At 40.6% G+C, this 72089-nt stretch overlaps 1 protein-coding gene and 1 pseudogene across 2 annotated transcripts; one reads left to right on the top strand and one right to left on the bottom strand.

The window, feature by feature from the left end:
• The first annotated feature begins 27422 nt into the window (after positions 1-27422).
• LOC137269953 (alpha-(1,3)-fucosyltransferase C-like) lies at positions 27423-42653 on the top strand. 2 transcript variants are annotated; one of them, XM_067803791.1, is made up of 2 exons: positions 27423-27549; positions 41173-42653. In XM_067803791.1, the coding sequence occupies exon 2, from the start codon at positions 41173-41175 to the stop codon at positions 42418-42420; it is 1248 nt and encodes a 415-aa protein (XP_067659892.1). In that variant the 5' UTR covers positions 27423-27549; the 3' UTR covers positions 42421-42653. The 2 variants fall into 2 exon arrangements, with proteins under 2 accessions (XP_067659892.1, XP_067659891.1); XM_067803790.1 differs by lacking the exon at positions 27423-27549 and adding an exon at positions 39084-39157.
• Positions 42654-47061: 4408 nt separating this feature from the next.
• On the bottom strand, positions 47062-69077 carry LOC137269950 (transmembrane channel-like protein 3; annotated as a pseudogene).
• Positions 69078-72089: the final 3012 nt, after the last annotated feature.

Genomic DNA, 72089 nt, shown 5'->3' with positions numbered 1-72089 from the left:
TGCCAGCTGGTCGTGGGAAGTCCATTTGATGTCTTGATGTTTTTGCAGTAAATTTAGGTGTTGTTATTTCCTTAATAAATCATGTTTTAAACCTTTGGTTCTGTTGTTGTATTTTACTGAGTTCTGAGCGAGTTTAGTCAGGGCCAGCAGCTTCTTGGGTCTGTAAGTCCTTGTAGCTGCCGGTCAATGTTGGCCCAGCATCGGCAAAGAAACATATTGCCCAACGTTGGATCAACGTCAGCTTTATTCCTCAGTAATTTTCACCTATCCTGAAACGTTCGTACAAATGTAGCAATACATTCTTCAGACTGAATTCACTTTGGGATCTGTCCATGAAACACACATCTGCACAGCTTGGTGTAGGCTCAAGAATTCAAAGTGTTTCTTACACAGGCAGATAAAATAATATAAGCATGTTTCAAAGCACCTTTCAAGTCTATATAAATCACTAATGATTAAAAACATTATTTAAAAATAGGTTATTTTCAAATAAAAAAAAACACACCAGACAACAGTATGGTCTTAATTCCTTTTGGCGTATCTTTGGAAGCATTTGGCAGTATTCTTAGTAACTCCAGGACTACTTGCGACGTTTCAGAATGATCAGTAACAAAATAATCATAAAAAATATGAAAAAGTCAACAACAACAAATAATAATAACAAAATAATTAATGCCCTGTTATGTACACATTAAAAACATGCACAACTTTAATACCTTCAAAATTACTAAAATATGTGGCAAAACCAATTTCGAAGATGTGAAGATCGCTCAGATCGCGTTTGTTTCACAGTACCTGAACGTGCCAAGCACCACATATAGTCCTTTATTAGTCTCTTTTGATAGTGATTCATAAACACATGCTCTGACCTCGCATGGTGACAATCACTGTATTGTCTGGTCCAGACTCGATTCTTCACAGCCCATATCGTACAGCTAGCTGTAATACTGCGGGGAAACATATGCCTATAATAAAATCAAAACTGTACAGTCGACCCTGCTTGTAACATAGATTGCTAATGGATATTAAAAGTATGTGACGCTTCTATTATGATGTCATGCAACAAGGATGAAGGATGTTGATGAAGAACTAGACAGTCTACAGTCACAACAGGCATTGCTCGATGATTCCAACTTCAAAAAAAAAAGAAAAGAAAAACAAAAACAAAACAGAATCTGGCTCAGTTTTATACGTAAAATTATTCTCTGAAAAGTTTTATTTTTGAAAAATATCAAAACAAAGGCAAACAAACAAAATGTATACTGCTGGAGGTAGAAATCATGAAATGTTTATAGTGTCCTTTCTTTGAATGTCTCTCTTGTTGTCAATTGCCTTTGTTAAGGGTCGTACCAATGCAACAAGATGCAGGAAAGAATAATACTAGTATATTGGAACGATTAATACATAACTGGATAACCTTTCCCCCAACACACATTCTGCCCACAGAACCATGTGAAACAAAATAACTGTAACTGAAAGTAACTGTTTAGTTGATTTAAAAGATAATTTTTATTATTTATTTTTCTAATTTTGGAACTTTCTTTACACTAAACAGAATTTCTTTGGAATGAATTTACTTGTAGATGGTCGAACACTGGGAAGTCCGCGAAAAGTATCCAGTACGGGTAAAACAGTCACGTTACTTTAACACAGTTCAAAGTCAGAAACAATAAAAAGTACACTGAAACCAGTACAGAATAAAGGTTCTCTTTTGCAAAATGGAATTCATCGTGATCCCTGATTACATTGCATGGAAGAGAGCTGTGCGGCAAGATACTTATCTTCCTCGTCTTGGTTCCACTCGTGTAAGCGCTGTCACGTCATTAGATTTTATCGACTGGTATGAAAGTGTGCGGGGTAGCGATCATCACAAGGTCCATTTCAGTGCTAAACACCCAAGCGCGAGTCACCTTTGAACCAATCGATAAATGTGTTATACGTTTGGTTTATATTGCAGTCATGGTGATCAGAACACTTAATCTGTAGAACTCGTCCGTTTCAAGTAACTCGGACCCAACACCGGCGAGAACATAAGGCGGAAATGCAAAAAAATGCAGACTTCATCAACAGCTTTCCATCATTTCTCCACCCTGACAGAATCGTTATGCATGCTCTTTTGACCACCTCTCTCAGCTATAGCTCATTGAAACAAAAACAAAAATAATATATATTTACTAGTTTACAGTTATAGACCAGTGAAGGTCCGGGTTAGAATATTGATCTTGAGTAACCCCTGCTTGTCGTAATAGGCAATCAACGGGATCGGTTGGTACGATTCGCTGACTTTGTTGACACATGGCATGGTTTCACATACGCAGATCAAAGATCTTGCTGTTGAATTGTCTGGTCCACACTCAGTTAAGTATTTACAGTCAATTGCCATATCGCCGGAATATTGTTGAGTGTGGCACAAAGCTAAATTCACTCACTCACCAGTGTTAGAAATGTGAAATGAATTGTCACATTTGTTTTATAGATTTTTTAAATTGTTTTGCATACATTTTACACTCTTTTCAGAAAAAAATAACAAGTTGACATCTAGGCTAACATGCTATTCAGAAAGAAAGATAACAATTTGACATCCAGGTTAACAGACTATAGACCCAAGGAAATATTGGCAGTGACAATAAATAACATGAATATTCAAATTCACAAAAAGAAGTTGTGCACATCAAATAAACAGCCCGTGACATGACGACTACAGCTTATAGAAGGTGTTGATATTTCACCCCAATAGGGAAGAGCATTTAGTTAGCATGTAGTCGTTCCTTAGTTCATTCTGGAAAACTTGAAAATGTGGCACTTTCTCAAAAATGTTTTTGAAGATAATGATAATGTTTAGAGGATCATTATTTTTATCGGGAAAATCAAGAAGTACATGTCTTTTTGGTATTTAAATATTGATATGTGTTTTACATTTAAGCCAGATTTCAAGCTTTTGCCAGATATGTGTGATGTTGTTTCAAGACCAGAAAATGTGATCAGGTGACTCACTTTCGTGTTGACAAAAGCTGCATTTTTGATTGTCTACATATCCAAATTTCGAAAGCAGTGCATTTTTGGGCAAGATGTGATATATTATTCTATATTGGAACCACTGTAGTTTTGTGCCATTGTTACATCTGAAAGGAATCTTATTATAGTTTTTTCCAGTCATGGGATAGCCCTTCATTAGTTAAAATATTTTGCTCCCATTTTTGACAATGTACATTTTTGTAGTAGCGTATGTCAATAATATTTTGTAAAAGCGTTTTGTCCCCTTTATATCTTTAGGGGGTGTTTAATATTTGGTGGTAGAGTTGGATATGGTATCTTGGAAAGTTTTCAAAAGGTTTATTGGGTGATTTCAAATAGAGCTTTATTGATCTAATAAGACCAATATATGTAACAAAGTCAGTTTTCAGGTTAAAAAATCTTACAAAGTTTTCGAAAGGGTGTGTTTTGTTGCTAGAATCAAGTAGGTAGTTAATACATACCCCTTTGTCAAACCACTGTTTATAAAACTCTGGTTTACCTCCAACATAAATGTTTTTGTTGTACCATAGAATTTCTGAAAGTATATCATTTATGTCATGGTCAGAATGGTTTTGAGATATAAAATGCCACCATGTAGTTAAAACATCTCTATAATATCTACTGTGGATCAGTGGGAAGCAGCCCTCTTTCAAATATTGACAATTATAATGAAAAACATTGCCTGCATTGAGCTTTGGGAGATTTATACATGAAGAGATGACACCAATTTGACTCACGTCTGAGAAATCTTGTAACCATAGATCACTTTTGTGCTTGCATTAATGTTTTTATATTTGGCATATTAAAACCCCCATCTTGTTTTGTCACAGATTGCTTGGCGTCTCTTAATTTTGTCAGGTTTATTGTACCAGATAAATTTGTAGCATTTTGGCTGGAATTTCTTTAAAACATCCGATTCTGGGTCAGGAACTTGGGAATAATCAGTGATTTCAAAACGGTATTTCTTCCAAAGGGAGTAAGATTACGTGTGGGCCATATGGACATTAAAGTTTCACAACTTTTCTTTGTAATTTATTTCTACCATATCATCTAAATCTAGAGAAAAAGTAATTCCAAGAAGACTGATGCCCCCTTGGTCCCAGTTTAGGTTAAAGTGTCAACATAGATTCATTTTCGATCTCTTTTTTCACCCTATCCATATGAGACGTGTCTTGTTGTCACACTTGTTATCACCTGACTGTGGCCCCCTCACTGGTTCTCAAGTATGGCGCTGGTCACGTGACTTGGTAGATCGAACGTTCAGCGTTTTATAACTCTTTTTCAGTATCTCGCTCCTTTTAAAGATCACCCCGTGTCTACATTAATGCTCGAAAAAAAAGATGAAATATTATGGCAGTTGTTCGACTCCAAATTGTATAAGACACACTGGGTAGAAAACACCGTCTACAATTTACAAGTTTTCTGGCAAATGTCCTCTGAAATATGTGGTCACATCAAGTGACACTCTAACCGACCACCGCACCAAGGTCAGAGTTCAAGTACAAATATCATGACGTCAGCATTGCCTGTTCTGACGTCACGGGGTTCTGATCGACGGAGGGCTCAAACTGAGTGGTCTGGTGCAGTGATGAGGCCGTGCCTATGTCTAATATTGTAAGTTGGGTCTCTCGCAGCGTCCCAAATATCGCTATTTGTTATAAATTCAACATATTTATTTACAGTTAATCACTGTTTATATATATATATATATATATATATATATATATATATATACACACACACACACACACACACACACACACACACACACACACACACACACACACACACACACACACACACCATTAATCACTGTTTTAAACCTCAACAATTTCTAAAGTACTCCTCCCAATGAATTGGATAGAAATCCAATTTTCCAAATATTTTCGTAAGGTTGTAAAATAGTCTTTGTTAAATATTAAGGAAAAGGTTTTCGTTGAATTTCATATATTTCACAAACGTTCAAAATGTGATGAAAATGTTCATAAAACGTTCAAAAAATGTCAGTTGAGAACACATCTAATTAAATTTAGTCCTATTTGAAAATAACATTCCGGACACGTGCCATGTCATTTAAATATAGTGTTGATGTCTCACAACTTCTGAAAGTGTTGGAAATATTGTGGACCACTTTGCGTTTTTAATGTTTGGATTTTTAATGTCACTCTTGCATCAATAATTGCATGAGCAAAAACATTTCTTGAAAGAGTGAGCGGCTATTTTTCAATTATTTTAATCATTGGGAACAAATTTCTTAGCAAATAACGACAGTATTGTATGGAGGTCCGTGTAACTTAAAGGGGGGAAAAGAGGTTCATTTTTTTTATATTTCAGTGTAGTTTAATTGCATATTTTGTGGTAGGTGTCCCAGTATTCCTTACTGTATTATATAAAATCATCTGCCGCAGAGTCTATCAGTCAGTCGCCGGTTTTTCAACGCCTGTAGGGATATTGAAACAAGGGGACACCAGAGATGGTGATTCGAACGTGGGTTTTCGACGATGACGCTCGAATGTTTTAACCCCAAGGCTGTCGCACGGGCCACCCCGCAGTTGTTCAGACACAGTAAGACAATCTTGTATTCCTGATTGAAAGCATCACTCCTCAACCCTCACCAGCTTCCCTCAGTTTGCAACTAAGCAATAATCAGAAATACACAGAGACTAATAATGACGGCGAAGGACAAATGATTATGAAAATGACAATAATAATTGGCTCATGAGCAATACTGACGGTCTTCGACTTCCCGGACAGTCCTCGTGGCTGTCGTTTCTTATACTGTTAAGAAAAGACACCAACTGAAGCGTCCATTACAGTGTCTTTGTGATAGGATTACTTAGAAAGTCAACAAGTTTGTTACTGTGAAGCAACACATACTTGCCGTAAGAGGCGACTAACATGATCGGGTCAGGTTCGCTGACTTGGTTGAAACATGCCATCGGTTCCCAATTGCGCAGATCAATGCTCCTGCTGTAGATCACTGGATTGTCTGATCCAGACTTGGTTATTTACAGACCGCTCTCATATTACTGGAATATTGCTGAGTGCGGCGTGAAACTAAACTCACTGGTTACTGTGCAATGTTGTAGCCCTAATTTGGCGCTAGTGGGATACTCTTGAAATGTGTTGTAATTGTGAGGTAATTATTCATTTACAAATGTAAATAGTACGAAGCAAAACTGTTTCACATCCAATTGCCTACAGTTTGATACCTTGCAAAATGAAATCCATTACATTCTCGCAAAGATGCGACATTTTTATGAACCCTATGAAAATGTGACGCAGGGCAAGCTACAGTCGTTACAGTCCGTTCGAGTGAAAATCTCCCCAATGAATTGATCGCACTCAAATAATCGGAGAAACACCCTAACTCTGCAGAATACTGTCACATTGTTTTGGGGGGGTTTTTTGTCTACAAAATTAAAAAAAGTTCACCACTTCGGTGAAGACAAAATTGAGGTGGATCAAGGAATGCGATAGGCCTCACGATCAGTCAATCAGCACCATCGTCCTCGAAACCTACGCCTGCTCGAAGTTGAGAATTTGCATGAATTTCCACAGTTTCAGACAGGCGAGAAGGCCGTAACACAATGTAAACAAATCTGACAGCGATGTGATTTCGGTTAGGGACGACCAACATGGCAAAATGTGTTACATTAAAGAACAATGTGATGGATATAGTTGCTTTCGTTCTAACATATTCTTAAATTTGTGACACATTTTATGATGTTGTCAAGTTTCAAAAGTCCAATCTGAAGGGCTACTCTGCAGTACACTATCTGTTGATAGCTAAAAATATTTTAGGAGTAATATTTTTATTGAAAGGGACAGTGTAAGCAGATGCCTATCAGGTATTATTCAAATATGAAAAGCATTGAGTGTCTATAAAACCACGCCTGAAATATTTCGGAATTTCCATAAAGAGATGTGGATCTATACAAAAACCATGCGAGAAGAGTAGTGACTTTCTGGAAAAGTGGAGGAAATTGAATAAAATTGTATTTCTAAAATAAGAGAATATTTTTTGGTTTTAATATTTGGTACAACATAAATTTGTTCCTGCAGGAGAGGTACATTGGTATACTTTAGGAATATTACAGTCATAGCAAGATATCTTTTACGAATCTTGCATTCCTTAGTAAACATAGAAAGGTAATACAATTAATTATAATATAATCAATTATAAATAATTATACTTAACTGACTGACATATCAGATTCATGTGTTTGAAAGCAGAACCAGGCATACTTAGACAACACTACAGACATGTCATGGCAGAGCAATAACTTAGCTCCTTATTTAAGATGTTTTTTTTAAAAAAGTAACATTATGAGTAATAAGATCAGTCTGAAAGTAATTACTCGTGTTGTGTAACATATATAAAAGTTACTTCAACATCCAGAGAGTTTGAGAAAAGGACAACCACAAATTTTTACGTTTTGGCCACACCCTGGTCAGACATTATTCATACATTTAACCCAGATTTGATGTAATGCTTCTTAGAAATCACCCGCTTTTGGGGTTGCCAATGTTTTCTAACTGAGCCAAAGTGTTGTTTATTAAGATGGACAAATTGTTCAAGGTTTATTGATGCATGGTTATGTGGAAAATCAGCTTCATATTAAATTGCACACTGGTTTGCAGGGTGCGAATGCTTTATGACATTTTCCTAAAGTTTTGTTGTGACTTTCACCACATTTAGAAAGAACTTTAATATGTTTTTGCTGACATTACAAAGTATTCCAGGAGAGGAAATAGATCATATTTCGTGCTATGTCCTCTAGGGATATGGTCATAGATATAATAAAACAAATATTACTAGTATCAGTGTTGAAGAAGCAATGATGGCCATTTGTAATATTATTGAACTTTAGAGATATTCTTTGCACTTTATGTCCATTAGTAATTATCTCTGATGAAACCTAGTTCATTGTTTTGGTAACTGTGGGTCCTCTGTTCAGAGATTTATTGTTTCTGGAAGATGGGTCAGTGTACAGGTACAGAGTGTATCTTGGATCTTCTTTGTGTTATGGTGGGGTTGCATACCTGAAAGCAAACGCTGGCAGTTCATGAAGTCCAGTATTGTGGAAGTTTGTAAATTAGGATTCCACAAAAAAGTGCACACAAAAAAATACATTGAAGAGGGTGATTAAAAATATATATTTCCATATATTAAGTGTCATTTTAGGATGGTGTAGTAATTTGAAGAGTTTTACTGAGATTTGCTAAGATTAGCTGCTGAATACTTGCTTCTGGGTATGTCCAGATACATCTTTTTTTCCCCCACATAATACGATATACAAGTCTCAATGTTCACCACGTCCTATTTATATCTATAAATTATATCTGTTTATAGCGTTTCCCACTATTTATAGAAAATCGAATTGCTTGCATTTGTATTTGCATGGTGCTGTGGCATTTTCTCTTTTTTTAAATGGTAGTGACATGGACATTTATGTTTATGAACCAAAATCTTTTTAGACCTAGAACGGTAAGAAATGCAAACTTGAATCTCGACACTATTGGGCTGGAATAATGCCGATGTGATGTTTGCCGTGCTGTGTCTCTTCCCTCCCCCAACATTACAAGCAGTAACATCTATCACCGTGATTCATGAAAATGGTTCTATAATTTTTCAATAATTGTAATTTAAATATGGAACAGGAGAAACGCACTATTTGCTATATCTCTTGTCTGAATGCTGGAAATTATTTTGGCATGGATTATTTTATTTATTTATTTATTTTGGGGGTAGGTGGGTGTCACGAAATTAAATTTAGTAAGTAGTCACTGTCGTAATATGAATAAAGGAACTTTTTATCTATACTGGGAATGTTGTAAATACAATTCATTACTGTGTAATCTGGAAAACTGAAGATATCACCTCCTGTGAAGAAAAATCAAGATCACGAACTGTAGAGTTTAGACTGGCGCATGCGTGATTGCTCAATATCCTTATTACAGCATTGCCCAAACGGAACCTCCGGTGACGTGATCCAAAACATGAAATGCACGTGTATCCCGTTTCTCGCTCTGCGCATGCAGCACTTCCTGTGGGCAAAGACCTAATAAGCAAGTGGCGACGTTGGTGCAGTCTGCAAGTTTTGCAGCAGTTAAAATCAACTCTATGTTTCGTTTGCCTTCATCATTAAATTACAGTTAGTTTGTTTTATCAATGAACACTATCACAGCGGTATTGTATGTGTGGAAAGAAAATTTACAATGAAAAAAAACAAACCAAAGAAAGAGAAACGTTACATTTTTAAAGGTTCAAATCTGAACTTTATTTACCTTGAATTACGTATGCCTTGATGGCATATCAAGAGGCGATATATAGACTCCATAACACCACCATAATTCTGGAATTTCGATGGACATGGTGTTAAACAATAGAGTAGCGCAAAAAATATTGTGTATCAATAACATGTATGGTAAGGCACCAAGCCTAAACCTGGAAACACCATTCCTACAGCACATGTGCTAGGACTGTATGGTATTTTTGGAGCAATTTGCTTTCAAATCAATACACATTGCGCTATTTATGTCTGTGTTTGTTGCGTAAACAAATATAAAATCAGTGTTTTTCACTCAGTCGTTTAACTGTGTAACGCTAATGAGGACAGTGAGAAACAGTTTATATCTCTAAATAAATAAAAAAAAACCAAAAAAACAAAAACAAAAAATGTTTCGAGCGCACGCGTGCCTGCGTGTGTGCTTTACAGAGTAACTGCCGCTGCATAATCACGGGCGACGTTAGCGGCAGGAACCCCCTGTGGGTGAGTATTGACACCAAGGGAAACGTCCTTGAAGAATTTCTGTCAAATATTCATTTATTTCCATCCTGCCACTGGGGAACGAAGTCTGCTCTTGATGTTTCACTTATACATTCAAATATTTTAAATTAGTCTGAATGGTCGGTGACCTTTGTGGAAGTGAACACTTTCCAACAATTCTTACTCCTGTTTTCCCGCGTCATCAGACAACATATTTTCAAGTACTACGGATTGTTTGGTTTTGAATTTGGTGTAGATGACGTCTTATGTTTGTAAACAATAATGTGCTGAAAATATATGTTTTCAAGAAACTCATTTGTACTTGTACAATGTGTGTGAATGACGACTTGGCCGTGTTGTTATACTGCATGAATAATGCCGATGTACCGTAAAACTCAGCTCACTCTAACAAAATGTGTAATATAAAAGAGTTTAGTGCTATTAGAAACAATTGACATGAATACATTTTCTTGTCACTCTAAAGATAATACTGTATTTGTAAATAAATATTCACAAAAGATTAACCACACCATGTTTTTATTGTGAGACAGGACAGCATAATCAGCTTTGCAATTATTACCATTACAGACAATAAAAACAACCAATTTATTCATGATGTAGAAAGAGGATTTGCACGTGCATCGGTCTCTTCCATCGTCACACATATTAGTTACGCTCGCCTACGTGCTGCAATATCCACCCCTAGATGGATAAATATACAAGTCCATTATCAATAATGATGGTAGTGGTGTTATCGTATCCCAATAGCTGCTGATCACCGGATTGTCTGGTCCACTCTCATTTATGTACAGATCGCCGCCATATACATGGATTATAGCTGTGAGGGAGGGGAAGGGATCGACATACACATTTCACTCCATTAGTTGGATGAAGGGATATGGGTACCCTCGTCCCTTCTGTTTGAGGGAGGGACACAGTACACAGGCACATGTTAATCCAAACAGAAATCTTTCAAACATGATTTGAACAATTATTTTCACTTGAAAACATATATTCAAAATATCTGTTGCAATGTAATGGAGGGGCTTCAAAATTGTCTTAATGTATGTGGTATGTGAATTTTACTGTCCTGAATCAAAACAATTCTCTCCTAAGTCTTGATTACAATGTATACAGACTCAGTGTACATGTATAGAGATATTAGAAGTTTCTACAAGCGGTGGCAATGACACCATCTAATGCACAAACCCAGATACATGTGTGTGCACGAACGTAATTGACAGTAAACAGGGTGTATTTTAAGGGCGTACTGAAAGAAATTGTAGCTGTCATCCAGTCGGGTGAAAAAAAATGTGATATTTTGTCGATAAAATGTCAGTTGTGAACACTGCCAATCCGTAACACAAGAGTTCTGAACAGAGGTATACTGGCTCAAGGCGAGGTGTGGACTCTACGCAACACAGCGAGGGACAGTCACTGACAGAGTCTCTCGCGCTGACTGCCGCTGCACCGAATGACCCGTGGATCAGTTAATCGGTGCGGGGTGTCTTCTGTTCAGATGCCTAGGCTTGCTGACCAAATGCATCATACACAGAGACTGATAAGAAATGAAGGTGTGACACCATACTTGCCTTTACTTGAAAATTAAACCTGAAACCTATTTATTATAAGAAGTACATTACAGTTGACAAATAGGCAATATTTTCTGTTCCAAACGCTATGGGGGAGGTGTTTCCATAATGCGTGACTTTGTTCATTAAGATGGAAACAAGTTAACTACATTTATCAGTTCCCAACACTTTTGAACGTTGTAATTTTTGTCCAATATTTTAGGGTTGACTATGATTTTAGGCTGCATGTATCACGGCAATATTCCACATGGTACCCATGCAGGGATTCACACATGGATTTCCAACATGACGAGCGAGCGTTTTAACCATTAGGCTACCCCCACCACCCTCCATTGTTGTGGGTTTATCCAAGATACGGAGAGCTATCAAGCAAAGTTTAACGTCACTCGGCTGCCGTCTTTTGTCCAACTTCATCGCAATTCTCTTGTTTGGGTTTTTAGTTTTTCAATTTTTGGATATATATATATTTTTTTTCGGAAGTGTTGGGGGAAAAAATGAGTCCTTGCTGACATGAAAGAAAGAAAACTGTATAACCACTAAAAGCATGGTATAATACTTTACTGAGATGGTTTTAGTTCAGATTTTGAAATAGATATTTATTTTCCCTTGAAGACAGAATTGAGACAGCACATTCTGACAAGATGAAGTTAAATTTTAAGCAACATTCTCGGAGTAAGGCGTGTTCAGCGAGTGAGTCAGTGAGTGATTTTAGTTCTGCGCCGCAGTCAGCAGTATTCCAGCTATATTGCGGCTGTCTGTAAATAATATAGTCGGGACCAAACAATTCAGTGATCAACAGCATCAGCATCGATCTGCGCAATTGGGAACCAATGACGTGTCAACGAGCCTGACCACCCGTTCCCGTTTGTCGCCTCTTACGACAAGCAAATTCGCTTTTATGGCAAGCACGGTAGCAGATATTACCATAATTATAATTAGGGAAGCCAAGACAGTTCCAGACCGTTACCCTTTCATTTAAGTCCAATAAACAACCAACCTATTATAAACTTCACTAATTTTCAATGAAAGATTGATATTTAAGTCTTATTTTCCGTAGTAATCTGGCTTTAGGATACTACACTCTCATATTCTTCAGTCACTGTCAACAGTTAATCCAAGAATGCTTTTTTTCTTATAAAACATAAAGTTATTTTGTTGTCTCAAACTAGAGTAAGCAACATTCATTAATATTTTTATACTGATCACAAGTATCATTGTTCATAGTTTACAAGTGATTAAAAACTATTTCCCTAATTCTTGCAACTGGTTTATGTTTCGTGAGTTATTGTTTCAAAAAGTAGACTAATCATATAGGTTAACGGTCTGGACAGTCAGTAACGGTCTGGACAGTCAGTGACGGTCTGGACAGTCAGTGACGGTCTGGACAGTCAGTAACGGTCTGGACAGTCAGTAACGGTCTGGACAGTCAGTAACGGTCTGGTCTCAAACTTACTTCAATATTACCAATTGTTTGGTTTATTTTATGATTTAAATGAACACTCGTCATGATTTATGATTTGCTGAACTCTTGCAAACTGTTTTGAGGTAAATCATTTTAATATTTCTTGTATTACGGACCCGCTGACAGCCTTTTCTTAAAACTGAAAAACAAATTGACAATTGATGACATTTTTCCTCCGACTTCCCAGATTGAGGGTTGGTCATATAAAACAAAGTTATAAAAGTCATGACAATACTATTGAAATATACTTTTAATCCATCAGGAAAGGGCTTGTTTAGTTGAATGTATATTGAATGCTAAATGTCCTTCATTTGACCACTGCAAATGTCTCACTGCCTTTTTTGCAAGTTTTTTTTCCAGTGAACACATTTATCTAAAGCATAATTAACTGAAAATTCTTCCAAACCATTACCATTTAGTTTCTAGACCACTACCAAAAGGTTTTTATCTGTTTGTTTAAAGAAGAGCCAACCTTACAAAATATTATGGAAAATACTTCTAGTTTAATGTTAATTCAATAGATATAGTAATAACAGTTGTATCAGTGAACACATTTTTGTAAATCATAATTAAATGAAATCCTTCCAGACCGTTAGCACTTTATTTCCAGACCGCTACCAAAAAATTTTTTTTGCTGTTGGTTTAAAGTGAAGAGAATCAAACTTTTAAAAAAATATTCCACAAGACTTTCCTGATTTTCTAAAAAAGTCAATAGATATAGTGATTATACTTTTTTCAGTGAATACATTTATTTAACGCATAATTAACTGAAAACCCTTCCAGACCGTTACCAGTTGGTTTCTGGGCCATTACCTAAAACACTATTTTTGCTGTTAGATTAAAGATAAGAGAATCTAACTTAAAAACATTCCTGATTTCAAGCAAAATTCGATAGACTAAACGATAACATATTTTCAGTAACTACATTTCTTTAAAGCACATTTAACTGAAATTTCATCAACACCATTACCATTTTGTTTCTGGTCCATTACCCAAAATATCATTCTTATTATTTATGGGGGTGCAGTTTGTTTTCTTTGGGTAATTTTAAAATTATGCACAACATATAAATAGCTGAAATACAATGAAACCTTAAGGTGATTTTTATCAAGTACAACATCCATTATTGTTCATTAAATGTAGAAAAACTCCAAACCAATACTTTTCTTTCCTCACCGTTACCTTCGAATTCCTAACTGGTAATGGTCTGGAACTTTTCAGTTAATATAATGTTATTATTTCATGATGACTCCCTAAACTGACCAAAGCACATGGCTGTGAACAGAATGCACTTTACCTAATTGTTCATGAAAAAAAAAGTTTTGATTTTATTTTTAATTCAGATATGTTTAGTAATGGTTTGGAAGCATAATGTTACAGTTTAGAATCCATACTTATTTGGAATAATTTCAAAGAGTCAATTTCTCAGGGAGTTCAAAATGCCTCTGCCATTTTGAAAGACATGAAGTTGTTCTCCATAAAAATAGGAAGTAGAGTTACAAGAAGAAGTAGGGAGCAGTCATTGTAATGTTTTTCTGTGAATTCTGGACTGGAATGTGTTGGACACATGTTTCTTTAAAAATGTGTAGATACCAAATGAGTATTTTAATAAAACAAAGCATTGTTTCCAAATTGTTATGAAGTACTGAAGAATATACAATGCATTATTTCAAGTTGTAATTAGAAATTATGTGTACAATTTTCAAATTTGAATATGAAGGGTAGCACTAGGACAGCGCATTTTAGTCAAATTTGTCCAGTCAAATGCAATAAAGACATTAAAAAATTGGTACGGTTGTTTTATCACCAGTATCATGTAACCATGGTTTGTGTTAACATATGTATACCATTAATTATACATTGATAAGAAAAGTTGTCTTTATTGATGCTCCGAACAAGAATATTGTACTTCTTACCTGTTATTTTGTTACACACACTTAAAAATTCAGTTCTATCACTGCATGTTTATGAGATAAACCTGATCTACACTGCATCAGATGAAAAAGTGAAATCTGCTGGTACTTTTCAATGCTCTTGATATCCCCTCAACTCTCTGTCCTGAAAAACATAGCGCACTGAAGGCGATTTGAAGAGAATATTTTGATATTTCTGATTGATTTCTGACAATGTCTTACTCTTCAGATCATAAAACATTTACTTCCAAGTCCTGTTATATGAAACACATTATCGTTATGCCAAAGACACTCTATGTTATTGGAAAGAAAATATGTGAAACAAATTTGAAAAACTATTTAATTGTAAATTTTTTTTGGATCTATCTGTAATGAAAGAAAGAGTTCTTTGCGTGTTATCCTCAGAAGTATAGTAAAAAATACATGCTACGTCCATATCTCAAAAAAAGGTGACTAACAATGAAAAGGTTTGTTACAGAGAAGACAATTCAATTGTATATTTAGTTAGGATAAGAATACATCAGTGGCATTGGCTAGGCTCATATCAATCAGTTTCTAAAAGTATTGTTTTTACCATACTTGTAGACCAAAATATATAGTCTATATTTTAGAACTTTGCCTATTTGTTACCCTAAAGGCATTTCAGCATTACTGGAAAGACATTTCAGAACAAGTTCATGGAAGACAAAGAAAAATTTAAAAACTATAGACTTCGTGCTTTAAATAAACAACAATTAAAGTAGCAGTTACCATCTTGAAATTTGTTTCTTTTAGGAACTCAGAAAAAACATTTAATGACACGTTTGACAGTATTTGTCATGAATTTATGAAACTGTCAGACAGGTTTACAAGTAACAAATGTATGAAAGGTTTGGAGCACCATCATCAAATTGTCAAACAGGTGTACAACTAACAAAAGAATCCAAGTTTTGATCATCTGCCTCAAGCTGTCAAAGTCACAAATAAGTGAACAAAATTAATCTCTGTATTTGTCATACCCATTTTGCCACTTCTGAAAGACTTTCAGAAATGAATGTTTCACTGATTTTTTTTCTTTCAGATTATCACCAATTAACTTTATTTAGGAAAATGGATGTTCAACGTTTTGATTGTTTTTGCAGACTGATTATTACAGTGTCCTAATTAGTATGATCAGTCACACACTGTCTTTCAAATAACAATCTTTAAAATGGATATTAACATGCAAAGTTTCACGAACAGACTTCTGTGTTAAGCATAAGGTAAATATCTCATATCTTAATGCACATCTGAATAAATCAGGAAAGAAAAACAAAAATGAAAGATCATCTATATTAAACTGTCTTTGCAGTAACAACATAAGTCCTTTAAATAACAGGTATTTTTGAAAGGTGTGAAACATACAAATTATTAAGGAAAATATCGATTGTAACTTCAAATATAAACTTAATGGTCTTAATGTAACGGCATGAAAAAACTAGATGAACAAAGGCCTCCTGGATATAATGGGAATTTTCAGATTTGTAGTGAATTGTCTTTGCAGTTACATAACTTGTCTCTCCAGTAACAACCTTTTACAAAAGTAAGAACAGCTGCATTCAGAAGAGAGAGTGTAAAACATGTTTCAGTTTCTGCACATATACACCGCAGATCTTTATCACAATTAAGCTGTTAATGACACTGACATTAAAATAAAAAGAATATATGACTAATCAAGATATTTTTCTTTGAAGTAACACTGATGTTATTTCCAATAAACAAAATAGCTGTTCAAGAAAAGACTGTTATTTGAGAGACAAATTGCAAAAGTAATTGCAGAAAAAAATATGACTCTTCCCTTTCCCATTTCAGACAACATCCTTGTGTTGTAATTATCGTTCCAAATGCAAAGAGAAACTCATATTTTTGGAAATTGTTTGTTTCTTTTGTTACTTGATGTTACTTAAAAGACATCCATACAAAGTGCTTGCAAATGTTTACCTTTTTTTCTACTTCATTTTCTTGACCTTAACGCCACATGTTTATCACTCTGAATCAAAAGTTGTTAATGAGCATGATAGGGAGTTCCACTTTCACAAGATGACACATCACTGATTATTTCATACGTTTCTGGAACTGTTACAGGAAAGACATTTGTCTGGTATACAGGAGAAAAAGATTGTGTTTTACTTCAAAATTCAGCTTAAAAATCACAAATATCTGCCAGGAATGGGAAAAGGTCTATTCTTTTCAACTACTCAAGAAGCAATATTTTCTTAAATGAAATTTCGTGCACAAAAGACACCCGATGTTAGGTTTCTGCACCCGTATGCATGACAAAATGCATATCCTTTGTTACAAAAAGGAATAAAATATTTGGCCATTTTCTTTGTCGTAAAAAATTCCCAAGATAGATTAGATATTGCTAAAGAAGGAGAAATCAGATTTTTAACATACTGATAAAATTTGACTGTTATATTGAAGCTCGAATCCTGAAACCAGAAAAAGCTGCATCTTTTGAGAATGTAGTTGTAGTGTTGACTAAAAAACCCTTAGCTTCATTCACTTTTCACACTTAACTGTAGATATGTAATTGAGAAGGTTATATCGTACACAGTAAACGCGAACGTGTCAAGTTACATAGAAAATGGGTGGTTCCTCATATTGTTGCAGACAACTGATCATTCGATTGTCTGGTCCACTCAAGATAATTAGAGACGGCCGTGATTTCGCTGGAATATTGACGAGTGCAGAGTTGAAAAACGTTAACCAATACAAAATCGTCATGTCCTTCCTAACACGTAACAGTATTTTTGTTTAGGAAACAGCACATAAACTTAATGAATGAACTGATTTCCATAGTCTGTCTGATATTGTTTCAAAATAGTTTACTTGTTTGTTCATTTCTCAGTCACTCCCACGGGTGCCTCATCAATTTCAGAAACACGGACTAAAAATATTTGATATTAAAGAAAAGAAAAGAAGTATGTATCCGATAGTCTGGCTGTCAGACATGTTATCACGACTTGGCAAACATTGTTGCTACTCGCTCTGATTTTCTGACAGTTGATGTCCCTGAAATCGACATGCACGTGTTTACCTGACGTCCAGCCGACTGGCAGGTGTATCTGTGGTCTATAAATAGATTTGACAGCCGGAATATATTGAAGATTCATTCCCACTGAGTATTTCGTCTTGTTTGCTTGATACAGGGCAGTGACTGGTGATCGCAAAAAATATTTTTTAATCCCTCAGACAATGTGAGAGGTTTCATGTTACAGAATAATTATAAGGGTTATTCGTAACATGGATTGCAGCACAATATGAATGTTTGTTCTAAAACGGATTTGTGAGTGGCCAGCTATCACGACGCTATATTGTCAGCTGATACCTTAGTACATGTCAGTAATCTTGACAGTATCTTAGAATCAGGGAAACTTTACACCACTAGATAATGGTGTGCCTGTACCAGATTCAAACCCTATGAGCCGAGTTCCACACAGCCACCATACTGTGACTAAAATCCACTTACCACAATGGTGGCCGTTGCAAGCGGTTTCTTGCCAATTTATATCTCGTATCATTAATTCTTAGCTATCATAACTTCCTATGAAAAAGTATTACAAAAATATGTGATAATCATGTTAACTGAAGACTATGGCTCTTCTAAAAGATTCCAGGTTTTGGCGTCAAAATATTGAGGCTGCATGATGTATAGATCATTGATGGTACAACTAACTACCAGTGATACAGTGAAACTGCTTAATGATGAGAACTGTACAGTGAGTTACATGGCCACTATAAAGTCCTATTTAGTGGGAAACAGTTTTGACCAACAGGACGCCTCTCCGGCATTACTTATCACCCAGTGCATCCAAGCACCAGTCAAGACACGCCGCAGTCCCCATGCCTGTCCATCTCCCGAGCCTCAAACTGACATTGGGGCCGATGGAGTAGCTTAGCGGTTAAAACGGTCGGTCGTCACGACGAGGATCCAGATTCGATTCTGGACACGAGTACAAAGTGTGAAGTCAGTTTCTGATGTCCCCCTCTTTTATCTTTTGCTGGAATATTGGTGAAAGTGCCGTAAAGCCATACTCACTCCATGTGGCAAGACCTAATGAAGGTAGACATACAAAACTGAAATAGAGTAAGGGCTAAACCCAAAGTACAGTGATAGTCACAAATGAATACCCACCATGTCAAATGATCACACATATTTTATTCACAATGAGAAAAGGATTGGGGATAAGTACTTTCCACTTAAAAAACCTCTAAAGGTATTTACAATAACATATTACATCACAAGAAATTATTAGAAACAGAGCAAGATTGAAGGATAACAGAGGGAAATGTTATAACACAAAAGGTGTATAGAGAAAAGGATACTGGAATCGTTTTGATTTGCATATGTATGGATATACAGTTTTGAATATAATTTCATTGTAATGATTTGGACGGAAGTAACCTTCAACATTGATTTGACATCACATATTATTTTCACAAGTATTTTCGAACTCGTGACTCTTTTAGTCAGAGTGTCGCTCTCTACCAATTGAGCTTCACAGGCCTTGATAAGAATAACTTCAAAATTTAGGGTGATACTTGCTAGATGGAAGTTGGTTTGCTAATGGCAATATTGGCATGATGGAGTGCTTGAAACTGACCGGAACTGAAAATGATTTATCAGTGGAGTCGGAATCGTCCGTCAATGGACGCCCAGACTGAGTATGGTTTCTCAACTTGATTTTCAACAACTCATGACGGGTACAATTTTTGTGGAGTCACTCCTGTTGAGAGGATAGGAGGGCCAGGCATCATTGTTGGGAAAGGTTTGGTAAGTGAAAATACTATGTCAGGTGGTCAAGGGTCAGTGGGTGTTCGGTGGTTTTGAGAGAGGGACTGGACACAAGATTTGTGTGATAACCAATAACCAGCCGACATTCTCCCATTAATCAAAGGGTGTATTCTCCCCGCTTCAGTGATCATTTTTATTAATGAAGGCCCTACCAAGCCCTATAACGCACATTTTTATTTGCGCCAAACGCCCAACACACGCATGATTTTGATGAGGAATTGCATATAATATACTTACATTGACGTGTGTAGAGCTTGATTCAATAACATCAGCAAACGGGCGGGTGGGGGTGTTAGCGCCCCTAACACCCCCACCACCACTGCTACAAGGTAGAATACATCTATGGTAGTCTCGAAACAAATTATATTTAAAGGCTTATGGTTTCACTGATAGTGTCATTGCGTTCACACGTCACTCGAAGACCCGGGTTAGATTCCTCAAGTGGATACAATCGTAAGGCCTGGTGTTACGCCTCGCATAACCACCTGCACGCACTCGCTATATTATGACTGAGAGTTGTGACACCACCTAAGGGTTTCAGCGCTACGGACATTTATTTGTTAAAGTTTTGGAGCTCAGGTCGCTTCGTGTCAGTGGTTCCTGAACTCACACTGTAGCACCAGTCTAATATTTGATCAGATTATTCCGAAAAGGCCTCGAATGCTTCAGAAGCTGGTAGAGTGTGTTATGTGCACTGGTTATAGTACCATGTGCTTCGATCGTATGTAACTCCTAGACGGAAAACACTTCATTACAATCTTCCCCATCATCGATATCCAAATTTACTGGGTATTTTATGTATTTATTTATTATTTTTTTATGGTCGGTTTGTTGCTCAGCAATGTATTTAGATGAAGAGTTTTTGGCTCCTGTCTCGTCAAACGTTTTGTAAATGTCAGTGTTATATGTAAGTAGCTTGTCATCATACTTAAGTTGGTGCAGAAAAAGAGAACAGACGACAATCAGGTTATCCAAATCAGTCACCCTCACGACCCTCGGTGTGGTGTGGGTCAACATGGAGGAGAGGTGTTACCTTCATGCTCTGGAAGTATTATATATATATATCCAAAACTTTAACACATGAAACTAGCTTCTCGGACAAACCAGTACAGAAAGGACACGTGTCCAGCGAACATTCCCGACGTCAGATGGTGTTCATGAATAACGATGCTATGACTCGCGCCGTTGTCAAAGCTGAAAATCTTACTAGCTTGCAGTGTTCTATATTGCCGGGATAGCCTATCCAAGAAAAGAAGTTTTCTGTGTTTGGTGGTCTGTCACAGCGACTACATTGGGCTGAAGCGTTCGTTGAACGGAAATCCTTAAAGCTATAATGCAGTCTGTTCACTTTGGGGGTTAATTTGTGGCTTGTGGAAAGCACCCGTGAATCTCATGTCACTGGGTTTATTGTTGAATATTGTGTGTATTAAACTGGTTCTAGCAGTGTAACTATGTGACTAGATTAATATCTAGTATCTAAAGAACATATTTTACATAAATATATTTTTCAGAAAAATTACTCATGAAATGTCAGGAAAAGGAGCGAAGAGACTTTTTTCATTGTGATTATCTAGACTTTCATATGTATTCTAGAATTTTATTGGACATATTTGTTTCAGGGTCAGTATGGAATGCGATACACTATTGTCACAATAATGTGATCATGCAATAAATATGTGCAAGTTTTTTGGGTTGTTGTAAGACGTAAATCGTCAATCCTTCAGTATTTTAATAGCACCAGCTATTCTGCGTGTGCAGCATAGCACCATTCCTGCCATCACAACAAGGGTGCAACAACAGTGGATGAGTTTCATTGTGAATAGAGGAGTTTGTGTTCCACAGCCATGTCAGTGTTTGTAATATTCATGTCTTACGTGAGACGAAATAAATGTATTGACTATATCTCCCTACCTCCTTTATAAGTACCTTGATACCCGTCATTGTATCCCAATTGCGTATATAGATGCTCATGCTGTTAATCACTGCATGGTCTTATTTACAGACCATAGCCATACGGTTCGAAAATCGCTAAATGCGACATTAACTAATAAACAGTGAAAAAAAGGAGATACTAAACCATAGTAATGTAATCATGTGTGTCAAATAAACATTTAATGTCTACAGTTTCTGTACGTCCCCTACAGAAATAGCGATGCATTGCTGAGAATTTTCTGTGTTGGTCAACACTCGAAAGATAAGTCTCATCAGGTCTTGGTCAGTAGGAAGATAAAAGACTATTCTTCTCTCTCCTGCGTTCACCAGATCTCACTCTTTTTCACTCATAATCCATCTTAAAGCCCATGACACCTCCCAGTTTCAACCACTTGATCTAAGCAGCCCCGGCCGCTTCTCTCACTCCCCGAACGTTTGGAAAATCTCCTCTAAAATCACCTACCATGGCTACCCCCAATGACCAACCGACTCAACTAAATAAGTTAGCTTCAGCAACAGCCGTTGGAGGCAGATGCCCCTCACAGTACCCAAAGGATCCCGAAACAAGGAAGGCAATATTCTACCCAATGGCATACCGACAACAATCTAACATCCATTACAGGCCCCACCCACTGTACCTTCTTGTACTCGAAAACCTTTACATTTCGGCTCATACTCGATATGGTAATGACAAAAACGTCAATAGCGCCATGTTCACTAAATCGGGGGAGCTTGGTTTGGTTGTCTTTAACGTCACACTCAGCAATATTCCAACTCTCTGGCGGCGGTCTGTACAAGAATAAATGGCTAAAAAAAACCCACAGAGCTTCCCCAAGTAAAACAACTTCGCCACAGTTCACAGATGCTAAACACTACAAATAACAAAGGGAAAATTCTCAAGCACTCAAAACACAACGGAAAGCAATAATAGTTATTCTAAAGCCACGTGGAACAAACTAAAGCAATAAAGTTAAAGAAATCAAATCATCTATAAGACGACCTTGCTTATGACAGATAAAAGCTCTACCCCAACTCTATGAGAACAGACGTAATCATTCTTCTAAGTTCCCTACAACATAAAATACTCGCTACATTGAAACAAGTGATCCCAACAAAGAAACACACACAAACTCGTATCATTCAGATAAAATATATGCAAAGTCATAAAAATCAACACCACCACCACTACTACTACCATTAATGATATTAATAATAAGGGCCTGGTGATGTACGCCTCTTCGTGGTGGGCCTAGATAGGGGAATTTTATTCCCTGAAGCAAACGTACATCACCCAGTAGGGCTGACCCCTAATATCAATAGTGGTCAAAACATCTCAAATCCACACTACTTGAGTGTTGACAAACAACTAGTGCCCGTCAGGAACCTTTGCAAGAGCAGAATGCTCAAGTGGCTGCAGACCCCAAACCGAGTCAACCTCTTTCCTCTTCCCGAAGGAAACTCTTCCATGAAAGAGCCCATTGGCCGCGAAATTTTGGACGCTCACTCTTCCTCTTCTTCGGTTGCAGACCTTTCCGGAAATCCTGTGACTTTTTGTTTACTTCTATTTATGAAGAAGTTTGTGATTTACCTTTAAAGAAACGGAGGCCAATTAAACAACTGAACGTGTCTTTTCCCTAAAATGAAATTGATTTACATAATGAAAATATCTCTCTAAAACTTTCTTCGGACTGTTCATTACATGAAGTAAATTGCTGTGTCTATGCTTCACACGGTTACCAAAGAAAAGTCTTGTAATACTAAGAACAATAAACCAATGAAACACCGGTTTCAAGTAAAATTAACAGAAACTAGATTCTGGTTAGAGCTGTGCCTGAAATTAAGATCATCACGGAATCCCATGTCTAAACGACAAAAGGAATTTGGAGAAAATTAAAATTACTGTGCAAGAGAACAACAGAAAAGGTCCTTCGCCAAATTGTCGATTCCCTGAAGGCAAAAATAAAAGTTTTGACTGAAAGAAAGAAAAAATGGGAAAAGAGAAATACACTTATCAAACAAAATAAAATGTTTAGAAATAATGAAAAACAATTCTATAGGCAACTTAAAACAAGTAGAGTTGGTGAGCATGACAAACGGCCTCACATGTGTCCAAACACCATTACTCCATTGTTTTAATTCTCTTGTGGACACATGTCTAAACACTCAATACAAATTATTCACAGGGTGTTTGACAAACCTCGGGTCATCTTACTGCACGTCCAATGAGATAATTTACAGAGAGCAGAAGGGGGCGATGCCTGTGACTTTGACACCTGAGGTCCATCCATGGTACGACCCTGAACAGGTCCGAGGTGTCCTGGAAAACGATGCTTTCAAACTTCTCTGGAATAGGCCAATATACAGCCTGAGACGAATTCTAGCGAACAAGCCTGATCTTGTCCTTTTTTATAAAACTAATGAAATTATTTATATCATTGATTTTTCTGTCCCTTTTGACAGCAATGTGATTGGCAAGATTCAGGAAAAGCATGACAAATATGCGGACCTCGCCTTTGAAATGTCTCGCCTGTATCACAAGTACACTGTCGTCAGGCTCCCCATTGTTCTCGGTGTCCTTGGTTTGGTACCTGCTGATCTCTTGGCGCAGATCAGGAGAGTGCCCGGGTTCTCCACCAGGAGCACAGCCCTTCTGACAATTTGGGTAATGCAGAAGGCTGCAGTGTTGGGGAGCCTCCATATTCTCCGGAAAGTTCTTGGTGGGTTTCGACTAGGCAGTGTTAACTGGGAGAAGTCCCATTCGTTGTCTGGTCTGCGTGTAGAAGGGGCGAGGGCCCGAAGCTGATGCTTTACAAGCCTGACTGTGCCAGGATAACCCGAACCCTCTCTGCTGCAGTTTAATCTTAATCTGTAAAACATAATAATAAACCCACTTCATCATCACCAAAACACAAACAATATACATGCAGACCAGAGCTAGCTCACACCAAAGAAGAACCCTAGATCACGTCGCTGTCAATAGTAATACCCCCTTTATACGGCGCTCACATACAGTCGGCTCACGGCGCTGCGTACATTACTATGTGTAGGACACTATCATAGGGCACTATCTTATTTTTTTGTCTTGTTTCAGCTTTCCTGGAGGAGTTGAAACAATCATCACAAAAATATGACACCAAACGAAATACTGGTAGTGGATTACATACACCACCACTCGCCAGATTGGCCACACATCTGCACTGAAGGGCAACACATACCCGATACCAATCACTCAGTCGCCGTCACAACACACACAACAAAACCAGACGTAAAGTTCTACAGCATCGGCACGCCCCCCAACAACCTTTCTATATATACCGCAGAAAAATACGGCAATATATCTTCCTTTTTCAGTCACTTTGAAAATGGTAGAAACATCTAAACACTGCAAGTTTCTTCTCAGCGAAGTACAAACCATTAATAATTACACAAACAAGCTACAACTTCTACATCGAATACCACACCCAAACAAAAAACTGCAAATGAAAATATACAAGTGAATATAATACTCTTCTCGCACTCTGGCATCACCCGGGCAACGAAGACGAAGGCCAGACAAGCTGCATGAGCTCACACATTAACTACCCACTAACAAAAAGCAAACAACAGCCTGTCATGCTCCCCAGGCGCCGTGAACATATCAAACAATCAACAAACACATCTCCTCAACACACGACAGTACCGATTGTTTGTCAGTGATGTACTGATCGTTTGTCAGTGATGTATTGACTGTGTATCAGTGATGTACTCATTGTATGTCCGTGATGTACTGACTCTGTATCAGTGGTGTACTCATTGTATGTCCGTGATGTACTGACTGTGTATCAGTGATGTACTCATTGTATGTCCGTGATGTACTGACTCTGTATCAGTGGTGTACTCATTGTATGTCCGTGATGTACTGACTGTGTATCAGTGGTGTACTCATTGTATGTCCGTGATGGTCGTTGTTGTTGAAGATATTGTAGTTGATAACTTATCTATTCAGGTGCAGAAAGAAACCTGTACAGTATCTCCTTGCACGTACACTTATGCCCGTCTCCAAGATGTCATTTTGAACAATAATATGAAAGTACTGTGGGCTACAGTTTTAACTACACCCCTCTCCCCTCACCCCAGCACCACCCCAGCCATCACTAAAACCCCTTACCCAGCCACATGTTCATTCCAGCTTCCTGGCACTGAGCGACTACTTCAGGCGATTTGGGCGGTCATTATTTTCACTCTTGAAGGTCGAAAACACTTTTTTCAGCTTAGTATCCTATGACCTCATGATCAGCTTCCTTTACATAGATAGAATAGCAAAGCCCGACTACCAAATCGTACTATAAAAACGCCCCAACTTCGTGTTTTTGAGTCTTTTGTCCAGAATCGGGCCAAGTCAACACTTACTATGTGCAGACGTGTTTTCGGGCACAGAGGCTATGACGTGAGCATAGCCAGATATGACGTCACGCCAACAAGCCGTCCAAGCTGGCTGTGGGAGGTGACGTTTCACCGTGAGACCTGCACGGCGGGATGGACGTGGTTTAGCACGTATCTGTATATGTTGATCTCCAGGCATTATGACAATGTAGTTATCATGCGTCATGGTCATGGCTCTCTGAAAAATGTTTTGTTTATATGTTTTGTCCTTTTAGAAAGCTTATATTTGTAAAACAAATTTTCATAAAATGATGTTTGAGTGGTTCAATTCTTTACAACCTCTCTGGAACCTTAGAAAAATCACATGGTTGTGTTACGTAGCGCATTTTGTTTTTAAACACTTTCTGCCATTCACTGTGTTGCTTCCAGTACGAATGCCTAGCCCTTTGCAGCAGAATTCCTCTTTTTTCCGGAAAATGTATGGGATAGCATTTAACCATCCTTGGTAATGTTTGGAATCATATATGTTTAATCTTCACCACCGTCGTTGTATGAGACACACACCATATTTCTTTCTGATTTTGTGGTTTTGGGAGGGGGTGTCAAATCGCAACAGCTGGTGATACAGTGCAATTAGGTCAAACCAAAGACGTATACTGAATATACGTCTTTGGTCAAACTTATTTTAATGTGTGGTATTTGATATGGGGAGGGGTCGGGGGTTCTGGTAGGGAGGGGTCGGGCGTTCTGGTAGGCATGGAGTCGGGTGTAGGGAGGGGTCGGGCGTTCTGGTAGGGATGGAGTCGGAGTCGGGCGAGTAGGGATGGACGAGTTCGCTCGTCAAGCCGAAGACCTAAGTTCGAGTACAGAGTGTGAAGTCCATTTCTGGCGACCCCCGCTGTGATATTCCTGAAATATTGCTGAAAGCTGCGCCAAGCCAAACTTATCTCTGCGGGTTTTCCGGCAAATCGGCAAACCTTCCGATTTAACTGACTTACCCCGGATGTGTGTCGATTGAAGTTATTTTAAGTATGTCGATCTGGCGACAACTTTAAACCCAAAAAGAAGGAACTCTCCAATGACATCGCTGCCTCTCTTCCATAATGGCTGCATCAGTTGTTGCATTTGAATTTGCCGTATTGCGATCATCATCATCATCATCATCATCATCATCATCATCATCATCATCATCATCGTGCACCTCATGACTAACATCTCCATCTTCAAACAATATATACATTGTTGAAAGTGGCATAAACTCCAGTAAACGTTTAGTCTCCGACATTATAATATTTTGCAAGACGTCATATTTTTTTGAAATGTATCCCCATTGAGAGACTGAGGATAGTGAGACTGAGGAAAATCTAGACTTGCTTCATTTCGATTTTTTGTTTTACAATGTAAGCCGGAAGAAGGACATTCTGTAGTTGAGCGACTGCATGTTAACTGCTTTGGGCGAGCGTCAACTGAGCGAGCGAGAGGTCACGTGCAACATATGTCATATTTGGGATTTCACTTTCTTAGTGAGGTCACGTGACGGAGATAGCATAACGCCATCATTCAACATAGTGAAGTTGTTATTCTGTATCCGGCTTTCGCTGTGTCGACACTGAAGTACATTTGTATCTCGGACAGTTAGGGGGCATGGTGGTCACCTGAGGTATAACATCACTCCGGAATAACTGTGAGTACTTTGCACAACCCGCGCTTGGCCTTGACAGATTAATTAATCTGGTGTGGGTGCGTGTAACCCCCTGAATATACAACTTGTTACATCATGTACTATCATTTAAGGATAGGCTAAAGGGATGTTTCTTTCCGGAGAGATTGTTTACTATGGTGGTTTTGACGGGTCATGGTGAATTGTTAACAGTGTAAACAACTGAATGGATTGACGCTTTCCGCCTCTTTTGGCACTATGTCACTATGTCACGTGGTAGGAGGCCAGAAATGGACATCACACTAAAGGTGTGCAAACAAAGAACGCTCTCCACGTATTGCGTCGGGTGACAGCGTAAACGTACCTTGACCAGTGGTCAGGAAATCTTTGTACCATTTACACCTGTCGCCTGTAATTGAAAAACACAAGATGAGACAGAAGGGTTAGAAGCCTTGGTCGTTGTTCCGTACCTCGCGTGGTTAAATTGGACATAAACTGGGCTCGTTATGAATGTTTTACGGCAGACAGTGGAATTCCATTGCTTTGGTCATGGCCCGGAACCATGCCGTTTTGACAACGCTGTTTGTCATGCAAACGTTCTGAATCTCTGGGGTTGTTTTTCGAGTTAAATGCAGTTTTGGGTCTTTATTATCGAGGTATATGAGCGCTGATCTGATTTTTCGAAAGTGAGTGAACAGGCATACGGTAACAGATGTCAGGTCCTGTTTTTCATGCCGACCCAGAAACATTCTATACAGACCATGGAAATCAATAATATACACAAAGAACGTGATTAAGCACACATTTAACTTGAGCAATGGTTTCCAACACGTTCACAAATCTTGTTGTGGTATCCAGATGGAGAACCACGAGGTTTTTCTGACCCGTATGATGCTTTGACTCAAAACGACAACATGACAGGATTTTATGTTGACAGTTGTTAATTTTTTTTAAAAATCCAAACAAAATAATCACTTTCATACAAAAACATGTCTGGCCCTGGAATATTTTATGTTTTATCTGTGAATGTTAAATATGCATTATCATGTGCTTCTCTTACACGATTCAAGATCAATAGGGTTAAAATCGGGGCCCATTCAATAATGAGAATCTAAGTTCTTGTGTATATTTCTAGATTACTAAGAACACAACATCACATGTAGTAACCAGTCGGGAATATTACGCGCTATAACCAACAGGTTTTCGAACCACCTCCATTGTCAAGCTGTAGCGTTCCTAAATCGTCAGGTACACCAGCTGTGCAATCTGAATTTAGTTGTCTAGCTGATTTGCCATAATCGTGTGTCCGATGTTAGTTTGCATATCAATTGTATGCATGTCAAGTTCATTTATCATTTATACGACATCATGTTGAAGCCTGTGGTCGTTTAAAACGCCAACTGTGCAATTTAGAACTGTCATTACCACCTTCCTCGTTTGTGAGTGAGTTTAGTTTTACGCCGCACCCAGCAATATTCCAGCTGTATGGTGGCGGTCTGTATATAATCGTGTTGGACAAGCCAATCCATTGATCAACAGCATGAACACCGTTCTGCTCAATTAGGAACCGATGTGTCAACCAAGACAGCAAGTTGTCCACCCGATCCCGTTAGTCGCCTCTTACGACCATCATAGTGTCAAGTGTGGGTAGCTGAAGACCTATTCTACCCCGGATCTTCACGGGTCTCCTCGTTTGTTTTGTATCAAATGACATCATTCGTTCAAAACGCGTAAGGGTGATTGGTGAACATGAACCAACATAGTTGTAGTATTTTGTTCAGTTTGTTCAAACACTTCATTCTAAGTCTAGCTGACGGTGCATATGAAATATCCCAACGGGGTCGGATATGGGATGACCTTTAAACGTTATCACGGAAAGGGCGAATATCCACGTTGCCATGACAACGTCAAAATGGCTTCCATACATTTTAGACGACGGGTGATTGAAGGTTTCGCTGGTCTCGCCGAAGACTCGGGTTCGATTCCCCACATGGGTACAACGTGTGAGTCCGTTTCTTGTGACACTCTGCCATGATATCGCTGGAACATTGCTGAAAGCGGCATAATACCAGACTCGCTCACTGTCGCGTTTACATTGGCATGAAAAGGACCGCTCTTTTGGATAACGAAATGAGGTCGCTCTAACATAAAATGATTTAATATTAAGTGATTGTTGCATGGCTGTTATTCTTGTGTCAGTGATATCAGCACGAGACTACTATATCAGCCTGTGGGCCTGACCAGCTGGCGAAAAGAAAACTGTCATTTTGAAATCCGGTGTTTGCATGTATTCATTCATTTCTAGTTTAGTAGCTTTACAATACGGCTGTTATGGATTTTCGGCCCTTGGGTTGATGCTGCTGATATGCATTTTCGGCGCTGGTGGTCAGTTTGGACATGTGCCTACAGCCAGCATGTACAACATGGTCCATATTATTGATAGGTATAAGATAAATATCCGGGTGCGTGACCCTTCCAAGAAATCCCTAACAAGGGGCGTAGCTTCTTTGCGATGTCCTTAACAAGGTGCATGGCCACTCCTGGCTGTCCTTAACAAGGTGCATGGCCACTCCTGGCTGTCCTTAACAAGGTGCATGGCCCCTCTTGGCTGTCCTTAACAAGGTGCATGGCCACTCTTGGCTGTCATTGAAAAGGTGCATGGCCACTCTTGGCTGTCATTGAAAAGGTGCATGGCCACTCTTGGCTGTCCTTAACAAGGTGCATGGCCACTCCTGGCTGTCCTTAACAAGGTGCATGGCCACTCTTGGCTGTCCTTAACAAGGTGCATGGCCACTCCTGGCTGTCCTTAACAAGGTGCATGGCCGCTCTTGGCTGTCCTTAACAAGGTGCATGGCCACTCCTGGCTGTCCTTAACAAGGTGCATGGCCGCTCTTGGCTGTCCTTAACAAGGTGCATGGCCACTCTTGGCTGTCCTTAACAAGGTGCATGGCCACTCCTGGCTGTCCTTAACAAGGTGCATGGCCACTCTTGGCTGTCCTTCACAAGGTGCATGGCCACTCTTGGCTGTCATTGAAAAGGTGCATGGCCACTCTTGGCTGTCCTTAACAAGGTGCATGGCCACTCTTGGCTGTCCTTCACAAGGTGCATGGCCACTCTTGGCTGTCATTGAAAAGGTGCATGGCCACTCTTGGCTGTCCTTAACAAGGTGCATGGCCACTCCTGGCTGTCCTTAACAAGGTGCATGGCCGCTCTTGGCTGTCCTTAACAAGGTGCATGGCCACTCCTGGCTGTCCTTAACAAGGTGCATGGCCGCTCTTGGCTGTCCTTAACAAGGTGCATGGCCACTCTTGGCTGTCCTTAACAAGGTGCATGGCCACTCCTGGCTGTCCTTAACAAGGTGCATGGCCACTCTTGGCTGTCCTTCACAAGGTGCATGGCCACTCTTGGCTGTCATTGAAAAGGTGCATGGCCACTCTTGGCTGTCCTTAACAAGGTGCATGGCCACTCTTGGCTGTCCTTCACAAGGTGCATGGCCACTCTTGGCTGTCATTGAAAAGGTGCATGGCCACTCTTGGCTGTCCTTAACAAGGTGCATGGCCACTCCTGGCTGTCCTTAACAAGGTGCATGGCCACTCCTGGCTGTCCTTAACAAGGTGCATGGCCACTCTTGGCTGTCATTGAAAAGGTGCATGGCCACTCTTGGCTGTCCTTAACAAGGTGCATGGCCACTCTTGGCTGTCCTTAACAAGGTGCATGGCCACTCTTGGCTGTCCTTAACAAGGTGCATGGCCACTCCTGGCTGTCATTGAAAAGGTGCATGGCCACTCTTGGCTGTCCTTCACAAGGTGCATGGCCACTCTTGGCTGTCCTTAACAAGGTGCAAGGCCACTCCTGGCTGTCCTTAACAAGGTGCATGGCCACTCTTGGCTGTCATTGAAAAGGTGCACGGCCGCTCTTGGCTGTCCTTAACAAGGTGCATGGCCACTCTTGGCTGTCATTGAAAAGGTGCAAGACCGCTCTTTGTTTTTCCCGAACAAGATGCGAGATCGCTCTTGGTTGTCCTTTACAAGGCGCGAAACCGCCTTTGGTTGTCCTTAACAAGGTGCAAGACCGCTCTTGGTTGCTATATAATGTGAAAAAACATTAGATGATGCTGGAAAGCAAAACTGAGTGTCAAGTCTCAGAAATTTGTTATTTTACACAGGTTTTACGCACGTTTGGTTTTCCCAAAATGTTGGTGATTCTATCATGTTTACAACTATTTCCAAACAACGGCAGAGTTATATATTATCTCTGCACTATCTATGTAATCACAGTAGTATAAAGTCCTTGTTACAGGAAAACTATATCATGTTTCTCTCGGATAGGTCTTTGTTTAGAGTCTTATGTACTTGAAGAATATCTCGTCATGATTTCAATGTTAACTTACGTAAAAACGTAAATGAACAAGTATATGAACCACTCTGTTCGCAATGTGATCTCAGTGTTATGGAGGACGAGGTCCACGTCCTGTTTAAATTGTGAAAAGTATCACGACCTGAGATTAAAATATAGAATTGCTATCAGGAGATTTCATGGAACCACACATCGAGCAAGCTCAAACGTTCAACGATCACATATGGATCTATTAGGTTATTTTCTGAGACTTTTCAACTGATCATTGTCAATATCCAGATTGGAGTGTAAGGCGTGGATTGTATTATGTGTGCCATCCTCTGTGTTAGGTAACACCAACGTGCTGATTATATATAGTTATATATTTATATTACTTTGCTCTCCGGTGATACAGACTTGGCCCTATAATGCTGTAACCCAATCATTAGACAAAACTTTACAAATTCTTCACCTCAAAACGAGAAGTGTGAGGCACAAGCTAGCTTACTTCAATGAATGCTTATCTGAAAGCCAAATTATTTGTGGCTCTGAGACGCTCTTATTTAACTGTATCAGCAGCACAAATGTAACGTAGAATGGTTACTGAACTGTATCAGCAGCACAAATGTAACGTGGAATGGTTACTGAACTGTATCAGCAGCACAAATGTAACGTGGAATGGTTACTGAACTGTATCAGTAGCACAAATGTAACACGGAATGGTTCCTTAACTGTATCAGTAGCACAAATGTAACATGGAATGGTTACTTAACTGTATCAGTAGCACAAATGTAACATGGAACGGTTACTTAACTGTATCAGTAGCACAAATGTAACATGGAAAGGTTACTGAACTGTATCAGTAGCACAAATGTAACATGGAATGGTTCCTGAACTGTATCAGTAGCACAAATGTAACGTGGAATTGTTCCTGAACTGTATCGGCAGCACAAATGTAATGTGGAATGGTTACTAAACTGTATCAACAGCACAAATGTAACGTGGAATGGTTACTGAACTGTATCAGTAGCACAAATGTAACGTGGAATTGTTCCTGAACTGTATCAGCAGCACAAATGTAACGTGGAATGGTTACTGAACTGTATCAGTAGCACAAATGTAACGTGGAATTGTTCCTGAACTGTATCAGCAGCACAAATGTAACGTGGAATGGTTACTGAACTGTATCAACAGCACAAATGTAACGTGGAATGGTTCCTGAACTGTATCAGTCGCACAAATGTAACATGGAATGGTTACTTAGCTTTATCGGCAGCACAAATGTAATGTGGAATGGTTACTTAACTGTATCGACAGCACATATGTAATGTGGAATGGTTACTGAACTGTATCAGTAGCACAAATGTAACATGGAATGGTTACTTAACTGTATCAGTAGCACAAATGTAACATGGAATAGTTTTCACGAAGTTTTTACGTAAAGATAGAAATGCTTTCGGTGGAGGTGTCATGATCCATGTGAAAAATGTTTTGAGTTTTAAAGGACGCTTTGATTTGGAAAACACTATCGATAAAGCAATCTGGTGAGAAATATATTTAGGTCAGAAATCGATCATGCTTTGTGCAGCTTACAGACCCCCGGCATAAACGCGACTTTTTGGGAGCGACTAGAAGGGTCAATAGAAAATTCATTAGACCTTACATTAAAAAAATGCTTATCGGTGATCTGAATGAGGACCCCTTGTCAGGTAAAATTTCACATTTAAGAGAACTTATTAACAGAAAGGCATTTCATAATGTTAGTAAGGAACCTACACGTGTTAGTAGAATAAGCCGAACTTTATTACGTCCCGTATTAATTAGTAACGATGTTGACGTGTTTGACAGTGGCGTGATCGATTTCAGTAGTGACATAACTACATAAGTGATCACAGGAGCACATTTGTCGCCATTAACACAGCTATTTCTCTGTCTGTATGTTATAGCAGAAATGCATCGTGTAATGGCGACCATGAGTTACTGACTAAATATATAACCAATACTGGTTGGAACCATGTGATAGCAAACACTACTGGTATTGATGAGACAATATATGTATTTTATAATCACCTAGGAAGGTATATTAAGGAATGTATTCCATCTAGAAATGTAATGATTAGACCCAGTGACAAACCTTGGTACAATTCGGAAATACGACGTGAATCAAGAAAACGTTAAGTTAAGGAAAAAGGCAAAATTAACTAACTGATATGAGGATAAACTGGCATACCGTAAACAACGAAATGAAGTTCATAACATGAAGTGTTATGCAAAGGAACATTATTTTTCGTACCTTGATGAGTTTATATCTGAGATGAGCAGAGACAGAAAACCTTTATTTTGGAAAGTTCTGTGAGGGCTAATCAAAGAATCAGGATCTATCAACTCTATTCCGCCATTACGACCTAAAGTACAGGTATATACAAAACAACGTATAACAATATATATAACAATATATAACAATATTTGCTCAGCTCTAGATAGACGTGAAGACTATTGTATGGTGTTTTATGGTGTTTCTAAGGCCTTTGGCAGACTGCAAGTACGACAAATGCATAAAATCGACATTCATAGAATATTTATACAGATGTTGTCCAGGCATGGGATATATATATATATACCATTCCGTGATCAATGATGCATAGTTTTACACAACGAGGTAGGTACGGGGTAACAGACCATATCAGCTGTTACCTGTGCAGCATGGAGGATATACTAAATCACTCTTTTTACGAAGTTTTGAGGCATGGAAACTGTAGCAGGCCAAGTTTCTAATACCCGATTCATGTTGGGAGGACATGACTATTTTGGACTTTGCCATAGTTGGGAATTCAGAATATTTAAGGGGTATGATGTATCTTTGGCGGAGGTCATCGTAAGTTGCACAAGTCAGCAGGAAGTGATATTCACTGTCGACGTATCCAGTGTTACAGACATTACATAGTCTTTCATGCCTTGGGATATCAGAATATCTGCCAGTTTCAATGGCTAGTTTATGTGACCTGCATCAGAAATGTGCAAGAGCAGTTCTGAATTTATTTATGGTTATAACAGAGAGGTAAAATTCAGTTTGGGGTTTGGAAAACTGTCTTAAACAGAGAATATACTTGTAGTATTTATGGCTATTGGCGATACCGCCGTGCCACCCTCGTTCATAATTGCATTTAACCTGTGGGGAAATTCAGTAATAAAGGAAGGAACAAAATCTACATGCTGTCATTCCCAAAGGTATATGTTAATGAAATTGCCGATGAACTAGATTGTGCTGCACGCTTGTTCACAGATGATACATCAATGGGATTTTCATCCATAAATCACAGGCCCACACTGTTGAATCCAGGACAAAATATAGAAACATATGTGATATTTCCCTGTCCTATTCCTGCACAAGTCTCTACACCCAATCGTTCTTCCCTTCATCTTCACAACTGTGGAATTATCTCCCCTAATATGTTAGAGAATCAGATTCCCTTAAAAGTTTGACATCGCCTGTAAGCTCGCGTAAGCCAGAAGCAACAGAATATTTCTCGTTTGGTAATAGAAAACTCAATGTAATTCATACCCAGCTAAGATATTCAAATAGTAGATTAAATGGTGATCTGTGTAGGATCGATCTCATTGAGAACCCAGAATGTAGTTGGAAGTTTACCTGTGAAAATTCTCATTATTTCATGGAATGTTCTTTGTATTGTAATATCAGACGGGAAATGTTTCAAAATGTTGGCAAAATTTGTAGCATTAGAGCACAAATAAACCTAGAGGTACTGGCAGTGCAGATCTTATGTTCAATGACAATAAACAGATTTTTAAAGAAGTTCAAAGATATATATCAAACTCCAAACGGTTCATCAACTTTGATATGTTTATGATCTAAATAATTAGTGTATTGAACGTATTACTTTCATTTGAATGTATTATTGTATATACCTTTCTATCCCTGTACATACACTTTTGCATGTAAGCACCGTAAAAAGGAGCGGGTGTCTCAAAGTTGGAATAGCTTGTAACCAATCCATTCTCTTGAAAAGATATGTTTAAATCAAAATTAAAATATCTCCCAGGCCTATCCAATGTTAATCACTACTCAGTTAATCTCTTGTGTAATATACCAAATAATGTGGACAATTTACGAGCATCGTTCTTAAAACTGTGTTTCTACTGGGATGTAAATGGAAACAGACATATTGATGTGTTGTTCGCCACGTGACATGATTCTATGACGTATTGATACAAACTGTTTTAAATCCAATTTCCAGTCTTGTCACTGTTACCGATGTTATTGCTGTTAGGACATGTTACAACCGCACACCTGTTGTTATCTCGTGATACTGTTGCTAGGATACCTCATCACTTGTATCTTTATTAATGATATACCTGTTTCACAGTTACTACCTTGACAGCTGTCACAGTGTTATGTTTTCAGTCAACTGTACAATTAATGTCGATGTAATGTGCGTTTGGATCAGTGCACCACCAATGGTACAATTATGTCTGCAGATGTGAGTGAGTGAATTACTGAGCTGCATAACACAGCGGGTGATTTGTATAACTTTTTTTCTTGTGATATTCGAATTAGAAAAATATTTCTTTCTCCTAGCGTAGGAAGATACAACAAAAGGAGAGAGAGAGAGAGAAAGAGAGAGAGAGAGAGAGAGTGTGTGTGTGTTGGGGGAATGGGGAAAGGGGGTTAGGGTGGGGGTTAGGGAGGGGCGTTTAAAGGCTGGTGCACCGTATCCAATGTGATTGTGGAGGTAACATGGGGGGGTGGGGGGAGTCATGTGGTGATAGCGTTCCTGTGAGGGTGCTCCTCGGGCTCGCTGAGTTGGTTGACACTTTCCTTCGTATCCTAATTAGGCACAACGATGTTCATGCTGTTGACCACTGGATTGTCTGGTTCAGACCAGTGTGTGCAATGCTTTAATTTGGCCGTTGTCCACCAACGTCGATAAAAACCGATAAAATTAAAATAGACTACACTAGCTATTGTGACAATTGCACACTGTTTCTACAAAATCAGTTAGCGAAACCTATGACGCAGCTAGAAAGAATTTGTCATTCCTATGCGCAAAGGTCTGAAATACCAGGAAATGAACCTGTATGTTATCGTAACATGATGGGTCGTACAGGAAGGATTCCAGCTGATATAAAGACGGATAATTACTGAAGGCCACAAGGGCCTGCAGATATTTGAAACTGTCGGCCCCTTACGATAACAACTGGTGCTGGGCCTCCGGGCCGGCGATTATTTCGAGCGCTTGTTCAGACTTGATTATATATACCCCCAGTCCGACCCCAACAATTGTTTGCTTCACCCGTCCAGGTTTTGCTTTTGAGACGACCGCTCCTACCTCTTTCTCTCTGTAGTGATAGTGAGATTATATGGTAGCTACATCCTTAATAGTTTCAAGTATGAAAGTTGTTATATTTTGCGATAGCTTTTGTCTTGCAAGAATAAGGATGTCTTAGGTGTTAATGCGTCGAACATCTTCCAAAACTCCATTTGGGTGGTATGTAACTCTAATGGTAGAAGAGCTCGATTCACCACATGGGTACAATGTGTGTGAAGCCCACTTCAGGCGTCCCCAGCCGTGGCATTGCTTGAATATTGCTAAAAACGGCGTTAAACGTAAGTCACTCACTCACTCACTCACTCACTCACTCACTGAAACACCACGATTTTCCAGTCGTAAACACAAGAACCGGGCATCCAGCCACAATACCGTTACCCGAGTCACATGACATAACGTCACACAGATAGCACTACACCTTCCCATGTGAGTGAATTCTCTGAAAAAAAGAGTCAACATTAATCACTTTAACAAAACAAACAAACAAAAACAACATAGTGTCAAATACTGTTCAGTGCTATGTGCACCTCAAGTCCCGCCCATTCTATCATTAGCCAGTTAAGGTAACAGTTAGAAAGTGTTCCCTGCTATATCACAAGTCGGTGTCCCGCTTGACCTGATCAAGTGAATACCAATGCATTGCATGACCGTGTCACAACTGGTATGGTCTATTACTGTGAGGGGTGCACCAACATGTCTGAACAACCGCGACAAGGTCGACGTTTGACACCTCAGTGTCGAGAAATCGTCAGCAGTGTCCTAACTTTGTTTGAAAAAGTAGCGACAGACCGTTTTATGTTCCAACACGAGCTTGTAGGCAACGAGAAGCAATTTCTGCTCCCCTATTTAATGCTAACTGGACATTCCGCTTGTGTCATGTGGCCTCACGGGTCATGCATATGTATAGCTCAGGTCGAGCTGAACAAGCTGTATTATCAGTCAATCGGTAAAATGCGTTTAACAACAATACGTAATTGTTCGAACAATGCAACTAGAACTAGTCCTGAACTGAAGCCATGGAAACACTTGTGCTTTGTTTGTAAGCTGTAACAACGACTGCCCTTTGATCCTGTCGTATCCTTCACAAATAAATCACGACCAAAAGGCGCGGATTACCGGAAGCCCTATGAATACAAGTTTCGGTGTTCTTAGTTCATCTCAGCTGTAGCCTGTTTACAACAGAACACAGATAATGCGCATCTTGTAGTCATTGATTTTGTTAGCATCTTTCAGAGTAAGCGCAGTAGTTGGAACAGGGAAACAAATACAGGTGAAACTAGAAATGGGTTTCACACATTTTACCCATGTGTGAAAATTGAGCACGGGTCTTCAACTTTCAGTTTCATTACCCCTAGTTCTATGTGCAGAGTAAATGTGTGTTTCTAAACTAAAACCTGATCCTGGGCTGTATTGAGCCGGCAGCCTGCAAACGGACAATCTGGTCACACGATTGCTCATGCACAACATGACGCAGGTACTTTCAGTCGATAATTCACTTTTACCGTCAAATTCAGGTATAGATCAATTTCGGCATTACATATGGAAGTGATTGTTGATGTCCGTATCGCACATATATCTCGGTAGCCACGGTAGTATGGGCTTAGAGATGCCCATGGCACGGTGCAAAGACTATTGAAAACTCTTCAGTTCTCCTTATTCACTCCGGACGAGATTTTACGTATCGCACGTGCCCTGACAACGCATTACGCCACAAGCATTGATAGCCCAGATCATGTATAACATATCTTTCTCCGCCTGCTCCGAAATAAATTCCTTAGTGTTTATGTTGTTTAATCCTAGACGTTGGGGATTGCACCACAGGCACCGTGCTGTCATATTGTAAAACCTTGCTAATACGGACATTATTCATCAAGACCACGTATGTCAACAGCACTGCGATGACATGTTTGCCGAAGCTGCCTGGGTCGGTGCACGAGTGTCGGTGTCAGGTAAGGAACACCAGAGTTAAGCGTTATCACGTCACAATCGTGGGTCCCGTGAAACTGGCGCGGTGCAACCTTTCTCGTTGGAGGAAGCGAGGTCGCGAGCGTTGGTCTTCTTCGACATGCCGAGTGCTGTTTAGTTCAATCAAAGACCATATGTGTTGTATGGTTAGATGACTGTGGACTATTTGCCGGGATAAGAATGGGTTTTCCACAACTGCCGGATTAGGGCGGGATGTGGTATCAAACAAGCAATACGACCTGTGAATGGAGCCATAAAACTCGTAACATTATACACACTCTTGTCGACGGCAGGGGAGTTGTCAGCAAACGGACAGGCAAGCCTGTAACCAGAGGCCGTATAATAGATGGTCTCTGCTGTAACCATGGTAACGAGCTCAGCGTAGAACTACCCACAAGAACGCCCATGTAGATTATTTTTGCGGATGCTCCTTTTGAAATGACTTATGACCACAAGATTGTTGTTTTTTGCGTTGGCGGAGCAAGTGGGGTTAAGGAGGTTCGAACTCCCTGACCCCTGACCACCGTCGCCTGTAGTAATATTCCAGCAATATCACGGCGGCGGACACGAGAAAAGCGCTTCACACGAGGGGAATCCAACCCGGGCCTTCAGCATGACGAGCCAACGCTTAACGCTGTAACCAGTAGGCTACCATATTTCTAAGAACAATTGAAATTTAATTTCGTAGATTGTTTTTGGCTGTTTGGGTTTTTTTGTTTTTGTTTGTTTGTTTGTTTGGTTGGGTTGGGTTTTGTAGTTAAGCTCCTTGGTGTCCGTTAAGAAAACCCTCAGAGCTAAATATACTAAGGGGGCTGTCAGGCCTCGTTTTCAGGAATCAGGTATTGGGAGCGAACCGTGAAATAAGAAAAGAGAGAGCAGTGAGTTCCTTGGGTTTATTCAAGCAGAGACTATCTATTGTATGGTCTCTGATTCAAGCAAGTGAGCCTGAGATGGAAAAAAACAGGATATAACCCACACTACTACCCATTGTCATTATCAAGTTTCTCCGATGTTGGAGCTTTCCATATGCGTTATCTACCCTGTGCTGACAAGGCTTACTATTCGAGGTAGGTGGTAAGGAGATGATTACCTAACAGGACTTGATGTTCTTTATGGTATAGCCATGGTCAGCTTGTGACCGCTGCTAAGCCAAACATCTGTCAGAGCTTGGCAATGGCGTTTACTACTGGACAGAGAGGATGGTATGAAGGTAATCTTACTCAGCAAAAGTTGACATTTTATTAGTTGGTGGTAAACATGCACCTGCCGAGATGGAACTACTTATCTGCCCTTGCCCAAGGGATGTACCTGAGAATAAAGACCGGTGCTGACACAGCTCACTAAGTTAATCTGGGATTAAGTAGTTTAAGGTTGCCGTGGACACGTTTGCTAATTAATTGCCGCTGTGCTTGGCAATTTGTCATAAACAAGATACACTACTCACATCGACTTGCACGTACTCGGACTTCCTTAGTAAAGAATAATTTGTGACAAAAATAAAAATGTAAGCAGAAATATATGTGCTGTAACGCTTTGACTAACGTTTCCATGAGGTTGTTGTATGGCCGTTGTGTTCGTCGACTGTGCCTAGATTCGGTGACATTGACTTTAAGCTCGTCTTAAAGAATGAGCTTAAAGTAAGTCATTACCATTGTTAGCTCTTCATGCCGAAGACAGGTTCGTCCACTCCCCATCCCATCCCCATTGTGTCAAGCCCCTTTCCGGCGCCAACGCTGTCGTGTTGCTGTGGTTTTGCTGGAATATTGCAAAACTAAACTCACTCACTAACCAACTCTCGGGCTCGCTGACTTGGTTGACTCATGTCATCGGTTCCCAATTCCGCAGATCCATGCTCATGTTGTTGATCACTGGATTGTCTGGTCCAGGCTCGATTATTTACAGACCGCCTCCATGTAGCTGGAATATTGCTGAGTGCGGCGTAAAACTAAACTCACTCACTGGATATAAGTAAGTGAATTTCTTTGTCGCTATGTTTCAGATGGTGTGCCGAAGAAACAAGCGTCTATTGTTCTGTACATCCGCGGTCTTGTTTGTGCTTTTTATATGGAGCACGCTCACAAATGTCTTCCGAGTAAACGTCAAGCCCCCACGACGACTTGCCTCTGTTTCAAGGATGGTTTCTTCTATTTCAAGGTTCGAAAATAACAAGTCATCTCTTCTTGTATGGCCAAACGGTGAGAGCAACCACCCATATTTCCTGTCCCCGATTTTGCAGTTCCCAAATGACAATTTTCGCCAGAAGTCGCGGTATAATCTCACGGGTGTTGAAAACATTTTCACACAAAACAAGACAGAAGAGAAACTTATCATCATATACAACATGCCTTCATGGCATACGTTTGAAACAAGGTACAAGGATAGTCTGAAAAACTGCCGATTGCAAAACTGTAGATTATCTGGTGACCATAAACTTCTCCCTCAAGCCGATGCAGTCGTCTTTTATGTCCTGTCGATTACTGATGATAAACCGCCACCAAAACCAGCCAATCAGATGTGGATATTTTTTGCACACGAGGCTCCATGGGACTTCAATCGATGGAATGATAGGTTTAATTGGACGATGACTTTCAGATATGACTCGGATATTGTCTGTCCGTATTTCGTGCTCCTGCCTAAACCTGCAGCGGATGTTCGAGATTTCCGGGCTATCACTGAGAGGAAAACTAAACCCGTCATGTGGTTGGTAAGTCACTGCAATGCCCGGTCGAAACGCGACGACTACGTGAAGAAACTTCAGCAGTACATCAGCGTTGATATCTATGGTGGATGTGGACCCCACAAGTGTGAAAACTCCGGACCAAACAGTTGTAATAATCTTCAACAAACGACATACAAGTTTTATCTGGCGTTTGAGAATTCACTATGTCGAGGATACCTGACAGAAAAGGTGTTTCGGAGTTACAGTTTGGATGTCATCCCCGTGGTGAGGGGTGGGGCGAGCTATGCAAACCTTCTTCCAAAGGGCACATACATCGACACAGCCGATTTTTCATCGCCAGAAAAACTTGCCGATCATTTGAAATATTTAGATTCAAATCATACGGCATATGCTGAAATACTGAGACGGAAATCACAGTATGGTATCACAGATCCGAAGTCAACCTTAGATTCATCGTTGTGTGATATTTGTGTGAAACTTCATGACTTGGAGAGATTCGGAAACACATACCATGATGTGAATAAATGGTGGAATACTGACAGCTGCTACAGTGCCACGGATTTCTGAAGTGAAGATGGACTGACCTGCTCACCATGGACGCCTTAACGTTCACCATGTATTCATTTGAGATCATTTGACAACTGAGATTTCACAGTTGAAGATTTTCCAAGACTACAAAGACTGGATCATCTGCAAACTGTGCACGTTATACTGAATCGTCTCATCATGCAACGATATGTATTGTTACGGAGACACGCTCAACTACAACGTATAGTCACGTGTGGTCAGCTCACCCTGCGGATGTGTGTATTGTTACAAAGAGTCGCTCAAATACAACATACGGACACATGTGGTCAGCTGGCCATGTAACTGATCCACTAGAAGATATAGACACGTGTGGTCAGCTAATTATGTAACTTTCACTTCAAGATAGACACGTGTGGTCAGCTGACCATGTAACTGTTCCACTACAAGGTATAGACACGTGTGATCAGCTGACCTTGTAACTGTTCCACTACAAGGTATAGACACGTGTGGTCAGCTGACCATGAAACTTTTCCACTACAAGGGACAGACGTGTGGTCATCTGACCATGTAACTGTCCCACTACACGATAGACACGTGCGGTCAGGTGACCATGTAACGGTGATGCTCTTCAAGTAACTGTAATGGAGAACATTGTTTTCACTCTCTTACAGGATTAGTTCACATTGTGAAGTATGTGTTGTGTATATTTGGCATTCTGCTCGTGTGTAGGATACCTACTGAAAGTCGGACCAGTAAGTGATTCTCATTCATCTTTCATTGAATCTCCTCTGTCACTTTGTTCCGAATTTCGTTTAGTGACAGTTATAATGTACTCAGATCACGTATTTGTCAAATCGGTGCTGTTCCCAATAATCTCCGGGATTAAATAGTTTAACGCAAAGAGTGAAAACCATTGTGGGACTTAAGTAGTTTTATTTTGTACCGAGATCTCAGATTGGTGATGCGTTTGAGCCAGTCTGTCTGTCCATTTGTCATTTTCCTTGTTGAACATGGTTCAATGTACTGAAAAGGTTTGTTGGTTATGTGCAATGAGAGAAAAATATGTCTCCTGTGAACATGAAGATAGACCCAGTGGTGCTGATGCACACTTTGAACACTTTAACAGTACTTCTTTATGTTAGCAGTCGGCAATATTCAGGTTTTATCACGACTGTTAGCAAACGAGTGGTTGATAGCATGACGAACCATCGTTTAAGCCACCATTTACCATTACAAATAGTAGGGGATATTGGATTTACAAGAGAAAACTTTAACTCACTTGAAAAACCTCACTGAGAAAACACACTGCAAGACTCGGTCAAGCCGACCCAGTAACTGTCAATGACATAGCTAACGAGATCGCGCACATGCTCACGGACGCTGCACGAAAAACTTTCCGACCACGAACACACACAGGATCCTAGAAGAAGGAACGAACATGTAAACTTCTGTCGGAGCAGAATGTTATAGAGCTCGTAAGAAATTTCATAAAACAAGACGTCGTCTACGAAAACACCACTCCATTTATAATAAACGTGTATTTAGGTGTATTAAATCTATCATATACACGGACATATGTTACTTTTTCTCTTATAGACTGGCTTTCGCTAGTGGTATGCTCGCAAAATGGAATATCCCCTACTTTATATAATGGTATATTTTAAATCTCAGAATCGCACTGATTATAACCTTAGCACCATCGGTACCTTATCCATGTTTTTATCTGTTTCTTCAAACCAAGTCATGAGTAATACTTTCCGAAGGGAACATATGCAAAGGTTTATTTTCTTACCTTTTAACATGGTATTAAAAAAATGTTTTCCATGTTTTGCAGTTGAAGTTGTTTTTGTTGCATTCATGTAGGGCGAACCATAAACTGTATATGACAAAATATACTATACTACCCATCAAACGTTTAAGACTCACCAGTGTAAATGTACTTCAGTCAACTGCTCAAAACTAGATTTTGCGAAATGTTCCATTCTGTTTAAAGGTACTATACCAATGAACTGATATATTGTAAAAGAAATGTGTAAGGTTGAAAAGACTGTTGTCATGAGTTCAATACGTGATAAACTCTGTGAGATTTGGCTATCCTTAACAAAACTACACCAAAACCCTCTCTCACATGCATAATATTTGCAGGTTTTTTCAGCAATTTGACGCATGATCCTCGTGCAGTATATCTGCATAAGGTTCAAACAAATCAGTGGAGAAATTCATCTTCTCTCACGTGCATAATATTTCCACATTTTTTCAGCAATTTGATGCACACACACACACACGCATAATATATAGTGAATGCTTTAGATGAGGCTAAACCTTTGACGGGTGGTATAAGATATTTTCATGCTGTAGACATCTGTATGTTTCCACAATGTAAACTGTTAGGTTCCTCGTGATTTCTTGTACATATGCTTGTTCCATTGTCTCCAGTGCGGGGAAAACCCCCGTAACACTATACAGCAGGTTGAAGACTATGCTCTTGTACATATGCTTGTTCCATTGTCTCCAGTGCGGGGAAAACCCCCGTAACACTATACAGCAGGTTGAAGACTACCTTGCTCGTTTGGATTATGCAATTATATCACCGGTTTAGAAAATGATTTTCCACAGACACGTGAACTTCATTTCCGCGGGGAATGACAACTGTCCGGATATTGTGGCTGGTGACATTTTAGCTAATGCGAAATAAGAACAACTGATGTCAAAATGGTGTCTCCTATGTATTAGCAGTGCAGGTGTGTTATTTTTAGGCAGTATAGATCTGTGTTCTGTTACAAGACTGCTCTTTGTTCTGGAAACTTTTGGTTCCTCTGGAACGGAAATCACGAAAATACATTGAGCTAATCCACAGCAAATTCATTCTGTTGAGCACAGAGAGGTTCTCCTGACCAGGATGAAACAGTTGTTCATGGTTCGCATTGGGTCAACTCGAATAAATACGCCTGTCGTTTTCCGGCGTGCACGTGTTTTTCACAAATCTCGTGTTTTTGGTGGTATCTGACAACAGCGGTGAAAAGCTCAACACTGTCTTAAAATGATACTAGCTCTGAGGGACAAGCTTGGAGGTAAAATTGGTATTTGGTGTGCAGAAACAAATTCCCATTCGTTTTAAAATAGTAATTGTTTTAACATTTAGCTAGTGGGGGCTTGTCGTTTTAGGCCTGTTTTGTGTCTATACGGCCTGTTTGAATGTCCGATATCGTAATGGTGGTTTTGCATTTATTTCATTAATGGGTAACTAGAACTACCCCATTCCTATCACACCCGTGAAGATGAGGGCTAGACATGATCTTCCCTAACCCATGCTTGTCGTAACAGGCGATTAACGGGATCGAGTGGTCAAGCCTGCTGACCTTGCTGACATCGTATCCCAATTGCGTAGGTCGATGCTCATGCTGTTGATCACTAGATTGTCTGGTGCAGACTCGATTATTTAAAGGCCGTCGCCATATAGCTGGAACATTGCTGAGTGCGGCGTAAACCTAACCACACTCACCTCTCTATCATCGTTTGACGTCATGTGGGTAATCCCCTTCCGTCACTTAGTAAGCCCTGTTTGTTCTGAATCACTTAGTACGCCCTGTTTATTCTGAATCACCTAGTACTCCTTGTTAGTTTCAAAATCACTTCGTAAGCCCTGTTTATTCTGAATCACTTAGTAAGCCCTGTTTGTTCTGAATCACTTCGTAAGCCCTGTTTATTCTGAATCACTTAGTACGCCCTGTTTGTTCTGAATCACCTAGTACTCCTTGTTAGTTTCAAAATCACTTCGTAAGCCCTGTTTATTCTGAATCACTTCGTAAGCCCTGTTTGTTCTGAATCACTTAGTACGCCCTGTTTATTCTGAATCACTTAGTACGCCCTGTTTATTCTGAATCACCTAGTACTCCTTGCTTGTTTCAAAATCACTTCGTAAGCCCTGTTTATTCTGAATCACATAGTAAGCCCTGTTTATTCTGAATCACTTAGTACGCCCTGTTTATTCTGAATCACCTAGTACTCCTTGCTTGTTTCAAAATCACTTCGTAAGCCCTGTTTATTCTGAATCACTTAGTGCGCCCTGTTTATTCTGAATCACTTCGTAAGCCCTGTTTATTCTGAATCACATAGTAAGCCCTGTTTATTCTGAATCACATAGTAAGCCTGTTTATTCTGAACATGAAATGTCATACATCAGCATATGTATTCATTTACTTGTGTCGTTCAGTTATCATAATTTACACCATCGCTTGACCCGTGAAGTTCCGGGTTACAATGTAATTTCAATTCTGATCGCATTAAAAACAAACCTTGGTTTATTCTGAAGTAATCACGTGGTCACTGTCCTGGATCATATAGAAGAAATTTCACATCATTTCCATCGTAACGCCGAAGACCCGAGTTCGATTCCCACATGGGCACAATGTGTGAAGCCCGATCCTGGTGTCCCCCGCCGTGACATTGCTGGAATATTGCTGAAAGCGAAAAACTCACTCACTCATCGTAGTTCACTTTGGCTTTCCTTTGTTGTCTTCTGTTTTATCATTATCACACAGACGAGTTACCTCCCTTAGTCGTGCAACAATCCTGTGACCTGATTCGCCATGATTTTCAACTACTCAACTCGCTTTCCGACCAGACCAGACGATGCAGACACGTCTACTGGGCATTAATTTAAGTTCACTCACAGGTGAATTATGGGGTTGTGTCAGTAAACACGCTCGAAACGCTTGCAGCATCTGACGGTCTTGATAGGGAACGGCCTGTGAAGAAAATAGACGGTATTAAATGCAACAGCACAATATGTATCATTAGATTAAGAGACATGTATCAGGCTAACTGATACTAACTGTCATTAGGTGAGATGTTATATGCACTTACGTAATTATAAACAGCATGCGAGGGTCGCCCCAAAAGGTAGTCGGCCTCAGCCAGAAAATGATACAAATGCAGCTGTTTTATGTTTTATTATTATGCAAAGTATCTGTCAACATCAACAGGGCAGGTAGACCAGGGGGCAGCGGGGCAACTGCTTCCTTAGCATTTTCTTACAGATTACATTTTCTGCTTCAAAGTATTGACATAACGCTCTATTAACGTAGGAACTGTCCACCGCCCACCAAGAAAAGTCAGACTACGACCCTGCCCAAGCAAATTGGTTTTGCTATGTTCCAGTCTCACGAAGTCGGACAACTGCACAGTTTGTGTACCCCCATGATAAGAGTAAATTGGCACGGTTCCAAAGGCAGAAAGCCGTGAATGCACAATGTCTCGTATAAAATGGTCAAATGAAACATGTTATATTTGGGATTCATAAAATGTTGTTAGATGTACTTGAAACCTTTATAAGGTTTTTAAAGGCACCGCTTGAAGTTGTCCAGATGGATAGTTGTATGCTTGAGTGAGCGTCATGCAATACCATACACCAGTATCTTGTACATTGGTTATTTATCGTATCATGTTTGTCAGAAGTGTGTGCATTTTTCGTTCGTGCATCTGCAGACTGCAGTTTTATAAAGGTTGCAAGTTTTATGTGAGAGGCAAGAGGTTTGATCGACATGCAAGACGTTGGTTAGTAAATAAGGAAGCATAAGACAATCCGGTGATTAACAGCATGAGCATCGATCATTGAGTTTCGATGACGTGTGTGAACAAGGTCAGCGAGTGTTTTTGTTAGATGGACCCATGAAGATCCGGGGTAGATTACGTCCTCAGCATCCCATGCATGCCACAAAAGGTGACTATGCTTGTCATGGGAGGCGACTTGCAGGATCGGGTGGTCAGGCCCGCTGACTAAACTCACACACACTTATATTTAGATGGCGACCATCTAGCCCCAATGGCGGCGGACGTGTTTTCACTCACTGGCTGATGTTTTATTTTGTTTGTTTAACAAAATGTTACAGGTCTATGGCGGTGGTCTGTATATAATTGAGTCCGGACCAGACAATCCAGTGATTAGCATGATCATGGTCCCAAGTTTCAACCTGTAAACTCGAACGCGTCAGTCGCCTCTCATCACAGTCGCGAAGACCAATTCTAATGAGGATCTTTATGGGTCTTTGATATGGTCTGTATTGTCACGTGCCATGGGAATGTTGTGGGGAATACTATTGCGGGTTGCGGCGTTCAGCAACATTCAGTTGATAAAAAAAACTTGCAATACTGGCACATTGGTAGGGTTCCGGTCCCTGAAAAACTTGCAATACTGGCACAACAGTCGGGTTCCGGTCCCTGAAATACTTGCAATACTGGCAAATTAGTAGGGTTCCGGTATCTGAAAAACTTACAATACTGGAGTAATATTAGGCCTCCGGCCCCTGTGAAAACGACCGCTGTTTTTTGTTTTTTTCTTAACTATGGAAGTATGGAAGTTACGTGGGACTACATAACCCTGCACCATTGACAGTTTACCATGATGCACAATTCTTGTTTACCATTTACCTTGAAGAGCCCTTGCTTTTAGAAAGATCCTCTTTTTCTCCACCGTTCTTTCCTGCAAACCAGATGTTTCTCATGAAACACAATGGTTTAGAATCACGCCCGACAAAGTGAGTGCGTCGACGCCATTTTCTACAACAGGACTTCATCTGAACTGAACTGTGCACATATTAACCTAGACAGGTTCATTATCCGAAGATGTCAAAATTATGCCACAAGAATTCTACTCTTTAGGATCTAGTGTGATAATATACAAAGATGTGGTCTGTTTAAAATCTGAACGTTTCGTTACACTCCACCACTGAGTCCAACAAAACCTTACGGGAGGTCGCGTCAGGTAACCCTTGAGATTGACCTATAAGAACGCAGCTTACCAAATCGCGAAAGTGGACATTCGCACATACTTTTTGAACTTTTATCTCAAAAAGGTTCGCACCCAAACGATTCCGAATGCTAATTAGCGTATGCTCGATTCCGGGTGATGCACACGACGTACGTACAACGATGACAACGGTGAGTAAACAGTCGCTGAAAATAGTGTTTAGCTTTCGGAAATATTAGCTAATGGTAACCATGTCAACAGAAACCCCAAAGCGTATATACTGCAGGTCAAATAACGGTTATATGCAGATTTTTGTTTGTGGAGAGATCTGTGTCAGTGACCTGAATATTTTGAAAGCCCCTCCGATCCCTAAATAGTAGCTGTTATCTGATTGGTTAAATCTAATTAACCGTCTCGCGTTTGATTGGACGGTCATAGGTCGCTCAAAGGTTACCTGACACGACCTTCTAGTCGGGTTTGTTGGACTCAGTGGTGGAGTGTAACGAATAAAACTGAGTCAAAGTTTACTTAGACTGGATGTTATGATACATTTCTTTTGAATTTGAAGAGAAACATAGCTCTTTAGAAGACTCGACGAAGCATGCGGATGCTGGAACTGAATATTGTTGGGAGATTCACCCCTTAAGTCCAAGACTTATCATTCAAGAATTTCTAGTGTCACCCTACACAGATACTTTATTTGCAATTATAATTTTACTGCTATCATCACAGTCAACAATGGAAAACAATTGTGACCCAGACCTCTCGCTATAACACGAAGGGTGGATGACGACATAATCCTGAAGTGGCATGTACTTACCATAGTCAGCTGTTTCCTGAGCTGCTTGCCAACCTCTTTATAAGACGAGGACCGCGCCATGTAGTAGAAGAGAAGGAGTCTGAAGGAAAAGTGCGTGTATAAATGTCTTATATTACTGCAAACAAGAATAAGTGGGACCGGCGCAGAGAACACGTTTACGAGAAGTAGGCGGTGCACGGCAGTGAGCAAACCCATTTGGTTTGTGAACGGTAGATGAGCCCATTTCTGGTGTCCCCTGTCATGTTTTACCGGCATATTACCAAAAGCAGCGTAAAATCAAACCTGTCAATTCAATATTAAAGTCCTGAACGTTTTATGTTGAGTCAGAAGCAAGTGTCCGGGTCGACAGAATTTGGATAAACCAGGTGTCAATCAGGACAGGTGGTATTACATCATGAGTTAACAGTATTTAAGCTAACATGGTATACTCAGGGGGAAAAGGGGGAGCAGGCCGAAAAATACCTACGACGCGCCTTCGATGGTGATAAAAAGAAAACAGGATTCATCTGGCACCAGCCGGAGTGGAAAGCCCAGGACGGGGAGATCTGGAGAATACGGCCTGTGTCCCACGAGGGGAATCGGGGCTAAGTAGGTAAGTAAGTATTAGTGTCAGTAACGGCATTTGACGGATAACCTACCGCACATTAGAGAACCGATATATACTGAAGGACAAAAGAAACGTCGTAATATTGTAGCATCAATGGAGTATTTTATGCTATTTTTTAAATATAGACTGGAAGTCGAGTTTGAGGAAGTCATGAATCGTGGTCATATAGTCTGTTTTGCCCAGTTGAATATCACTTGAGATTGAGGTGAGAAATGTTTTTGTTAATGGAAAGGGAAGAGTTCGTACACTGAAATCGAGATGCACCTGCATCATGCATCATGCATGCATTCAGACATAAATTGCCGGCTCGAATGGCAATGGTTCACTTGTTTTCTGAACACAGCAACTAGGGCTAGTTCAACATGAAGATATTGGACGTCTACACAGTCTCCGGCGACGTTTCTTTTCCATTTCAGTCTTACACTGATTAAGTCTGTCATCCAGGTATAAGATATTTACCAACGTTTAATTCAACGTAAGTCCTGATAGCATCAGGTTTTGGGAAACCAAAGATTATCTAGGCTCTATTTTATGGGGATCGGCAGAAAGGGGCGTTTTTATTTTTTGTGGTAAATATGTATTTTGAAAGATAAGTTTCAGCCTGGCATTGAGTGAGAGAAGATGGTTTTGCGCAATGAACAGTATTTCATTTGAGTCATTCAAGGCATGACGCCATTTAAGACGCAACCAGGTGCAAATTAGGTTGTTGATGAGTTCATTTCGGTGTCACTTATGAGACTGTCCGTAGTTTTCTTCTGTGTTTCTCATATCCATCGCTGTCTCAATGTTCATTCCAACGGGAACAAACACAACGTTTTCTTCTCTCAGTGTGGAAATATATGCCCTGGTTTGATAAAAAAGTATATATATATATTTTTTTACCTTTGAACTCATGACCAGTTTGATCTTTCTTTACATACATTTTCTTTAATTCCGAATGAAAACCATTCGATCTTCATATTTTTGAGACTCGCCAAGTGATCTTATTATTAACATTTCAGTCAGTGAATAAAATCTTTATCGCCAATTTTTCCCGCCCGCTTTCTTTCTTGGTGAAGCCGCCTCTGAGGTGTTGCGGTTCAAGTATCCGCCCTAAGTTGAAATATAGTACTTGTTGGTCCCTGTCTGGCCCTTGGTATTAATGTGTACAAGTACTGGTCGGCTCTTAGTCAGTATAAACAGTACAGACAGCCTCGGTCAAAGTAAGTTGTTGGCGCAACAGGGTCAATGTTCTCGATGCAATAAACTAGTCCAATGAACGTTGTATAACGGTATTACCGTAATGTATATGACGCTTGCATGCAATTAAAGATTTTCCGGAGGTTAATACCAGTTCATATGGACGTATATTCACCGAGGAACTACCAATGTACCACGTGAATACGCTGACCTACATACCAAGGTAGCACTATTGAAGCGCGGTAAATTCTCACTAAACCTGCTCCTTTCTGCATTTGATAGATTAGTAGAACCAATATTGATGTATGGATGTGAAATATGGGGACATGAAAGACTGACATGATAGAGTATATCGAAAATGTCTAAAATTAGCGACAGGTTTAAAGTATAACACACCTCATTTCATGATGTACAGGAAACTTGGTAGACAACCTATTGAGCTCCAAATTTCGAAACGACTAATTTCGTATTTGTGTAAATTGACATTCTCACATCTAAAAAACAAAATAGCAGCTTTTATTCTTTAATATGTTACTAAGCAAAACAAAACATCAAATATCCATGTCTCAAACATATTCTCGGTAAGTGTGGATTGCCTGATGCTTGTGACAACGTGAATCATTTCCAGTGTTGAATCAGTCTTAAAAGACAATTTTTTACAAACATGGACGAGCGATATGATTCCTCTAAAGAGGGTTCTGAAGCGCTCTCAAAATTCGAACAACATCTACTTTTCCCAGATATTAATTTAGGACATGCGAGCATAAGTTTCCCACAGGATATGGCAAAAAACCCAAAAGAAAAAAGATTTTGTAACTTATGTGATACACATTTGATTGGATATGAATTTAACTATTTATTTAAATGTAGTTATTTTGCAGACAAAAATAAATCATAGATTAAAGAACCATATTGTTCCTGGCCAAATTCGTCAAAATTCCGTCAAGTTGTTCCATGTCAAATATCTAAGCTTAAAAATATATCGAAATTCATTAAGATTGTTTGTAAACACTTTTATTGACGTATCATTTAGTCATCTTGTACATTTTGTATGTACTTCTTTGTTATACTCATGTACCACCGACGGTGGATTATTTTTTGAAAATGAGCAATAAACGAGTGATGTTTACATTTCGAATTTTAAACGGTCGGGAACAGAGATGTCGATGTTGTCTTTGTTTATCACAAGATCTGGTTGTCCTGTAATTCATGAGCCATCCACTTGCAAGATATACGAGAGTGAACAAAAGACTACATCGGGACACCTTCCGGTGATACAAAATCGATGACGGGGTGAGACAAGGACCACGTGCTGCATGGAGGCAACCGACGTCTGTGACGTGAATCAGAGCAGACAGTCGAGAGACTGACATCATGAACATCGAAAACATGTCACTAAAGTTTTGTTTCGTTGTGTTCAATAGCTTCAACTGAGGTCACTAAAGGAATCCCTGGCGAAATTTGATCTTTTATACCAGCAACACGGTTAGCGAGCTTTCTACCATTTGATCAAATATACGACAGACTGCTTCTTTGCGCAACTTTAATGCACTATTTTGCAACACAAATGGGTGATTGTACCCATCTGGGAAATCTAACCCGTGTCTTTGGAATGACGAGCGAACGCCTTAACCCCTTGGCTACCACACGTCACCATAGACTTATAGAACCAGTTGTATACCCAAACTTCTATTGATGATAAAAACACGTCGCCATAGACTTATAGAATCAGTTGTATACCCAGACTTCTATTGATGATAAAAACAATTCTAGATGTGAAGCTACAAGCGTGTCGTTCGTTTGGTGCAGGAAGCGATAAATTTCAAATCGTACATTCGTAAAAATTTCCGTAACGTTTATTGCCTGTTTTATGGTGTTTTTTGTTGGTTAGCGACACACTCGACATTATTCCAGCATTAAGGGCGGGCTGTGAGTGAAGTCTGTGTCGGGCAATACAATGATTGACATCATCAGGATCGATCTTGCAAATGGAGTGAATTTAATTTTACGCCGACTTCAGCAAGATTTCCACAATATCCCAGCCGGGGACATCATCTATGGGCTTTACACATTTTAACCATGTGGGAATCGAACCAGGGTCTTCAGCGTGGCGAGTGAACTCTTTAACCACTAGGCTACCCCACCGTCCTCGCAAACGGAATGCAATTATTACATGGATCAACCATGTCTGTGGACCATATCACCGATCACCGCTGAAGTTAAGCATTGGTCTCTGAAGACCCGTTATAATCCGAATCTTTACGGTTGGTTGCTATCGTAACCAATATTATGAGTGTAACTCACAGCAGGAGTATTATGACGGCGATAATGACAGAGGGTGTTGCAATGTAATCCAGAGCGTCGTGCAGCCAATCAGGGAGGTTTCCCACGCGTGAGGCGATGACGTCATAAACATGTCGCTCCAGCTGAAACGGACCGCAGTCATCGGATGGCTGAAGTCTGAAAAATATGTGAGTGAGTTAGTTGGGTTTAACGCCGCTAATATTATCATGGCGTGTGTGCTTTGTGTGAGCGGAATGCCCGAAGTTTGGAAGGTCTGAGACCACTTTGAGGAAAAGAAGAGGCGTTAATTTCGGATTTCCGTGGTATCCGAATTTACGAAACATTGAGCATCGCTTTCATAAATGGATAAACTCGGATCCGAAGTTAGAACACTTTGACATCCGGATCAAGTGGGATCCGATGAATGTCGGATGCCGCACCCCTTCAGGCCTGAGGATCCGATGTGTAGGGCAGTTTTGCTGCCAATTTTGATATACATGTAAAGGTAGACGGAGAACGCAAATTGCTTTGGGGAGTTGCTTTTGTTGTTTTTTTATCGGAGTCGCTGGCATGGTTAACATATGTCATCAGTTCGAAACTGCGCAGCTCGAAGCTCATGATGTTGATCACTGGATTGTTTGGTCTAGACTTGATTATTTACAATAAAGCTGTAAAATTTATGAGTGCGGAGTAAAACTGAACTCACTCACTCATTTCAACCTAGCAGTGGTTTCAGATTTTGACGTAAATATTATGTAAGTCATGTTTGAAATTATTCAAATTATGCATAATCGTATGTATTTCAAATTAATCTGAAAAGCTGTGCTTGCATGTGTGTAATTCAACGTCCTTCAACATTATTACATGGTCCCTAAAAGTACCCAATGGCAGTATACATCTAAGGACACTCCAATCCAGAAATGGTAGGTCCACAGATGTTCTTTGGTTTGTTGTTTAAAGCTGCACTAAAGTAATGTTCAAGCTATGTGACGGCGGTTTGTAATTAATCAGCTCTGGTCCAGACAATCCAGTGACCAACAGCATGAACATCAATCTACGCAAATGTAACCATGGGTAATATTTTTCTGGACTCACTCTATGACGGCGTATCCCAGGGGAAAGAGAGCGAAGAAGAGGTTGAGAAGTAGAATGAACATGTAGAAGTTCCCGGATCTCGAGGCTCGGAACACCTTTCTTGGCGCCACGTAGCACGTGCGGGCAATGACATATTGGAAGTAAAAGAGGATGACAAGTTTGACAACGCCCGCCAGTGCCAGGAATGGACAGAAGTAGAGACCGAGCCAGACCAGCGCTTGACCATAGGTGAGATCTAACACCCCAGAAGCTACGTCCATCTCGCGATACTGTACAACACAGAGAAAACACAATTACTATTAAGTGGTTAAAGGATGTCCTCGCGCTGTGCAGGCATAGATTGAAAGGGTGTCTTCGTTCTGTGCAGATATAGATTGAAATGGTGTTATTCGTGCTCTACACACATGTGGTTGAAAGGGTGTCTGCATGGTCTGCAGACGTGTGGTTGAAAGGGTGTCTTCGTGATGTGCAGAAACGGGGTTGAAAAGGGTGTCCTCATGCGGTGCAGACATGTGTTTTAACGGGTGTCCTTGTGTAAAGCAGACATGGGGTTGAAAGGTGTCTTCGTGCTGTGTAGACATGAGGTTGAGACGATGTCCTGGCATAATACACATATGTGAGTGCGACGATGTCCTAGCACAGTACACCAATGTGGGTGAGACGATGTCCTGGCATAGTACACATATGTGGGTGAGACGATGTCCTACCACAGTGCACCAATGTGGGTGAGACGATGTCCTGGCATAGTACACATATGTGGGTGAGACGATGTCCCGGCATAGTACACATATGTGGGTGAGACGATGTCCTAGCATAGTACACATATGTGAGTGAGACGATGTCCTAGCATAGTACACATATGTGAGTGCGACGATGTCATAGCACAGTACACCAATGTGGGTGAGAGGATGTCCTGGCATAGTACACCAATGTGGGTGAGACGATGTCCTGGCATAGTACACATATGTGAGTGTGACGATGTCCTAGCATAGTACACATATGTGGGACGATGTCCTGGCATAGTACACATATGTGGGACGATGTCCTAGCATAGTACACCAATGTGGGTGAGACGATGCCCTGGCATAGTACACATATGTGGGACGATGTCCTAGCACAGTACACCAATGTGGGTGAGACGATGCCCTGGCATAGTACACATATGTGGGTGAGACGATGTCCTAGCATAGTACACATATGTGAGTGAGACGATGTCCTAGCATAGTACACATCTGTGAGTGAGACGATGTCCTGGCATAGTACACCAATGTGGGTGAGACGATGTCCTAGCATAGTACACATATGTGGGTGAGACGATGTCCTGGCATAGTACACATATGTGGGTGAGACGATGTCCTACCATAGTACACATATGTGAGTGAGACGATGTCCTAGCATAGTACACATCTGTGAGTGAGACGATGTCCTAGCACAGTACACATATGTGGGTGAGACGATGTCCTGGCATAGTACACCAATGTGGGTGAGACGATGTCCTAGCATAGTACACATATGTGGGTGAGACGATGTCCTGGCATAGTACACATATGTGGGTGAGACGATGTCCTACCATAGTACACATATGTGAGTGAGACGATGTCCTAGCATAGTACACATCTGTGAGTGAGACGATGTCCTAGCACAGTACACATATGTGGGTGAGACGATGTCCTGGCATAGTACACCAATGTGGGTGAGACGATGTCCTACCATAGTACACATATGTGAGTGAGACGATGTCCTGGCATAGTACACATATGTGAGTGAGACGATGTCCTGGCATAGTACACCAATGTGGGTGAGACGATGTCCTACCATAGTACACATATGTGGGTGAGACGATGTCCTGGCATAGTACACATATGTGAGTGAGACGCTGTTCTGGCACAGTAGATATCTATGGGTGAGACGATGTTCTGGCACAGTAGATATCTATGGGTGAGACGATGTTCTGGCACAGTAGATATCTATGGGTGAGACGATGTTCTGGCACAGTAGATATCTATGGGTGAGACGATGTCCTGGCACGGTACACATATTTGGGTGAGACGATGTTGGTGAGATGATGCATAGTACATATGAAATTGAAAATACCTTTAAGCGGCCACAAGACTTCACAATAACAGCTCGAAGAACGTCAAATATGAGTCCCACAACGAGGACGAAGCCCAGATCGAGGATAAGCACTTTAAACACTTGCTCTCCAACCTCGTTTTCCCAGCAACAGAACTCCGAGGCGTTTCTCTTTGGAAACAAACACAGTAACACATGAAAACAGTGATCAATGTTTGCCATGAACACTTAGCCTCTAAAGTTACATTCAAATCGAAACTTTCAGGACTTCTTGTGATGTGCCATATTAACCTTCGAGATGTAAAGCTGACTAAATCTGTTTTATCGTTATTTAGGCACATGACATCCTCGATATCTCCAGGGTATGCGTTCTGATAAATATCCACTATACCCTGGATGGATCAACGGTGAGGGAGCCGCTTTCAGCAATATTCCAGCAATATCATAGTGGGTACACTAGAAATAGACTTTGCACATTGTGGCCATGAGGGGAATCGAACGCGGGTCTTCTGCGTGACGAGCAAGCAACCACAAGCCCCTACAGCATCTTAAGGCGGCACTAGTACCTCGCTAAATTAGTCAGCGTCACCAGATGACCCGTTGGAGGAACCTGCTGGGATACCTTGAAGAGTTTCGGGAGGGCTGTCTATTTCATGCATTTAGGACTACCGGTGCCTCAGCATGACATACAGACTCTTAGCATGACATACAGACTCTTAGCATGACATACAGATTACCTGCTCTATGGTGGAGTTTGCAGTGTCGGCAATACATTCGGTTGTGACGTCATACAGTGACACGACAAAGACGATGAGGCTGGCGATGTAGAACAACGTCGTCCTGTTGACGATAAAAGATTATGAAGTGACGGAGTACGGTACGGGCATCCACAATTTTTCCTAATTCAGTCAAGTTCCCAAGTTTGGCTCCTCAGTCGCTTTGGACAATCATTGACTGTTGTTTTACGCAACACTCAGCACATGTTCCAGCTTTATGGCGGCGGTTTGTAAATAATCCAGAAAAACCAGCGGTCAAATGCATGAGCATCGATCTACGCAACTGGGATACTCTGACATGTCTGAACCAAGTCAGCGAGCCTGATAACTCGATCCCGTTAGTCACCTCTTACGACAAACATAGGTTAATGAAGATCAATTCTAACCCGGATCTTCACCGCTTTTTCACCTGTTTCAGCTTTGTCACGAAATGCCAAGAGTATGGGTCGAAAACCGACGTAGTGTACACTTTGGTCAATCCCAGAGAATATCTCGCTCAACAAGCCTAAATCATCCGATCCGATCTAACTAAGATCATGGATACTGAAGACAGATTCCCAGACGGGTTTTCACAGACAACAAGCACTGGTTGCAGAAGACCCATTCTAACCATCATCAAATCATCAATCTTAATGTTGGATATGCCCTTTTACCTGCCCAGGGTCAGTTTCAACTCCGTTCTTGGGTGCCACTGTTCCAACCTGATCAACTGGCTGAACACAAGAGGAACAATCAACTTCAGACCTGCAACCACTAGGGGCAGCTGCAATACACAAGTGCAATCATAAGAAATATACTATCCGGAAAAAGAAACGCATAGACGAGACATTTGTTACGAATATGTTGTATTTTCAAACATGTATAATTCGTCCACAAATTGTCACGCAATTGTAGTACCCGGATATACCGATCTTGGGCAACTCGAGGTCTGCCACTACAGGGGCGGTCATTTGTTGGTTGCAGCGAGCTGCAAGTCATGATATCTTGCTCAGACTAACATTGAAACTCCTCGCACAGAAGATTGGTAATCTCCAGCATGCATTCTTTCAATCGCGATGTTGCGAGTCGCAGAGTCAAGGCGTGACGTATTGATTTCACCTTGAAACTCCTTCAAACCGAATGCTATTTTCTGAAAGTAATCTGGAGTTTTATTGCCAAACAGTGACTGCTCTTTGGTGCACAGTTTCAACTGGAAGGTGCCGGATTTCAGTTGCGTTGTGGCGATGCCTTTCCAGTCTTTGAAAAAAATCTCATCAAAATCAACATTTTCAGGTAACATAGATTTTTACATGTGCAATTGTGTAAAATCATGTTATCAACGCGTTTGTTACAGATTAGCACGATTGTTTCATCACAATAGGTAATTAGTAGATTTTGAAAAGTACAAATCGCCTCTGCGTTTCTTTTTTGGGGGTGGTATATTAATGCATAATATCTGAATTCAGTTTTAAGATCATCTTAATCGTTCTGTTTGTTTGTTATTCCACACCGGACTCAGGAATATCTCAGCTATATGGCGGTGGACTGTGAATACTAGAGTGTGCACTGGACTATCCGGTGATAAACATCATGATCATCGATCTACACAGTGCGGCGTTAAACAACAAACCAACGGACAAACTCTGATTACATGTTCTTGAAATATACCCCTGGCTTCGGAGGATGTAAGTCGCTGGATAACCCTTTAGGAAACAAGCATGTGGCGTACAATGTCAGCATGAGGTCCATGCTCACTCTATCAGCCTGTGGTTCCGTGACCAAGAAGTGTTCTCTTGAGTGGCCACCGATCCCACTTACCTCGTATCTATCCAGGAAATCGCTGAAGAAATCTGGTAAGGGTATCGGCGTCTCTTTGATGTTGGCCACAAGGAAGATGAGGTAGCCACTGCCTCCCAACACCGCCATCACCAACAGATTCACCACCACCCTCAGTATCACCAACATACACCTTCGCCAGCGGGGACGAAAATGTTGTACATAATGTGTTTTCATTCTCTACATTAATATTAACAAGCACTGACATGTTTCTTTTGTTAGTCGCCTTTCATCAGTTAGGGCCAAGAGGTAGCCTAGTAGGTAGAGCGGTCGTTCGTCACACTGAAGACTCGGGTTTGATTTTCCACATTGGTATAATGTGTGGAGCCCATTTCAGCTGTAAGCCACTGTGATATTGCAGAAATAATGCAAAACGCGGCGTAAAAATCAACTAACACCCAACAACCAAACCTAACTCACTCACTTGCATCAAACATGGTTTCCTCATGACCTAATCCAGCCGCTTCAAGGGGGCATTCCTCTCCACTCGCCTCTTTCCGTAACCTCCGAGAAGGACCGTCTCGCTATTCGGTTTGTCCCGGAATAACACGAGTCGGTCACGAATGTTCACGGGGGCATACCGAATGTACAGAGACTGCATTTGCAAATTCACTTAGGGTACCACAGTTGTTGACGGTATTTCAGTACAGTCTGTGGAAAATGCACAAATGCCCTACAGGACATGTGTTTATCAGCATCATCAACAGAACATCACTCATCAACGGCAGCATGACCAGCAACATCATCAACACTACCAAGCAGCATCAGATATCACAGTCATCATTACCTTGAGCACAGCCCACGCTGTTTTCTTTTGTTCTTCCCTCTGTCTTCCCGCACAAGTTCCTAAAATCAGTTGATTATGTTGATATAATACGCTTACTACGAGTGCAAGGAAATATACTTGTCACATAAAAAAACTGTGCACTGTCAAAATATTATCCCAGTTGATAAGTACGATAACAATGTCAAAGGTACATATAAACTTTAATGAAAGGATCATGAGAGCATAACAATCCGGGAGCATTTCAATTGAAAAGTCAAGCACAATGACGTCACTAGTCCACAAGCGGGGCACGGGTCAAACGATCATGTCAAAAGCTCAGTAACGGGTATGTCCACCATCGGCATTAAGAACAGCAGTGCATCGACGACGCATAGAACCTATCAAACATGTCACGACAGATCCTCTGAAGTTCTGTTGCAAGGTCAAGGACGTTATCTGGCGGATGATGAAGATCCATCTCGTCCAAAACATGTTCTATCGGGGAGAGTTCCGGTGAATTTGCAGGCCAAGGCATTAAGTCAACGTTGTGGTGTTGCAAGAGGGCGGGCACTGTCCCGTTGGAATGTTGACCCAGGGCTATGACTTTGCAGAAAAGAAATTGCCACAGGTCGACGAATCTTATCCCTGTAGCCCACACCAGTAAGGTTGCCCTGAACAATTACCAAAGGGCGTGCTGTTATCCCACCCCAGACCATCACGGAACCACATCCATTCCTCTCCAAGACACAGGCCTGTTCTCCCACGCGTTAATGGGAAATGTTATACCTGGACTCATCTGTAAAAACAACATTTCTACACCAAAACCAGGGTCTGTGGACATGATTTCAGTACCACATTCGGCGAGCTTGTCGATGCCGTTGTTGACGTAGGTCGTATGGCGGGACGTCCTGGTCTGATCCCGTGATGACGTATACGTTGTCGAACTGTGTTGGGGGTGAATTCGGCGAAGTCTGAAGCCTGTGGGGAAGGTGGGTCACCCTTATCCATCTGTCCTGTCTTGGCATCGTTGCACGTGGACGTCCAGAACGTTGCCGATGGACGACGTCTTTTGTGTTCTGGTAGCGTCTCACCAAAGCAGAAATGGTGTTCCGGTGGCAGAGGAAATGTGCAACCACTTGTCGTTGAGACATTCTCCCATGGACCATCCCAATGGCTTCTTGACGGTGTGCAGACGCTAGCCTTGGCATGCTTTGCGTTTCAGTAGCCGTTTAATATTTTGAACGATCGCAAAGGGCGGAAATTGAACATTCTAAAGTGACAGTATTATGTGGCATTCATTTGCTCTGTATCTCTTTCGTGGAATGCACGTGCAGCAACGTATTCCACCTCTCAAGGACGAAACCACTGACGTCACGGAACACGGCACGTGCATGCATGTTGCATGTTGATTACATGTCAGTAGCCTCTGAGTTTAAATCCTTATGTGTCTACACAGGTTTGATTAATTTAGATTTTCATTTTTTGTATGCACATTTACTTTATGTGCCTCGTATCAATTTCAAGCGCTTAAACCGCTATGAAGGAGTGAAGATTCTGCTATTCTTTTCTCTGACCGTCCTTTGTGTTTTCTATGCGCAAAAGCAAAAGTAAGCCTGGCGGCGAATCTACCTTTAATTATTACAAATCTATATCTTGAGTTACTTACGATGGCTGAAATGTTGACGATGTAACTTAAAATCTTAACTCACTCACTCACTGGCCGCAGTTTTAATTGGGATTTGAAGGGATCATGTGCTCTTTCTTGCATCAAGAAAATTTGCTTGGTCACCTCAATCAAAATTCAATCACACAGGAAAAACTATGCCTGTCTGACGTATTGACACATGTGACGGTTAAATGTCTAATGCTTTCTTGACTTTGTGAAGATACGAAAATATGAGGTGTGACATTTTTCAATGTCAATATGTACATAACACAAAGAAGCATACAGTTAATGATCACTCAATCCACGCAATTCATACAACATAATAGAAATAGCATTCTCCTGTGTTCAGCGAGTCCTTTTGGCACTCGTTTAGAGTTACTTCCCCTTACCAGCATTTCCGTTTTAATGGCTTCCTTCCGGTCACTGGCTCCCTGCTTCTCATACACGGCGTAGTCCCATGACGTAAAGAGACGCCAGGTGTACGTCATCTCCTCGTCAGAGCTGCTGTGTTTGGTTCTCCGGAACCGAAACAGCATGCTGGAGATGGAACCTTGTCTTACCATAAAATAACTCAATACAACAGCATCAGGAAGTCAGAACTATGCGTTCAGACTATCTAAAGCATGAGTGAGGTGTGTCAACATTTGTTTGCCTGTTGCTTCACTCCGCACTCAGCAGTTTTCGAATTATATGGCGGCGGCCAATACTTAATCGAGTCTGGACCAGACAATCCAGTGATCAAGAGCAGGACCTACACAATAGGATTACGATGATGGGTCAACCACGGCAGCGAGCCTAAACACCCGATCCCGGTAGACCAGTTCTAACCGAGTAACCGAACCTACACCGCTTCGGCACATGTCCGCTGTCAACTGGATGGCCCATAGAGATGCACACCGCAAACGTTTAACACTTTGGCAAAACATAATATGTAGAGCCCAGAGAAGATCTTGATTTATGGAAACAGATTTTGTTGGGGTAAAAGACAAGGTACACAAAGATGTACTTTTCCTGGCATTGGTGTTGCGCTATTCAAACAGAGAATGGCTAGGTTCTGCTTGGTCCTTCAATGGCTGTCTACTGGATATGCACTTTTTTAACAGCTGGTTTCGTAACCAAATCCCCCAAACTCTTTCCAGAACCACAATCCAGTAAGACAATATTCCTGTGGTGTAAAAGTGCTCTTAAAATGTTTTAAGTTAAACCATGGGCTGACAGGAATTATAGGTTAAAATTTGTACGACTCAACCAAAACCTGTTTCATTTTAAACAAACACGCAATTTAACAACCGCATTTCTATCACCTTGACAACATGAACAAAGTAGTTTTACCTGAGAATTATGACAATAAAAGACAGCAGGTTGACCGAACCCCAGGTGAGGAAGTACGCCATTGGTCGTTCATAGTACCCCCATGTTGTGTTGCTGTACGCCCCGTAGAACATCACGCTTGTGGAAAGTTCACCCTGTCAAAACACGCGACATTCAAAACGTCATACAGTTGTTTTCTCACGACACACAGTCTCTATCCTACGTGAATACATAGCCTCCGAGCCTTAAACATTATCGGCATTCTAGACGATGGTTTGCCGGCAATGAAGTACTATTTACTCGTCATTGCTTTTAGCTTCATCGTAGTGTAAGAACATACACCGAAACGTTTCTCTATGCAACAAAACAAAAGTTGCAACTGTGTTGTTTAAAAGGTGAGCGCGCACTGTGCCACAACAAATTACTATGTTATTGTCAGTGGTATCTGAACAATACCAGGGCTCTGTTCCGCTATGCCACCTTGACGCATAGCTGATCACACATCCAAAGATTTAACATAGGCTTAAGATAGGTTTGTGCAACCGGCCCTGATCATCCGGCGATCTGGCACACAGGAATGATTTGTTTTGCTTGTTGTTTGTTGCACTCAGTAATATCTCAACGATATTCAAATATTATGTAAATAACTGAGCCTGGGTGAGCAATCGAGTGACCAACATCATGCGCAATTATGTCACGATGACGTATCGACGAAGTCAGCGAGCCTGATCACCTGATCCCGCCTTTTACGACAAGTATGGGTTGCTAAAGACCAATTCTACCCAGGATCTTCACGCAATAAACTATGCATTTATCAACTATGTATGATATACGTACAAAATATCCCACCACGTCGCCTGGGATAGTTGCATCCCCTGACAGAATCTGAAACAGACGTGGATGGTAGAAATCTAAAATACGGACGGCATCGCTACCTGGGAAATATTCCAGAATAATGGTGATCTATATTGCACAGATCTGAGGTAACTTGTAAAGATTGAATTGTATATTCTGTGATTTTTATACTGACCTTTCTATGTTCGTTCAGAAGACTTGCGAAAACGTAATCTACCTGTGGCATACTCATTACCTACCTCTGGTACACTGGTGATTAGTGATAGTGTTTACCTAACAGGTATCTAGAAGGGGTGACTATTGAGGGGATAACAGCTATGGCGATAATCTATTACAGCATGCTACTGCGATAGTGGTAGTTTTTACTCCTTGAATTGTCTCACTTGAAGTCTTTCCAAATGAAAGTACAGTTTATTTGAAATAAAAACTAGTTGAAGTAGTTTCAGTCTCTTTTAATACCTGACAGAAACGTCACCTAAGCAGATAAAACGTAAACTCAATGAAGCTTCAAGTCTGCACCTGCACTCAAACAAACGACCTTCCGTGTTATACCATATTTATTAAACGAGTGAATGATTTGGTATCAAACGAGCGAAAGCGAGGATGGTATTTCGCAGAAGCGAGGTTACTATTGTGTTTATTACATCCAACACAAACTGACAGAAACTGAGGCTACAGTGTGAAGACTCCCTCTTTTCCTCGAGTCAAACAAGGCCCAGTACTACTGCGATAGCGACATTAGCATTGTGACGTCATAACTCTGAACCCTTATGACGTCATACATCTAGTGTAATATTGCCGTAAAAATATTACACTAAACTAATATTGCCGTAAAAATATTACACTGCAGTATCTTCCAGGGGTGAGCAATAAGAAAGTAAAAGTACAACACAAATATTTGTCAACGGAAGTCAGTTACTAAACTATCGATAGTCACACATACTATCAGTGCATCCATGGTTTTTCATTTCTAGCATCAATTAATTGCTATCGGAGACTCAACACTAACAATCCATCATTACAGTCCTAGTGTCTGGTTTGGTATATTAATGAAGGCATGGACCTTACAGCTGTAGACTGACGAAAATGTGTTTCTACCTGAATACTGACGTGCAAGCCTACATATGGCATACTGAGGTAGGGTCTGCCTGTTTGTACCTGTGGTACCATGATGACAGCATTTGCCTAACCCGTTGAAACTGAAAGAGAATTTTCCTACCTGTGGCATACTGATGAAAGCGAGAAGAAGCAGGGCAATGATTATGTTGAGGTAGGTGAGGAACCTCAGGAAGAGAAAGTAGGAGGCGACGTTGCTGCCGTGGTAGGCTGCGAGGGGAGCAAACATTTCATGAATTAGTTTTGGAAACAGATATCATAACATAAAAGCGAATATAACTGAAATATTGCCGAGTGCGGCGTAAAACTACATTTACTGTATGACTCTTACGACAATTAGTTGGAGATCAGAATCTTCGCCAGTCCCTGGTACATGCGCATAAAACACATGCTTTATCTTTTGAATGTATGTCATGTATGTCAGGATCTGTTCTACCTACCAGAAATTTTAGTTATGTTCTTTCTCCAAAATCCGATTCCAAAGTCCCCGTAGATCCTTGCAACCTAAAACACATGAATGAAGATACATTTCAATGTCGCAACATCTACAGGACCGAATTATCTCGTGGTTTCCACAAACAGGTGCGTCATAAAACATCATATAAGTTGCAGATAATGCCGGTGGAAGGGGGCATGTTTGTCCTTACAGAGAACAGTGACGTCATCACTGATTATCAATCACTTTATGTCTCTAAAACTTGTTATTAAGTTATTTGTATTCTTACCCGTGATTTCTTTGATCGGCTTTTAAAGCTTGTGTACATGGAATCTGCATCAAGATTGTCTCTGAGATATCTGTAGATGGGGACAGAAAAAATGTTATCATTTTTTGGAAAAAAAAACCCATGCCATTATTGTTTAAAATAGCACATATAGGTGTGTAGATCAAAATATTGATGAAATGAAGGTGTGAGGTTTGAATTGCGTTGTTAAGTTGTCTTTCACTGTCAGGGTTTAATTGTATATTCTTGTTGAAATCTCTGCATGGTGGTTCTGTGGCGGAAAGTACTTGACTATGTTTGGTTTCCAACAGAACTTAAGACAACTGCCTGTATGTGGTACACTGAAAAAAGTTCCTCTTTGAAAAGCATTTTAGAAGTTGTATAGGTGAAGGAAAACCAAGGTCTATGGGTAGTCAACTTCTTTTTTGCAATGGGTGCAACGTTTTGATATAGGTACTAACACCGTTATCAAGCAAGTGATGAAGTGACGTCACTGCAATAAAGAAGTTGACTATACACAGAACTTGGTTCACTGAAGAAGGGTACTTGCCTGTCTGTGGTTTTCCAGCTGAGTGAGTGTGGACTTTCGCCCTTTTGAGCAATATTCCAGCAATATCACGACGGGGGACACCAGAAATAGACTTCATACATTGTATTCATTTGGGGATTCAAACCCGGCTCTTGCCGTGACAAGCCAACGATTTAACCACCAGGCTACCAGACCGCCCAAGATTACCATTTGAAGGCTTTTCCCAACAAGTAGAAAGCATCTGTTGTGGAGACGTGTGTTAATACCTGGATAGCCTTAGTTTCTGCTGAATATGGAGGGGCTGTTCTCTCAGCTTGTTGAGGAAGTCCTGATGTACCGATCCCCTTGCATCCATCTCCCCTGAATTCACCGCCTCGATGTCGTTCGACCAGTCGAAGCTGCCATCAGTGAGTGAGTGAGTGAGTGAGTGAGTGAGTGAGTGAGTTTATGTTGCTTTATGCAGTAGGTTATCTCATCTGGTGATGCGGGAGAAAAGCCCATGCACGACCATGGACATATTGCTACAATTCAAGGATCATGAATGGGACGAATTGTTGATTTGAAACGACTGTCAGAGGATCCTGGCACAAGTAAGAGACGTAACCTTCACCTCTGATTGACAGCTAGGTCTTTACATTGTGAAGAATGTCACTGGATTGTCCCGTAAGTGTTTATCGACCATTTTCACTGGTTTACAGAAATAGGCTGGAACTGTTTTTGTTTATTACCAGATGCACTCAAAATACATCAGCTGTACAGCTAGGAACTTCTGTCTCCCACGTCGTCCTCAAGTACACAGCCGTGAAGGTCCGGGGTAGAATAGACCTTCAGCAACCCATGCTTGACATAAAAGGCGACCATGCTTGTCGTAAGAGGCAACTAACGGATGGTCAGGCTCGCTGACTTGGTTGACACATGTCATCGGTTCCCAAATGCACTTGAGATATGAAGACATGTGTTAACCAAGTCAGCGCGTCTGACCACCCGATCCCGTTATTCGCACTTTCAGACAAGCATGGGTTGCTGAGGACCAGTTGTAATCCAGATTTTTGTGTTTCACACAAAGGTGGCTCTTGTCGGCTCATTCGCTCGAGGTTTTAGCTGGATTTAGTTTCAGCGAAGAACTCGAAAAAGTTTAAGGAAGCTCAGAAGGTATAAAGTTACTTAACATTCAGGCAGCTGAGAGAAAAGATCTACCTTTGTTTTTCGTGGGAATAGCGAATGCGGTAAATGACCTCATCCAAGGTCTTGCGTTCCTGTCGGTGTCGGGGCTCAGGGGAGGGTTGGTAGCTGACCTGGGGGTCATCTGGAACTCAAAGTGAATGAGTGAGTATGGTTTTGCGCCGCTTTTAGCAATATTCCCGCAACATTAAGTCGCGAGGCAACATAAATGGGCTTCACACATTGTGTACGTGTGGGGAATCGAACCCGGGTCTTCGGCAAGACGAACGAACGCTTTAACCAGTGGACTACCCCTCGTCCCGGTGGGCACAGAAAGTCCATCTCATTTCAGTGAGATGAAAGAGCACTCCAAGGGGCACATGATGTCTCGCTAGACCCTTATTCTTTGTTTCCTGTAGGATTTAGAGCTTTCAATATGGGGGCGTAGTTTAGTGATATTACGAGATACTGTATTTGCAGGGCGAAGGTGTTTGAATGGCGCCTGGTGTTTGAGGGTCACATCATATATCCCCAATGTGTGACTGGTGCCTAATGTATTGGAGATGTTTGAGGGTAACACGACATCTCCCCAGTGTTTGAGTGTTGCCTGGTGTATTAGAGATGTTTGAGGGTCAAATCATATATCCCCAATGTTTGACTGGTGCCTAATGTATTGGAGATGTTTGAGGGTAACACGACATCTCCCCAGTGTTTGAGTGTTGCCTGGTGTATTAGAGATGTTTGAGGGTTACACTATATCTCAAAAAACAGTCTCTGTACCATTCAGTCATATATAAAAAATGTGCCGTTCATCTTTGATGAACTATCGATCAAAATGAGGTCATTTAGTCATATAAAAAAAAGAGTTCCGTTCATCATATAGTGTATGATTTGTCAAACAGAGTGTTCATTTGTCATTTATCAAAAGGTGTTCCGGCAACAAGATTATGTATCATTTATCAAAAAGAGTGTCATTCAGTTATTTATCAGAAAGAGGTGTCCCTCGGTAGATAGAGTATAATTCATCAAAACAGTGAGTCCAACAGCAAAGAACGGGTGTTGGGATACCTTCCCGGGTGATGTTGTCGCTGAAGGCGGTGTTGCTGACACTGTTGTAGACACTGACGCTGGTTGGGGAGCGAGTCAGAGGCTGCGTCTCTACTCTCATCTCCATTGTGGTTGACTGCTTCAGCTGATTGGTGCCGACTACAAATAAAACATATATTACTGTGCATAACCCAGGCGCCGAAACCAAGTTTTAAGCTCGAGATATGTTATTTTCCGGCTGCAGGTACTTGTTTAACTACGACACTGAAAGCCCGGCTGCAAAGCACAAGCAGTTACTATGCAATCTGATGTACACTGCGTAAACACGTATAAACACTGTACGGGTGTAGGCGTACATAATACCAACTCTGTGACGTTTTTGCAGAATATCTTTCCTTAAAATGAAGCAGTTGTTTAAGAAACTATCATTAAAATATTGACACAGTTCACTATTGGTTACGAGGGAGGAGTGCAGAGAAAGTGACAGCCAGGTGTGCGAGAAAGCGTGGGGACAGCACAGCAGAGGTTAATGAATAACTTTCTCGGCACTTGTGCCCGTGCTTCTCGAACACCTGGCTGTGCCTTTCTCTGCACTCCTCCCTCGTAATAAACAGTGAACTGTGCAAATATTCTAATGATAGTTTGTTCAACAACTTTTTTATCATTAGGACAAAACTTGGCAAAAACCTCACCGAGTTGGTATGATGTTTTGATTATGATTTGCGTTCCACTGAATCTATATGTTATGCGTATTCCTTTGCGAGTTACATTGGATTTTGAACACGTCAGAGAGGATTGGTCTCGCCATCTAAAGCATCCTCGTTACCTGTAGGCAGGTGCACCTTATCACTAGTCCAGGATATCCTCATTTCCCCTGTTATTGTGTAAGGGTTGGGTTAAACATAGCTTTAATGTCATCCCCATCAAGAGGAATCAACTCCAACAGACTCGACTGACTTCATTATGGGAGTGATGAAAGCAAACAAAAGGGTGACACACTGAACAAAGTTTACTCAACGGTGTGTTTGCAAACTGCGATGCGTCTATTCAAGAGCTTGTGCTCCTGGTTTTGGGTGAAGACTTCTTTCGGCCTGTTAGCGAAATAAGTGTGACTGTCTTACTATGAGTAAACAAGAGTAAATCAGGGCATGTGAGTGAGTTAGGTTTAACGCGGTTTTGAGCAGTGTTTCTGTTGTGTCAGTGCGTATAAGCTTAATTTGTGAGTAAGTGGTTGGTGGAGTGAGTATGGTTTTAAGCCGCTTTCAGCAACATTCCAGCAATATCACAACCGGAGACGCCAGAAATGGGCTTCACACATTGTGCCCTCAAAGGGAATCGAACGTGTCCTCAGTTTGATGAGCAAACACTTTAACCATTGTGCTACCCCTCTGCCACCCTTGTGGACGGAAAGCCAGAGAGCATGCAGGTCTATGACGTGGATTCGGGGATTCAAACCCAGGATCACTTGTTTCTGTGGTGCCAAAGGGGCACAACCCTGCAGGTGCCCCTACTGCATGTCCATGCTTAGTGTGGTGCTGGATAAACATCCACAGCTCCCTCATCAACGTTGTTTCACGTCACCTCATTTGACGGTGATGGCCAAAATCTTCATAACATAGTCAGTTTGGAACCATGCTCACCGAATCCTGACGAAAGCAAGGGACGCAGCAACTCGACACGGTGACAAGATTAAATCAATTACTCTAACTAATTAGATTAATGTTGAAATAAATTCACACGATTCCTTTTGGCGATTTAATAATATACGATTTATAATAAATCAAATCAATGTGTTGGACGTATACAGGCCTCGTATTGGCCAAGTAGCCCTAAAGTTATAAAATCAGCCTTCCAAGAATAAATTTGCATTTCAACCATACGATCATCGTATCGTGACAAAAGCAAGGGACGCAACTCGGTCGTCAGTGCATGGACTCGCGTGACTAGGATGATAGTCGATTTGTCATCTGTCAAGTGACAGTATTGTTTGTAAAGGACATTACACTAGAAATCCACACAGCCAAGTCTCAGTGTGTCAGTTTCATCATAACATAAAATGACAATGTTTTTATCAACACAATCGGATTACTTGTTTCGAAAAAAAAGAACAAATCGATGTTAGCTTAGACAACATAATGGACAGTCCTTAAACGGGACCAGTATCACCGTCTTGGTGCTTATCACAAACGTACAGTAATCGCGACTACTCAAAGACAATGGGCAAGAACACCCGCCTGATAACTCCAGTCAAACAATCAAAATAGTACTTACCTATATTTCAGTCAGAACAACACAGGATCACCTTTAGATTTCCATTTTGTGTTGTCATTTCACCTCGGGAGTAAACGCCATCAGCGTCATGTGATACAGCTTGTTATCAGATAGATACTGATATGACATTGTGCTGACAGTATCACTTCAACATTACATCAACTCTCTTTATACCGCTCGGGCACATAAAACATTTATTCGGACAAACATGGCTTGGGGATCGTCTTTCAATGATATGTGATTTACGAAACCAATCAGCTTGGAGCGCTCGAAATAATTTACGAACATATAAATACAAAATGTCGAAAGTTGTTTTGGCCGACGGTTTTAGACTGTTCTGTCTGCTGTGAAGTTTTGGATAAGAATCATGCAACTGACGGCGAGAGATCCAAATACACGCACACGCGTATGTTGAGCCCTTAAACCCCGACAGGTCTTAAGTGCACATACATCATAAATATGCATGAGTGGTCGGAGCTTATATGACCAGGTCGTCTTTCTTACGCACAGCTTCAGCTTCTCAGAGAACACAGAGAACATTTACTTCTGCTCAGTCGTGCAAGGTTCAAAAGCGTGCAATGAGAGTGTATTTCACTCTAAGTACCATTTCAATACTACGGAAAATAAAGACATGTCCCAATGTTTGTTAAAAAATTGATCGTTATTATGTAAGGTACCATTGATAATTTACCGTTTGGCGGGGTGATGATGTTTTTTTGACACCAAAGTAAGTCTACCAAGTGACCCCTAGGGTTGGCAGAATGACTCACCAGTTAGATCTACCTACATATTGGAGGGATGCACAATTCTCTGACTGGTTTGCCTTTTTCCAACATGTTTGGAATTTATTATCAACATCAGGAAATTT

Source organism: Haliotis asinina, unplaced genomic scaffold, assembly GCF_037392515.1.
Source record: "Haliotis asinina isolate JCU_RB_2024 unplaced genomic scaffold, JCU_Hal_asi_v2 scaffold_20, whole genome shotgun sequence".
NCBI classification, from domain to species: Eukaryota; Metazoa; Mollusca; class Gastropoda; order Lepetellida; family Haliotidae; genus Haliotis; species Haliotis asinina.
The sequence above is the reverse complement of the archived record's forward strand: the minus strand, read 5'-3'. Positions and strand labels throughout refer to the sequence as shown.

Excerpts from the sequence above, each read along its gene's own strand:
- LOC137269953 (XM_067803790.1), top strand. The coding sequence starts at position 39,107 with ATGACATGTTTGCCGAAGCTGCCTGGGTCGGTGCACGAGTGTCGGTGT. Across the intron at positions 39,158-41,172 it reads TGCACGAGTGTCGGTGTCAG|ATGGTGTGCCGAAGAAACAA; the intron begins GTAAGGAACACC and ends GCTATGTTTCAG.